Source organism: Miscanthus floridulus, chromosome 15 (genome assembly GCF_019320115.1).
Source record: "Miscanthus floridulus cultivar M001 chromosome 15, ASM1932011v1, whole genome shotgun sequence".
NCBI lineage: Eukaryota > Viridiplantae > Streptophyta > Magnoliopsida > Poales > Poaceae > Miscanthus > Miscanthus floridulus.
Window position 1 is genome coordinate 33,524,566 of NC_089594.1, and position 72,089 is coordinate 33,596,654.

General features: G+C 46.8%; 3 protein-coding genes across 3 annotated transcripts; 2 read left to right on the top strand and 1 right to left on the bottom strand.

Annotated features, from left to right (window-relative positions):
* The first annotated feature begins 27,382 nt into the window (after positions 1-27,382).
* Positions 27,383-27,781, top strand: LOC136507332 (uncharacterized). Its single transcript, XM_066502093.1, has one exon. The coding sequence runs from the start codon at positions 27,383-27,385 to the stop codon at positions 27,779-27,781; it is 399 nt and encodes a 132-aa protein (XP_066358190.1).
* A 20,296-nt stretch (positions 27,782-48,077) lies between these two features.
* LOC136507333 (amino acid permease 3-like) lies at positions 48,078-48,356 on the top strand. The gene has a single exon (XM_066502095.1). It carries the CDS (start codon positions 48,078-48,080, stop codon positions 48,354-48,356), a length of 279 nt encoding a protein of 92 aa, XP_066358192.1.
* Positions 48,357-65,351: 16,995 nt separating this feature from the next.
* LOC136509411 (4-hydroxyphenylacetaldehyde oxime monooxygenase-like) lies at positions 65,352-66,784 on the bottom strand. Its single transcript, XM_066504217.1, has 3 exons — positions 66,658-66,784; positions 66,099-66,563; positions 65,352-65,994 (listed from the first exon to the last, which is right to left on the bottom strand). The coding sequence occupies exons 2-3, from the start codon at positions 66,561-66,563 to the stop codon at positions 65,374-65,376; spliced, it is 1,086 nt and encodes a 361-aa protein (XP_066360314.1). The 5' UTR covers positions 66,658-66,784; the 3' UTR covers positions 65,352-65,373.
* Between the last annotated feature and the right edge of the window lie 5,305 nt (positions 66,785-72,089).

Here is a 72,089-nt window from a genome sequence, read left to right on the forward strand (position 1 = left end):
ATTTGTATCTATAAAACTCCAGTTATAAATTTTACAAAATAGCATCAAAATCTGCATTTAAATCAATATAACCTAAACATGGTTCACTGATGCGCGGGACCCGCGGGGTCAACAGTCCCACCGGTCAGAGACGGCAGAGCAGGGGAGCGGCGGTTGACCCGCGCTTGCTCATCGGCGGTGAGGACTCAGGCGAGACCGAGGGCACCGATGTGCTCGCCTCGACGAGCCGCACCAAACTATGCTCTTCCCTCAACCTCTACCGAACTCTAGCAAGGACGGCGGCGTGCATGGCGGACGGCGGCGGAATCCGACGGTGCTCCGGCGAGGTCTGGCCATGTAGGGCGCGGCTAAGCTCGGTACGAGCTTCTAGGGCTCGCGAGGAAGCTAAGGGAAGGAAGAAGGGGGAGTGAGAGGGCTCCGGTGGTGGTCGGCCACGGTGAGCACCAACTCCGGTGAGACCCGGTCATGGCCGACGGCGGCGGAAATGGCCAAAGGCCCTCACCTAAGGCTCGATTGATGCAGCAAGCTGGCGGAGATGGTGGAGCTAAGCAAGGCAGAGCTTCGAGGCGTGCTGGCTCAGGCATTGGCGGGGCTGCGGTGGCGCACAAGCTCGGCGGAGCAATGGCTACGGCGGCGGTTTTGTTTTCTCCGTGCCTCGAACGCGCTCGAGAGGGAGAGAGCGACTGAGAGCGAGCAGGAGGGCAGGCGGACATGGCCTCCTTGCTGTCGACCGTGGCCAGCGACGCCAGGCCAGTCACGGCGCGTGGCGGCCACGTGGCGGTAGCGGCCTGCGGCCGGTCGGCCACTGTGCCGATTCTGAAATTTCGATTCAGTGAAGCCAACCGAGCTTGACAGCGTACCTTCATCGAGTTGCAACTCTTCAACCGTGGCGATCCAGGTCCCGGTGTAATTGACAAAGTTGGAGATCTAAGTGAGGGCTACAACTTTGCCAATTGGAGCTCGATCTGATTCGGCTTGGTTAGTGAGATACAAGGTTCCAAACATCGACACATGAAACTGAAAAGCAGTTCTTAGACTTAGAAAAATTCTAAGTCTCCAACTAGCCCCCAAAACTGACTTGTGGGCCATTTTTTAGCATGTTCTGCACATTTTTATGAGATGGCCATAAAATAACTTTTGTTCCTTATGTAATTTTCTACAACTTTTCTTTAGGTTGCTCAGACATGCAAACAATCTAAGCTATACTTTTTAAATAGTCAAACAAAAGAGTACTAGGAGTCAACACAAGTCAAACCATTACTTGAAAGTGTAATTAGGCAATATGGTCAACATGAACAATGTTCCTAATGACATTCTAAGTGTAGCTAAGTTGTTTAAAAGGATAATTAGCCACACCACACATTGGTCGTACCAAAATCAAGCATCACATTCATTGAAACAAGGAAGAACAAGTGAAATATTACTTTTGTTTCAAAGCCATGTTTCATATGTTTCATGAGTGTGTTGCATAGTACTAACTAACCATGTTTCACTAAAGTATGTGACATGTTGCAAGAGTGTGTTTCACTTATTCATTTCATAAAACATACGCACATGAAATATAGCAATATGTTGCAATGTTTCAAAAGCATGTTTCATACAATATAAGCTCATGAATGGATGAATGATGCTCATGTTTATGAAATGCAAGTGCAAATGTGGAAGCCAAACACCTGGGGTGTTACAGCACTTGGTAAAGTGGCCACCTTTGTTGAGTGTCTGAGTTAACGGCGCTCAACAAAGAGACGACATTTGCCGAGTGCTTGACCTTGACACTCGGCAAAGCCGCCGTCACGGTGGCGCTCGTCGTCACGGCGACTTTTCTTTGCCGAGTGTCAGATTAGCACTCGGCAACGGCTTTGCTAAGTGTCCGATAAAGTGCACTTAGCAAAGAGATATTTGCCGATAAACTGTTTACCGAGCGTCTTTTACCGAGTGTAACACTCGACAGAGAAGCTGTCTCCGGTAGTGACACTGTCACACACTACTGCTTGTTTAGACATTCTTCTCCCTTTCATTAAGCATTAATAATATGAAAAATCCGATTTCTCAAATTTGTTCTGTATTCGCGTTCTGCTAATATTTCAATGAGTAAAATGCACCCTGGGTCCTTAAACTTTTAGGGCATTCCCATCTGGGTCCTCAAACTAAAAAAGCGACTATCTAGGTCCCTCATCTATTGCCGCCGTGCACCAGAGGTCCAAAACCAGCCACGCAAGCACCAACATCCGACGGTTTGCTACAGTAACAGCGGGTCTGCTACAGTGACAGCGGATTTGCTACAGTACCGGTGTTTTGAATTTTCTCTTTTTTTTTGTTTATTTTCGTTGAATTTTTAAAAAATCATAGTAAATCATAGAAAAATCGTAAAATGAAAAATCTAATTTTATTGGACTCCACATGAGTAGATCTACACAGTGAATATATAATACGGTATGTTTTAGTACAAATTTTTTTTGTAGCTTTAGATTAATTGGAAAATCCAATTTTGTCTGTAATTAATTAGAATTTATCTATAACTAAGTTATACATAGTCCAATGAGTACGAAATTTTTACTATAGTTCAAGCATACAATAATTAGCGTACCATAAAAATTTCACCACAATTGGACCATAGAAGCTGCAGACACCAATTAATTACAGACAAAATTAGATTTTCCTAGTATATGATGAACTTCCTAAACACAATTGTGGTGAAATTTGTATCAGGACGTCGTGGCACTGATGGCGTCGTGGCAGGTCGACGGCTGCTTGGGCGCTTCTATCTGACTCCCATGGCGTCGCACACACCATCTGTAAAGTTCTTCGGTCAATTCGATTGCTCTGCAAACATTCGTGCTATGATTTCGATGCTCGAATCAACTACTAACGGGTTGTTTTTGTTGTTGCAGCTAATGGATCCGGGCTCCGAAGCAGATCCTCTCACTTCGCTTCCTGGCTCCCTGAGGCTGAGTCACTGACAGGTGGGCCATCTCGATGCTCGAATCTATCCACCATAATAATAATAATAATAATAATAATAATAATAATAATAATAATAATAATAATAATAATAATAATAAGCGGTAAAATTTCAGGTCATTTTTTTTTTCGTCCAGCCCATTCAATTCGGCCCAACTATCTCACTCGCTGGAATAGCCCACCCAACTACTTCTTTCTCCCTTGAGATTTGCTCGGCTGCTCCGTTTATTTATAGATGTGGACGCTGGTTTCTTCCGTGTCCCACCAGAAATCAAAATCAGAAATCAAAATCTAAATAGAAATCGAATCAAATTGAATCTTAAATCCAACTACGGAAACCCAACAGTGGATAGTGAGCATAGATCGGATCAGAACCGAGCTCTATATGGACCGGATCAGAACAGAGCTCTATCTTTTATATAGCACAAATATAGACCACCATATAATCCACCGAGATAACTAAGAAATAAACATCATATAGACAGGCCGCCAAAAAGAGGGAGAGGAAGTCAAAGTTGAGCCAGCAACAGCGAACTCTCCGTGGCCAAGCTTCATGGCTTGCGAGAATGACTGCTCGAAGAGAAACAGGAAGAAAAGAAACTCTCCATCCCCGAGGGAGAAAATTTTGTTAACAGTTGGGGCACATTTAAAGTTTGTACTGTTTTCGTTGTTTCTCCAAATGGACTCTTACAACCGTTGAAATCCAATCCAGCCAATCCGTCCAAAACAAACCCGAGGAAAAAAAAACATCCCACCAAATAATCAAGTATCGAGGTAGAAGCAGTAGCAAGTAAGTAAGCGAGCGTCTAGCCTAACAACGGGTGTGCAGGAGTATAGGTTGCGACAAGGTAATGGCTTACCAGCAATTCTATCATGCAACCTATCACAGATCATTTGTATAGAAGTAAAGCGCTAGCATCTACATTATAGCATGTCTAGTAGGATTCTATGAGGTTGGGTGGGACGTGGCACCTGGCAGGTCGTCTCCAAGATCCTCGGTGTAGTCGGGGTCGTGCTCCTCAGTTTGCGGCTCCTCCGGGTCTGTCAAACGAGACATATAGCCGCGATAAGCGACTCCTATAGATGATCACAAAGAAGCAAACAAAATTCGAAAGATCCAAATTCACTCAAACATAAGCCTATGACGTAGAGCTCATTTTTAGAAAAATTTGGACTCTAGTTTCATATTTTTTCGAGGTCGTATGCATTTTCTAAGTTTAAATCATATTTTGAAAAAGAAAAAGAAATAGAAAAAACAGAGGCTGACACGTGGCAGGCTATGATTGGGCGAAACGCAGCGGTCACAGACAAGTGGGGTCGGTCAACGGCAGCGGTGACCAGGCTCGGGCTGGGCCTGACAGGCTGGATATTGGGCCGGGTTGGGCCGTGCCAGGCCCGCGCGGGCCGTACGGTGTGGCACAGCGTACAGAAATCAGAAAGCATGAGGCCCTTCCAAATCCAAAGCATAGAGCCTCTTCCACCCCCCCTGTCCACTCTGCCAAAACCACCGTCGTCATCGACTCAGGCATCTTCACCTCCGTCGTCATGGACTCACCGGGCATGGTGGCCATCAGGAGGGCCAACTGCTTCGACAACAACAGGCTCGCTGATCGCTGCAACAGCTCGAGCACCCCGCGCATGGCCTTCTTCGGCGTTATGTTGATTCTCTTCTCGCAGTCGCAGATACCCGCGGACTTTGATCAGATTTGGTGGCTGTCCATCGTCGCCGCCGTCATGTCCTTCACTTACTACAAGATCGCCTTCGCCTACTCCTACTCCAAGATCCTCATCGAGATTCAAGTAAGTTACCATCATGTCCCGCATGAAGGTCTTCGGTACTCTGGTTTTGGTTTCCCGCCCTGTCCTGGGAGCCGCGGCCAGGCAGCGCCGTCCAGACCCAGGCGACGCCTGGGATGGCTGCCTGGGCCAGGCGGCGCCTGGCAGGCACGAACCAAAGGCTACTTTATTCATCTCCAGGACACCATCAAGGCACCGCCGTCGTCGGAGTCGAACGAGATGCAGAAGACATCAGGTCTCCGCGTGGCGACGACGGCCATCTTCTACATGCTGTGCAACACCACCCCGTACATGAACATGATCCTCCTCTATGGCGTTGTGCAAGTTATTCTCTTCTCCATGTTGTCTTGTGCATGTCTTGCACTTGCCGAATACATGTGTATATTATGGATCACTATGTTGCCGCCGGCTTGCCGCATTGGGACAAGGTACCCTCGATCTTCTTCCAGGGCACCGACGCCGACGACGGGCGCATTCAAAGGATCAGGCATGCGCATTGGCCGGGCGCGGGATGCGCTGCCAGCGGGACGCAGCCATGAAATTCTAACCTTCGCGCGAGCTGGCGATTGCTCGGTACATTTCTCTTTTATTTATTATTATTTTATATATACAGCACTAGTAGATAACAATTATTTCCTTTTGCGACTACAACCTCTGTTCTGCTTTGCCCAATGGCAGCTGCCGCCGCACAAATGTGATTGGTTTCGGATCATGGGCTCTACAGTCATCAACACAGATGGTAAGCTGCATTTCAATGTCAAGTCATTCCATTTCAGCTACACATCGTATGCTAAAATTACTACCTAAGTACAGTGGTTTTTATTTCATATTGCTATCCACTCCCCACCTACGACCTTGAGCAGCAGCAGGGGCGGTGCTGCCGGCCTAGAGCACAAAGTGTTCAGTGATATATGTGAGCCCGTTCGTTTCAGCTGAATTGGCTTATAAGCCATGGCTGAAAGTACTGCCGGCTGGTATAGTGTGAGAGAAAAACACTGTTGAAGCCGTGGATTATAAGCCAGATACGAGCGAATAAGCCGAAACGAACAGGCTGGTAGCTCAATGCGATTATATTTACACATAGAATTAAATCTGTATTCATCATATATGAGGTCATAGCACCCCTCTTGGCTAAGTTCTGGCTCCGTCCCTGAGCAGCAGCGTACGTGTGCACAGTTCTATTACAATTTCTTGGGAAATAATTCACACTAAAGCTAATGAAATTTGACCTGAGCATTTCTTTCAGCTCTAACAAAAGGCTCCCCATTAGATGATCCTAGATGACATGTTCTGTTCCTAGATGACATGTTCTGTCTTCTACTCTGTAGCTATAGCTGCACTTACACCCTTAATACACCTAAGTAATAACCTACAATGCTCTGCTCACCAAAAGGATGGTCTCTCTTGCATGAAAGAAGCATACGATAAGTACTTTAAGTAACCATTTATTGAGATGGGAAGAGATATAGAGCTCGTGGGTGGAGGACCAAGAGGCGGGCAGGCGAGATCCAGCCTAAGACTGAGAAGAGATCACGGTCGTCGCCGAATCTCTGTTGACCATCTAGCCTTCGCGACACCTCCCCACCTTGTGCTCCCGCCACGACCAAGTGCTATCAAGCCCTCCACTGAGTTGCACCCGCTCTCTCCCGCTGCTCCGTGAAGTTATTTCCATATCCGACCCCTCCAGTTCCCGTGCTCCACGAGGAGCAGAAGAGGAACGACCAAGTATCAACTAGATCACGCTGTTTTCTCCTCGCTGTTGCCGCTACTGGCTATCATGTTCCATGTGAGCTTTGAACTCCACTGAGCACCTCCCCCTCCTCTTCCTGAAAGCTTGCCTTTTGGGTGCTCGCCGCCAGCATGAGAGGACTCACGTCATCCCCCTCATATGGCTCTAGGCCTTCGGCGTCGTGTGCAGATATTCACCCTTCACACAACTCATCATTGGGTTGCGTCGAGCGACCATTGTCACTGTCATCCAAGTCACATAATGATCGCTGCTTTGCCATCAAATCATTGGCTCATGGTTGATGCTACCATTGTCTCTCCCGTGATCACTAGGTTAGCTCCTGTCGGGACTCCTTCCACTGCATCTGATGTCATTGGGTGTGTTTGGTTTCCTGGCCAACTTCTAGCCTGGGTAATCTTAGTATGCCCTGCCAAGGCCCCATGATGTGTTTGTTTGCCTGGTCTTCTTTGAATTGGTAAGGGTACCCCTTTGAGGCATTTCGTCGAACAAATGGCAGTGGTAGGCGTGCTAGAAGAGCACGGGGCACAGCAGAGCAAGAGGCGGCCAACAGCAGACCACGGCGGCACAGCAGAGGAAGGAGAAGTCGCTATTCCCGACGGTGAACCCAGCCTCCTCCTCCGGGCTCCGGCGAACAGGAGTCTAGGACACGCAACGCATTCACTGCCGTCGCCCAGCAATCTCCGATTAGCCCATCATCATCAATAAATGAAAAAGAATCCTCTCCCCAAGATTTCAACATCCCAACATGGCTAAAAAACCCACCAAAGCTTGCAGGGAAAGCGGCAACACACACACCAACCTGGCACTAGCAGTAGCAGCACACGCACCCTCCCAGCAAGCAACGATGGCGGCGAGGCTTGTCTCTGTCTCCGTTCCCCACCTCCTCCTCCTGCTCGTCGTTGTCCTGGTCCTGGCCGACCCCCGCGTGGCGGTGCAGAGCAAGTCTGAGGACGCCAAATCGGACCACGTACGATGGACATCTCCGTTGCGCCACCTCCACCTCCCCTCCGGCACCGAGGTGCTTCGCGTTTGGGGGGCGGATGTGGATCCCCTGGATGAAGCCGCAGCCGCCCAGGACCTCGCGGGCCGCACAACCTCGTCGGTGGAGACGGCCGCAGCCGCCTAGGGCCTCGCAGGCCGCACCCGCCCACTTGAGTTCGCCGGACCGAGCCCTCCTTCCATCCCGCCTTCTGCGCCACCGCCGCCGGAGAGGCGCCGCCCGTCGAGCAGCGGGACGAGACGGAGCTGGCTCCCACCGCGGACTCCAACGAGGCCGCCGTCAAGGCCGAGGCGCCCGCCGTGAATCCCGAGCTCCCACCGGCGCCGGTGCCAGTCCCGGCATTCCGCGACTCTGCGTATTTCTGGAGGTGAGCGCCGAATCGGGAGGTGAGCGAACTCAGCCGAGCGCTGGCCAGGCTAAAGGTTGGCCATCCAACCAAATACACCCATTATGTCCTGGCCATAGGGAGCGACACAACCACCTTTGGTCTTCCTAGGCGTCACCATGTTTCATCTCTCCTTCCCAGCATCACCATCTTCACAACTCTCGGAGCTACGCAGATGTTGTGGCTACATCTACACCAAAAGAGCATGGTGATCCGCTGCCAGCTTCAACTAATCATCGTCCTCGGTGTGCTGCAAGTGGTTGTCATTGTCGCGCCATGCATGGTTCGTACACCCCGAACCTTCTATTTATGTCTGGGACTCTGATGGAGTTGCTATTGTAGAATATTATACGGGTTTAGGTCCATATTTTATTTAATAAATCAATTAATTTTAGGTCCATATTAAATGTTATGGTACAATACAGCTTTAGTCCCAGAATTTTAACTGATTGTTGACTCAACTTAAATAGGATACACACGTGTGTACCTATAGAGAAGTTGAAAGAGGCAAAAGGCGTGCCACACGCGTGAGAGCCGCCGCCGCCGAGCCGTGGCGTGGCGTGCACGAGGCTGGGGTGAGGCTATTTTGACAACGTGTCATGTCCTGAATAGAGTTCCTACAAAGAATAAAGAAATCACACCATTTGAGGAATGAGAAAAGAAAAGATTAAATCTCTCATATTTGCACACTTGGGGTTGTTTGGCCAAAGTGAATGTGCCGATTAACAAAAAGCGCAAACTTGGACCTAAAACTGTTGATTGTGTTTTCCTTGGTTATGCTATTCACAGCGTTGGATATAGATTCTTAATTATAAATTCTGGGATACCTGACATGCATGTTGGTACTATCATGGAGTCCACAGACGCTACATTTTTTAAAAGTGAATTTCCTATGAAAAATGCACCTAGCACAACTAGTCATGAATCTATAATTTCTCATGAGCAATTTATTTCGATAGAACATTCTAAGGAACCCCATGTGCACAATCCTGAGGAAGATGACATTGTAGTCACTTGAAAGAGTAGGAAACAATGGGATGTAATGTCTTTTGGTGATGACTACATTATGTACCTTGTGGATGATATACCAAGAACCATAGAAGAGGCATATTCCTCTCCTGATGCTGACTTGTGGAATGAAGCAGTACAGAGTGAGATTGATTTAATTACGTCTAATGGAACTTGGGAAATTGTTAAACGTCATTATGGATGTAAACCAATAGGATGCAAATGGGTGTTCAAGAAAAAGCTTAGGCCTGATGGTATAATTGAAAGGTACAAGGCAAGGCTTGTGGCCAAGGGTTATATCTAGAAAGAAGGTGAAGATTTCTTCAATACTTATTCACCTGTTGCTCGATTGACCATAATTCGAGTATTACTTTCTCTGACTGCCTCTCATGATCTTATCATTCATCAGATAGATGTAAAGACAACTTTTCTAAATGAAGAGTTAGAGGAGGAAATCTATATGGACCAGCCAGATGGATTTGTAGCAAATGGTCAAGAAGACATGGTGTGTAAGTTATTAAAGTCCTTATATGGCCTAAAACAAGCTTCTAAGCAATGGCATGAGAAGTTTGACAGAACTTTAACATATGCCGTCTTTGTTGTGAATGAAACTGACACATGCGTGTACTATCGGTATGGTGGGGGCGAATGAGTGATCTTGTGTTTATATGTTGATGACATACTGATCTTTAGAACCAGCCTTAATGTGATTAAGGAGGTTAAAGACCTTTTGTCTAATAATTTTGAGATGAAAGACTTGGGAGAAGCTGATGTTATTCTTAAAATCAAGCTGCTAAGATAAGGCAATAGTGGGATTACACTTTCACAATCTCACTATGTGGAAAAGGTACTGACTCGCTTTGGGTTTAGTGACTGTCTGAAAGGTCTGGCTAGAGGGAGGGGGTGAATAGCCTATTTAAAAATCTACAAACCAACTAGAGTAATTTGATTAGTATAACAAATAGCGAAATGCAAACTTGCTCTACCTCTACAAGGGTTGCAAGCCACCTATCCAACAATTTTAGTTGCTATGATCACTAAACACACAATTTGCTATGTCACTACTTACTAAGAGCTCTCACACTTGCTACACTAAAAAGCTCCACTAGATGAACTTAAACTACGAAGCAAGCTCTCAATTCTAGCTACACTAAAGAGCTTGCTACAACTAGTTTGCAAGAATATATATGAGTGAGTAGGGTGATTATACCGTCGTATAGAGGAGTGAACCAATCACAAGATGAATACTAAATCAATCACCGGGAGAATACCAAAGGGCAAGAGTGAAAGGTCCTAATATGACTAGAGGGGGTGAATAGCCTATTTAAAATTCTACAAATCAACTAGAGCAATTTGATTAGTATGACAAATAGCGTAATGCAAACTTGCTCCAGCTCTATAAGGGTTGCAAGCCACCTATCCAACTATTCTAGTTGCAATGATTACTTAGGCACACAACTTGCAATGTTACTACTCACTAAGAGCTCTCAATCTTGCTACTCTAAAGAGCTCCACTAGATGAACTTAAATAACAAAACAAGCTCTCAATTCTAATTACACTAAAGAGCTTGTATCAACTAGTTTGTAAGAATGTAAAAGAGTGAGTAGGGTGATTATACCGCCGTGTAGAGGGATGAACCAATCACAAGATGAATACAATATCAATCACGGGAGAATACCAAAGGCAAGAGACAACCGATTTTCTCCTGAGGTTCACATGCTTGCCAACACGCTACGTCCCCGTTGTGTCGACCAACACTTGGTGGTTCGGCGGCTAAGAGGTGTTTTCACAAACCTTGTCCACACGGTAGGACACCGCAAGAATCGAACCACAAGTGAGGTAACTCAATGACACGAGCAATTTACTAGAGTTACCTTTCGGCACTCCGCCGGGGAAGGTACAACTCCCCTTACAATCACCGGAGATGGCCACGAACAATCACCAACTCATGCCAATCCTCCACCGCTGCTCCAACCGTCTAGGTGGTGGCAACCACCAAGAGAAATAAGCAAAATCCGCAGCGCAACACGAATACCAAGTGTCTCTAGATGCAATCACTTAAGCAATGCACTTGGATTCTCTCCCAATCTCACAATGATGATGGATCAATGATGGAGATGAGTGGGAGAACTTTGGTTAAGCTCACAAGGTTGCTATGTCAATGAATATGTGCAAGAGAGTGAGCTTGAACCGGCCATGGGGCTTAAATAGAAGCCCCCACAAAATAGAGCCATTGTACCCCTTCACTGGGCACAACACGCGCTGACCGGACGCTCCGGTCATACTGATCGGACTCTGGACACAGCGTCCGGTCAACCGATGTAAGCCACGTGTCATTCTCTATTCAACAGGAGCCACCCGATCGCAACGGCTAAGTAGAGACCGAACGCTAAGGTAAAACTGACCAGACTCTGAGCCTCCAGCGTCCGGTCGTTTACAGTAAGCTCCCCAAGGCGTATTTCCACGACCGGACGCGTCCGGTCAACCTTGATCGGACACAGTCCAGCGTCCGGTGAGATGCCCTAGTCACTGTGTAGCTACGTCAGCGCGACCGGACGCAGGCGCTAGCGTCCGGTCAGTTTCAGACCTAGCGTCCGGTCAGTAGACCGACGCCGGCATCTTCACTGCCACGCCTGACCGGACGCGCCGATCCATCCATGACCAGCGTTCGGTCACAGTGTAAACAACAAGACTGACCTCCTTTCTCCTCTATCTTCTTCACCCTTGCTCAAATGTGCCAACCACCAAGTGTATCACCTTGTGCACATGTGTTAGCATATTTTCACAAACATTTTCAAGGGTGTTAGCGATTCACTAGATCCTAAATGCATATGCAATGAGTTAGAGCATCTAGTGGCACTTTGACAACCGCATTCCGATACGAGTTTCACTCCTCTTAATAGTACGGTTATCAATCCTAAATGTGATCACACTCTCTAAGTGTCTTGATCACCAAAACAAAATGGCTCATATGGTTTATACCTTTGCCTTGAGCCTTTTGTTTTTCTCTTTCTTCTTTTCCAAGATTAAGCACTTGATCATCACCATGCCATCACCATTGTCATGATCTTCATCTTTGCTTCATCACTTGGAGTAGTGCTACCTATCTCATTATCACTTTAATAAACTAGATTAGCACTTAGGGTTTCATCAATTATCCAAAACCAAACTAGTAGCACATTGGAAATGCTCAAAGCATTTACACCATTGGCACCCTTATAAAGCATGTAACAAGAATCAAATTTGATTGAGGATACATTAGGTAGCTTGTTCTTGTTAATTTTGCAATGTTGCTCTATATGCCCAACTTGATTGCATCTATTGCAAAACTGACCATTGCCCTTCACAAAGCTAGCTTTGGGAGTGACAAAGGCCACCTTGCCTTTCTTGGGGGTATAGCCTAATCCCTCTTTGTTGAAAGAAAACCTTTGGCTACCCAAGCACTTTAGCAAGCGGGCATCTCCATCATAGGCATTGCCTAGGGCACGAGTGAGCTCATTCACCTCCTTCTTGAGGGTCTCATTTTCCACCATTAGTGATGCATCATTCATAGGTGGAGTGGAGGTGGCAGTGCTACAAGAAGTGTTAGTAGGAGCAACTATAATGGGCTTATGAAAAGATTCATCAATAAGATCACATGTTAGTCCCACATCACATGTTACTATTACTTGCTCCTTCTTGTCTTCCTCCTTCTTGACTTGCTCAATGAGAGAGGAGTGAGCCTTTTCAAGCTTAGAGTGAGCTTTGCCAAGCTTCTCATGGGCATCCATTAGCCCCTCATGAGTGGCATTGAGCTCATCAAAGGATTGCTCAAGAAATTTTACTTTCTTGCGTAATTCTTTGCACTCTTTTCTCTTCATTTCATTGCAAGCGTGCATATGCTCACACATATCCAAGAGCTCCTCCTTGGTGTACTCATCATCATCATTTTCATCCCTACAAGTATCACTTTCACATTCATCATCATCACTCTCATCATATTTTACCTTGGTAGGTTTTGCCATGAGGCATGTCAATGGAGTGTCGAAGATGGAGGGCTTGTTGTTGATGGCGATGCTTGCTAGTGCTCTCTTGATAGATTTTTTGTCATCATCACTAGAGCTATCACTATCCGAGGAGCCATCACTATCCCATGTGACCACATAGCCTCCACCTTTCTTCTTCTTTTGGAAGGTCATCCTCTTCTCCTTCTTTTCTTTATTTTCTTTGTTGTCCTTCTTGTGCTTCTTTTTTCATCTTCATCAATATCACTATTGTAGGGACAATTTGCTACAACATAATCGGGGCTCTTGCAATTGTAGCATCTTCTCACATATTCTTTGCTCTTTGTGTGATCTCTTCTCTTTCTTGCACCATAGCCCTTCTTCTTCATGAACTTGCCCATCTTGCGCACAAATAGAGCCATAGCTTCATCATCAATATCACTAAGATCATCATCATCACTTGATTCTTTCTTGGACTTGCCCTTGTTCTTGTATGATGATGAGCTAGCCTTGAATGCTATACTTTTCTTCTTGTCTTCTTCTTCCTTCTTGTCATCCTTGTCATCCCCTTTCCTTTCCACACGGTATGTCTCTTGGGTCATGACATCACCTAGTACTTGGTTAGGGGTGATCTCCTTCAATCCTCCTCTTATGATTAGCAATCTCAACATCTCAAACCTTGGAGGTAGACACATCAAGAACCGATGAGAGACATCATCATCCTTGATCTTCTCTCCGAATGCCTTCAAATCATTGACAATGACTTGCAAGCGATGGAACATCTCTGGAATGCTCTCATCATCCTTCATCTTGAAGCTTGTCAATTTGTCCTTGAGGATATACAACTTTGCACTCTTCACCGCCAGTGTGCCCTCATATATTTCCTCTAATCTCCTCCACACTTCATTTGCTCTTTCACAATCCTTGATTTGTTCAAACACCTTTGAATCAATGGCATTGTATAAGGTGTTGAGAGCCATCATGTTGCATTGCTTGTTGTTCTTGTCTTCGTTGGTGGGATCATCAGGATCAATAATAGCATAGTCATTCTCGGTCACATCCCATACTTGATCATTGATTGAACCAAGATACACCCTTATCTTTCTCTTCCAATAACCATAGCTTGTGCCATCAAAGAACGGTGGTTTGCCCCCCACATGGTTGAACACAACTTGAGACATAATTTGACACCAAGGTTGTTAAGCCTTTAATAAAACGGTGACCACGGCTCCGATACCACTTGAAAGGTCCTAATATGGCTAGAGGGGGGTGAATAGCCTATTTAAAATTCTACAAATCAACTAGAGCAATTTGATTAGTATGACAAATAGCATAATACAAACTTGCTCTAGCTCTACAAGGGTTGCAAGCCACCTATCCAACTATTCTAGTTGCAATGATTACTTAGGCACACAACTTGCAATGTTACTACTCACTAAGAGCTCTCAATCTTGCTACTCTAAAGAGCTCCACTAGATGAACTTAAATAACAAAACAAGCTCTCAATTCTAATTACACTAAAGAGCTTGTATCAACTAGTTTGTAAGAATGTAAAAGAGTGAGTAGGGTGATTATACCGCCGTGTAGAGGGATGAACCAATCACAAGATGAATACAATATCAATCACGGGAGAATACCAAAGGCAAGAGACAACCGATTTTCTCCTGAGGTTCACGTGCTTGCCAACACGCTACGTCCCCGTTGTGTCGACCAACACTTGGTGGTTCGGCGGCTAAGAGGTGTTTTCACAAACCTTGTCCACACGGTAGGACACCGCAAGAACCGAACCACAAGTGAGGTAACTCAATGACACGAGCAATTTACTAGAGTTACCTTTCGGCACTCCGCCGGGGAAGGTACAACTCCCCTTATAATCACCAGAGATGGCCACGAACAATCACCAACTCGTGCCAATCCTCCACCGCTGCTCCAACCGTCTAGGTGGTGGCAACCACCAAGAGAAACAAGCAAAATCCGCAGCGCAACACGAATACCAAGTGCCTCTAGATGCAATCACTCAAGCAATGCACTTGGATTCTCTCCCAATCTCACAATGATGATGGATCAATGATGGAGATGAGTGGGAGAACTTTGGTTAAGCTCACAAGGTTGCTATGTCAATGAATATGTGCAAGAGAGTGAGCTTGAACCGGCCATGGGGCTTAAATAGAAGCCCCCATGAAATAGAGCCGTTGTACCCCTTCACTGGGCACAACATGCGCTGACCGAACGCTCCGGTCATACTGACCGGACTCTGGACACAGCGTCCGGTCAACCGATGTAAGCCACGTGTCATTCTTCATTCAACAGGAGCCACCCGATCGCAACGGCTAAGTAGCGACCGGACGCTCAGGTAAAACTGACCGGACTCTGAGCCTCCAGCGTCCGATCGTTTACAGTAAGCTCCCCGAGGCATATTTCCACGACCGGACGTGTCCGGTCGACCTTGACCGGACACAGCCCAGCGTCCGGTGAGATACCCTAGTCACTGTGCTGCTACGTCAGTGCGACCGGACGCAGGCGCCAGCGTTCGGTCAGTTTCAGACCCAGCGTCCGGTCAGTAGACCGACACCAGCATCTTCACTGCCACGCCTGACCGGACGCGCCGATCCATCCATGACCAGCGTCCGGTCATAGTGTAAACAGCAAGACTGACCTCCTTTCTCCTCTATCTCCTTCACCATTGCTCAAATGTGCCAACCACCAAGTGTAGCACATTGTGCACATGTGTTAGCATATTTTCACAAACATTTTCAATGGTGTTAGCGATTCACTAGATCCTAAATGCATATGCATTGAGTTAGAGCATCAAAACAAAATGTGATCAATCCTAAATGTGATCACACTCTCTAAGTGTCTTGATCACCAAAACAAAATGGCTCCTATGGTTTATACCTTTGCCTTGAGCCTTTTGTTTTTCTCTTTCTTCTTTTCCAAGATTAAGCAGTTGATCATCACCATGCCATCACCATTGTCATGATCTTCATCTTTGCTTCATCACTTGGAGTAGTGCTACCTATCTCATTATCACTTTGATAAACTAGGTTAACACTTAGGGTTTCATCAATTATCCAAAACCAAACTAGAGCTTTCAAAGAGACAACCAATTTTTCTCCCGAGGTTCACGTGCTTGTCGGCACGCTTGTCCCCATTGTGTTGACCAACACTTGGTGGTTCGGCGGCTAAGAGGTGTTGCACAAACCTCGTCCATATAATTGAACACCACAAGAACCTACCCACAAGTGAGGTAACTCAATGACATGAGCAATCTACTAGAGTTACTTTTCAGCGCTGCGCCGGGGAAGGCACAAGACCCCTCAAAATCACCACGATCGGAGCCAAAGACAATCACCAACCTCCGCTCGATGATCCTCGATGCTTCAAGCCATCTAGGTGGCGGCAACCACCAAGAGAAACAAGTGAATCCCACGGCGAAACACGAATACCAAGTGCCTCTAGATGCAATCACTCAAGCAATGCACTTGAATTCTCTTCCAATCTCACAAAGATGATGAATCAATGATGGAGATGAGTGGGAGGGCTTTGGCTAAGCTCACAAGGTTACTATGTCAATGCAAATAGCCAAGAGAGTGAGCTTGAGCAGACCATGTGGCATAAATAAAGAGCCCCCACGACTGTTCTCTGAAAAGTCAGGGCGACCGGACATGCCGGTCAGATCGACTGGACGTAGGACCCCAGCGTCCGATCGCGCGATACACGCCATGTGTCCCTTGCTTCAAACGCGGATCATCCGATCTCAACAGTCATCAGTACATCTAAGTTATGACCGGACACGCTGCTTGAAAGTGACCGGACGGAGGACCCTAGCGTCCGGTCGTTTCTAGTAAGGTACCAGTCGCGACCGGACGCGTTCGATCACGCCCGATCGGACTCACTGAGTGTCCGAACATTCTCCCTCATCTCTGTGCGCCGCCACATCAGTATGACCGGATGCTGAACAGTGTTTAGCCAGAGTCCGGTCACTTTTGAACTCAGCGTCCGGTCAAGAGACCGAGGGCGGACTTCACTGTGCGCCACTGACCAGACGCAGGACCCCAGCGTCCGGTGCACTCTGTGAAATCCTATCTTTTCTGTATAGAGCGCCGGTGGCACCGTTGGACTGTCCGCACTCTACGGGCGGACACTCCGCCGGTGGAGTTTCAAACCCTTGCTCCCAAGTGCTAAACACAATGTGTATCACCTTCGTGCATGTGTATTAGCATATTTTCACAAACATTTTCAAGGATGTTAGCACTCCACTAGATCCTAAATGCATATGCAATGAGTTAGAGCATATAGTGGCACTTTGATAACCGCATTTTAATACGAGTTTCACCCCTCTTAATAGTACGTCTATCGAACTTAAATGTGACCACACTCGCTAAGTGTCTTGATCACCGAAACGAAAAGGCTCCTACCACTTATACATTTGCCTTGAGCCTTTTGTTTTCCTTTCTCCTTTTTCAAGTCCAAGCAGTTGACCATCACCATGGAATCACCATCATCATGTCATGATCTTCATTTGCTTCACAACTTGGAATAGTGCTACCTATCTCATAATCACTTTGATAAAATAGGTTAGCACTTAGGGTTTCATCAATTAACCAAAACCAAACTAGAGCTTTCACTGTCAACCTGCTCCTACGCCTTATGACCCTAGTGTGCAATTAAGGAAAAATCAAAGAATAGCAAGGGATCAATTGGGATACTCCCAAATTATTGGTTCGCTTATGTATCTGGCTAGTGCTACGAGGCCTAATATCTCGTTTGCTGTGAGCAAACTAAGCCGGTTCGTGTCAAATCCAGGAGATAATCATTGGTGTACTCTTGAGAGAGTACTGCGCTATCTCAAAGGTACTATGAGCTATGACATTCACTATACCAGGTACCCGAAGGTACTAGAGGGTTTCTATGATGCTAACTGGATATCTGATGTTGATGAGCTTTATGCCACAAACGGATATGTGTTCTAGCTTAGAGGTGATGCTGTTTCCTAGAAGTCTTACAAGCAGACTGTTTTAACAAAGTCAACTATGGAAGCAGAACTCACAGCATTAGACCCTGCTGGCGCTGAGGTCGAGTGGCTTCGTGAACTCCTTATGGATTTATCGGTTGTAGAGAAACCTATACCGGCTATTTCTATGAACTGTGACAACCAAACTGTGATAACTAAGGTAAACAGTTCTAAGGATAACATGAAGTCTACAATGCATGTTAAGCGAAGATTAAAATCTGTCAGAAAATTGAGAAACTCCGGAGTGATAGCGTTGGACTATATCCACACTTCTAAAAATCTGGCAGATCAATTCACTAAGGTACTGTCACGTAATGTGATAGATAGTGCATTGAGTGAAATGGGCTTGAGACCCACATGAAGTCTATCACGGTGGTAACCTGTTCTATGTGATCGGAGATCCCATAAAGTAGAATGGTGAAATAAGCCAGAGGTAGGCTATGAGGAAAGACCCTTAACTAAACCCATGCCAGATGCACTTTTTTCTTTTCTGTAAGGCAGGTTGGTTTTATGCCTTATGTGTTTCAAAGTGGCTTGTTGAAGCAAAGATGTTGTCCTACATAACATCTTTTGAGAAATACACCTATATGAGTTCGACTGCTAGTCACAATCTATGACATTTGGGTGGTCTCTAGATACTCATGAATGGGCTAGGAGTATGACTTATATGCTCCAACCAGAGAGGATGCTTTTTGCAACCTAGTATCAGTAAAGAGCCTAGGTGAAACTTATTTCGCACAAAACTGTCAATTCAAGGCGTAGTCCATTGTATAGTTGTGAGTAAGCGTAACCTTTGCTCTAGGTGGAAGTTCAACTTAACAGTCTCCATCGAAACACTGGTATATCAAACGACAGAGGAAACTGAGAGCATTTCTTATGTGCCCTAAACTTTGGTGGGGATTGTTGAATATTATATGGGTTTAGGCCCATATTTTATTTAATAAATCAATTATAGGTTCATATTAAATGTTGTGGTACAATATAGCTTTAGTCCTGTATGGAATTTTAACTTATTGTTGACTCAACTTAAATTGGATACACACGTGTGCACCTATAGAGAAGTTGAAAGAGGCTAAAGGCGTGCCACACGCGTGCGCGCTTGCCGCCGCCGCCGCCGCCGAGCCGTGGCGAGCGATGCGATGCGATGCGTGACGTGACGTGCACGAGCGCGGGTTGGTTTTGCCACTTGGGCTCTCTAAGGAAGAGGAAGGGATGCGGACGCGATTAAAGAGGAGTTACTTACGGGTCAATTACAACTACGGTGGTGATTACTCGTAATCACTTCGATGGAGTCGTCTCCCTCATCTCTCTGGCATTACCTTCCCTCTCGCCTCCCTATTGCCTTATGTGCCATACCACTCCTTCCACCTGTCTACTCCCCGTCCCATGCACGCACGTCTACTTCCCGGTGGACGTTCGGGGCACGGCACTGCGTATATCTTCCTGCACCGACTGTAGTCCGCGACTTCGAGCAACTCACCATGAGTGGGTCTGGAGCCACCGGTGTCTTGAGCATGGGTCCCTCCGCAGGGTACATGACCGACTGTGGTCTGTGACTTCGAGCAAGTCACCATGAGTGGGTCTAGAGCCATCGGTGCCTTGAACATGGGTCCCTCCGCAGAGTACATCTCTATTCTCAAATTGGTTAAGTTCAATCTCTTTTCCGTCATGATCAGTATGATGTTTAACAACATATTCGCTGCTAACTTGAGTAGTAGTAAAATCACACACGTATATATATTTGTCATCACAAATTTGTTATTATTTTTCTGGATTAATTTTAACATGAAATTGCCTAAATTCGGCTTGAGGAGGTGGTGTGCCCACTTAGGACTAAGGCCTGAACCATCAACTTATGGCTTGCATGGATGGCCAACCATCTGGAATGCGTATTGCGTAGAGCCATGAAGCGAGGACCCCTTCGCTACAGACTTGGATGTTCTTTTTGGCCCTTATTCCTTAGTTTGGCACTCTTCAACTCCACCATTCTTGACTACTTGCTTGCCTAGCCCAGGATTCTATAGTAGGCGATGAGAAGTCGATGACTGTAGTGGATCCAGACAGTTGAGTTCTTCTCTTCACCAATGCTTTGGACGTGTTTCATTTTCTCTGTTTTTTGGGTCGTTTGATCTTTACCCAATATACTCTAATAGTAGTAGTATTTTAGACTTTGAGTGACCAGATGATTCAGATCACACTACTGTTTTGTTTCCTGATTTGTGTTATTTGTTTTTGAAAGAAGATTTGTGTTATTTGTCCATATTCATTACTCGAGTCACCTTTGACTATAAATCACTCTGATTTGCTGCCAACTACAAATTTGTGTGGTGGTTGTCAAATCACTCGGGTATCCGAAGGGCTCAGACTCAGATCACTCAAGTTATGTATAAACAGATCTTTTTCATCAAGATAACTAATTTGCGTCCTTCTCTTGTAGCGAGTTGCGTTATCTCTGCGGCCGTTATGTGCATGGAAGCTCAGTACAGACGACTAAATGAGAACTATCATGGAGCACTCCCATGCGTTTTGAAGGTGACAGCCGAGGCTGTACAATCTCTCAAGAACAAGTGCAAGAAGGGAAGAGCCTGGGAACCTAATGTTGGGGCACGAACTGTAGCGGGTGTCCTGGAGGTGATCCGTTCGTGGGAGCAGGGGCTGTCAACTGTCCTCGACAATACATCTCTGAGGCTCAAACACTATGTGACCTTTAAGGCCGGCGAGCTGAGCCCCTCGGAAGTCACCTCTTTGCTCCACAAAATGGGACCGGTGGTTGGTGTCCTGTACACAGATGGCGAATACTTCAGGAGTGCGGTATTCCGAGGGTACAAGGCCTTTCCCGCCAACCATGCTGTCACCTGCACTGGTTATCGTTATGTGGATGGCGAACTCTTCATAATAATAATGGATAACGTTGAACGTGGAGGCCCGTTTCGATTTGTTCTGTACGAGGCATTCGAAGAGTTCCACGTCCTCACAGTCGACGCTAGCAGCTAGCAAGCAGGAGGTATGCTTGACAATCTGAAGAAGTTGAGCAAGATATTTTTGATGTGCAGTTGGTGAATTACTCAAGATATATCGATGTCTTGTATATGTACTTTTGGGTTTTGAATGCTGATCGATCTGTAGCTGAGCTAGGAGTAGCAATTCATGTGTTCCGGCAAGTTGCCTTCCCCTTGTCTCATTTCTCACCTTTCGTTTGATCTGTGAGGTAGAATGGATTAAGGGTGTGATTGGTCGTTGCTTTGGTGTTGGGGAGCCGCGATGGAGAGGTGGTCCAGGATGGTGAGATGTATGTTCAAATCGTGCACTCAGTCGTGTTTGGTTGTCTTTATTGTTGGTCCAGTACGAGATGTGATCATGTTTAGTTGCATGCATGGATGAGAGTTTTGAGTGTGTGACACGTGGGCTCTTGTACCATGGGTGCATCGTGCCATCCTGCATCGCGAGGGAAGTGGAAATTGAGAAGACGGAGTCGCGCAAGATGGTGGAGGGCAGAGGAATGAAACGAAATAGGCAAATCGTGCGAGGTGGGGAACCAAACACGGCAGAGGAATAAGGTGAAGCAGACAAAGGGTGCAATGATGGTTTGGTTTGAGCAACCAATCACCCCCTAATATATTGACTAACACGTCATCCCATACAAACTAATAATCAGTAGAGGCGCTTATAGGAACAAAATCGTTCCATTGAATTTCATAAAATTTTTTAATAAAAGATTTAGAAAACAGACCTCTGATTAACAAAAGTGAGTATTTTTAGGTGCCGCCTCTGTATATGCTCAAGCAAGAGACAATTCGCTGTGTCTCCCTAAAAAAGTTGGTCACCCCGTATATACCATGAAAAAAGTTTATCGCAATTCCCTTGTGGGGTGTTTGACTTGAGAAATTATTAGGTGATTCATCTCCTCATTTCTCACCTTTTTTATTTGATTTGTGAAGTAGAATGGTTAATCTACTGCCACCTCATCTCACACGAACTAATAATTAGTAGAAGCATATTAGGAACTAAATCATTCCATCAAATTTCATAAATTCATGACTAAAAAAATTAACTCGGCCATACAAATCTGGTAAGTCTCCTAGTCCGCCTGGAGCTTGAATAATTGTTAACTTGGCCAAATCTCGTCGGATGCCAAACTTAATCGCTCCGCCCCAGCTTAATCAAGGGTCCGTACGCACCCCTCCTCGGCCTGGAACTGCCTCCGCACCACTGGCTGGCCTTCTCGAGGTGCTCACAACGGAGGCACCGCCTGCCGCTCTCCCCTCGCTAATCCCTTCCGTGCAGTCCGGTACCTCCAAGGAACTCGAAAAATCGCGAAACGGCTGCGCCTGCGAGGCTGTGAACTTCGCCCCTCAGCCGTGACCACGCATCTCCGCCGCGTTCCTCCGTCGGATACCCACGACCCAATCCGTGGCCGTCCCCACGCATCTCTGCCGTGTTCCTCCGTCAGGTATCTCAGAATCCATGCCATCGCCGTCCCCATTGCGCATCAGCAGTCAGGGTCCTTCACGGCCCTGCCTGAGCGCTTGTGACCGGCATGGCGGCGCAGCCCGAGCAGCCGGTCAGGAACCCATGGGTTATGGGCTAATCTAGCTATTGGGTTGGAGGAGGAAATGGGCTCCAGCACTAGGCTCACCTTCGCCCATGAAAGAAGCCATGCGAGTTGCAGCGTGATACTATATATATACAGAAGCAAGCCGAGCAGAAGAACTGTCGAAGGACCACCCTTCCCCTTCCTCCTGCCCTCATCCTTATATCCAGAACCTTCTAGCATATTCTAGAACACGAATTGGTTGTACCAGCATCTGGGACGGTGACACAGCCTCCGCGAGGAGTTCCTATACCTGCGCAGCCCAAGGCCGGTAAGTTTGTGAGTTCTGAATTGAAGGGGAATTGGAGTGAAGGATCGGCGTGCTTTCAATTAAACGTTTGTTAATAGTTTCATTCCGCACGTGACTTGGGCCTGATGCTTTTGAGGTGTTCGATTAAAATATCTGGCTATATTGTGGGATGTTACGATGTACCTAAAGAGATCTAATGGTAACGTTAGTGGTTAGTCATTGTTCATTCCAGTCCTTGTGGACTGCTGGAGAGAAATAAATCACGGTACCATGTCGCCTTATCTTATTACTCCATCTATCCATAAATAAATAGATTTCTAGAATTGTATTGAGTCAAACATTTTAAACTTTGGCCGAATTTCTAGAAAAGACCTTCAAAATTTATGACATCAAATTAGTAATATTATATATATCATAGAATTTATTTTCATAATGTGCTTATTTTATATTATAGATGTTGTTATTCTTTCTTATAAAGTTAGTTGAACTTAAGATAGTTTGACTGGCACGGATTCTAGGATTTGATTTATTTTGAGAAGGAGGGAGTATTACTACAGGAGCTTGGTGATGTGTGCACTAAGGCCAAGCCAGCAATTGAATCATCCCTATGAGATTGGAGAGGTAGCTATCTTTTATAGTTTACTTTTTTCTTATTCGGGCATGAATGCCTTGTAATTTCAGCTCTGTAATTATCATTCTTTTATTTAATGAAAAAAGGAGGGGAAATAGGTAGGGGCTCCCCTGCCGTTTCTGTAAAAAAAAAGGTATTACTTACTCTATTTCAAACTGTAGAAAATCTTATGATTAAAAAATTCATATTGTAAACTTTCACTGTCACTTAGTCAAAATTATATGGATGTTAAGTGAACAAAAGCTACATATTCATATTTGGCATGCCGTTTAGTAAGAGGCACTGCTTTCTGTAGTACTAGCTGATAATATGTTGTAATATAAGAGAACTTATTAAAAGCAAAATCGCACTTTGAAAGTGTCATGGTTATAACTTCGGGGCGTCTCAAGGCACCGATTAGTTAGTAGGCTACGATGCCTACAATGCGCTAGCTGGCGAAGGCCCGAACGACCGAGGCCCAGTCAAACCGAGCAAGCCAGGCCGGATGCAAGGGCCAGGGTCAGCCACGACCTCTTCCTCCAGCCCTAGCCGTGCGACGTTAGCAAAGCACACGACCTCTCCCCATTACGACCATCGGAAGAGATGGGGAGAGGTCGCGTCCGGCCAAGCACTCCAGCTCTGACAAACGCGAGCACGCCGCACTGACCCCGCAAGGACCGAGGGGACAGCAGTCACCTCAGCCCGGTCAGACACCAACCCTGTGCCATGCTGCACAGACAAGACCACACCGCCTCAAAATGGTGATAACGACCAGACATGGCCTGGTGATACAGATATACGGTCCCACCCACTATGGGATGGGATCCACGACGAAGGCCACGACATCGAAGCCATCCAGATTGGCAGCGAGTCCCTACCTCGACAACCGGGGTCATGGTCCTTAGCTCCTCAAGACAAAACTATCAACGGTGACCTGGGGCGGCCACCAACTCCCGTACGACGCTCCGAGAGACAAGACGATGATGACGAAGAACACAATGGAGACCATGCCAAACAGGACGGCTGGCGAACCATCACCATGCCCATAGTGTCGCCACGACTGGCACAGAAATACTACGTCACACCCTGTCGTAGCACGGCCACAAGACCATGACGATAGCCACGACCGGAGGAGCACCAGAAGACGACGTAGCTTGCAAGCCAAGTTAGCTAGGACCTCCCTCAGGCCCACGACCCTTGGTCGGGAGAGCCTCCTGTTTGTATGAGCCCTGGCCCCAAACTCTATATAAGGACCGCCAGGACAACACGAATTCACATCCTCTACCATTACATTCATTCACCATTGTAGTAGGGCTCCTAGAGCTTCTGTTCGGGCAGCCCTTCGCCTAGCATAGGACCTTCCACCATTCTTGCACCCCCATTGTAAGAACTTCAGAGCATTCAAGCGAGGAACACGCACTCGATAATCTTTGAGACTGGACGTAGGGCTCTGGCCTGAACCAATATAAATTCTCGTTTCTATTGGATGCTACCATCTTCTTTCTAGAGCAACGCGGCAATCATATGAGTTTACTAGTCCGGTTTCCAAAACACCGACAGTTGGCGCGCCAGGTAGTGGACAGTCGCGCACTCTCGTTTGTTGAGAAGGAAGCGATGGCTCCCTGCACTTACGTCGGATTCGCTCTTGGCGCGGCCCTTGGTGGCCGCATCCACTTTGGAAGCCTCGAGTTCGCCAACATCAACGGGCTAGCTCCCATACACGGTCTTCTTCCTAGCCAAGCCTTGCGCTTTGGGGACTTGGACTTTGTGGCCGATCGCCTGGGTCAGCTGTGACTAAGCAAAGAGAATGCAGCTCCGCCGCACATCTCGATGCCCGATCACGGACTGGCCTAAGCTGGTCGCGCGATCATCGAATCCGATGCGCTAGCATGCCGAGTCGACGCCTATCTCAGGGCAAACCCCGAGCCAGAGTTGAGCCGGCACGTGTTTTACGTGCTAGCCAGCACTTTTGCCCAACTCTCCGGAGGCGGGCCCCTGCCGCCAGAGGCCGAATTCTAGAACCCCAGCACTCCACTGCCCTCCAAAATGAGGGACACGATCGCGTTCTTCGAGCAAGAGCTGGCTAGGTGCAACGGCCGAACAACGATGCTAGATTTCCCTAGGCTCATTGGGATGATGGAGCGGGAGCTAGAGTCCCTCTATGACCTCTTGCTAGCGACACCTGAGTGCACAGACTCTGAGTCCAATTCTGAGGGTAGCTGCCCTCTGTTGAGGGAGTGTAACATGTTGCACCCTTCGGAGGATGGGGCAGCGCCGGTAGAGGGCGCAGAGGACGACGCATATCCAATTCCCCACACCCTCGGGGAATAGGCCAAGTACAACCAGGAGCGCCTAGAATGAGCCAGGACACGGGAAGCCGATTTGCCAACGCATGCCACAACGATGGATGCCCAAACCCGTAACACCTTGACTCTAAGGGCGCGCGGGCACGGGCACGTTGTGTGTACGATCAAATCCAACAAGGTCAGAGGAAAACGCCAGTCTTCCCTCGAGCTAGCCAAAACGTCGCAACAACCGCCATGATCATGCAAACAGCCCCTGAGCCCTCGACCAAAGAGGGACAGTGCATACATCAGGAAGCCCTCGACCAGACTTGCTAGAAATCGCAGCGATTTAGCACGCTCAAAGTTTCGCAGGGAGGTGACATCCCGAGGCCAGCCTCATACACATCTCCTCGGCACGTGGTGCCCCTGAAGGACACCACGCACCAAGCATGCTCTGACCAAACGACGGCGATGCAGCACGTAGGCAGGAACCCTCCCTAATGTGTAGCCGCTACGTCGGAAACCACAATGCCTGTCCAACTCTAGGCGTCAGGCGCCCTGGGCCAGACTGGGCGGTCGAAGATCAATTACATTATGGTGACAGTGACCTAGACAACCACGGCCAGCATCCCAGGCTGTGGGACGCTCAACGCAGCCCATGCCCAGACGCCTGCTGCCATAGGCGTTCGCAAAAAGGATCCAACAGACGCCATTCCCGGCACGCTTCCGCGTGCCACCAAACATCATCAAGTACTTTAGGGACTCAAACCCCGCCATGTGGTTGGAAGACTTCCGCCTCGCCTGTCGAGCAGGTGGGGCGGAAGATGACCTCTTCATCATCAAATACTTGCTGCTCTACCTTGTGAAAAGTGCCCGAGCATGGCTCGAGCATCTCCCCACGAACAGCATCCACTCGTGGGCAGACTTAAAGCGCATCTTCGTAGGGAACTTTCAGGGCACATACATGCGCCCTAGAAAATCCTAGGACCTCAAAGCCTGCAAACAAAAAGCGGGAGAGACTCTACCCGAGTACATCTACCGCTTTTGCAAGCAGTGCAACAAGCTTCCTGATATTATGGATGCGGATGTGATTGGAGCGTTCATCTCTAGCACGACCAATGAAGCGCTCGTTCATGAGCTCAGATGCTGCAAATCATGAATGACATGAGAGTTGCTCGACCTCGCAACAAGCTACGCCTCCGGCGAGGAGGCCATCCGTGTAATCTTCTATAAACATAAGGGTAAGGATCAAGCCGAACCCGTGGATGAGGCTAGGGACCATAATCAATGAATAAAGGGCAAGAAGGACAGCTGGAGATGCCACGACAGCGAGTTCATCGTGGCCGCCGATAGGGTCCACAAGCAGAAAACTGGCAAGCTCAACCATGTCAGTTTCGACAAGATAGTCAAGATCCGTACCGCAACCATGACTATCCGGTTAAGCACACCCTCGAGGAGTGCGACCTTATCAAGTGCTACTTCAGCGGCGACTACAAGACGACTAGCACGGATGCGCCATCCGGGCCTGCTAACTACAAAGAGAAGGGGATGTGTATCCCGACCCGAGAGGGTGCCTCATGATCTTCACCGGACCAATGGCGTATGAGTCCAAACACCGGTAGAAGCTCACGGCTAGGGAGGTCAAAGCAGCCGCCCTAGGAGAAGCCATCCTGGCCTTCCTGAAATGGTCAGAAACCATGACCACTTTTGACCGAAAGGATCACCCCGACCACATCCCATAACTGGGATGCTTCCCCTCGTCGTGGACCCGATCATCGGCAAGACCCGCCTATCTCGAGTCGTCATGGATGGCGGAAGTGGCCTCAACCTTCTCTATGCCAAGACCTACGATGCCATGGGGCTTTCATGGGTAGCCATACGACCATCCGGCGCTCCGTTTCACGGAGTCATACCTGGGCTCCAGGCTGTCCCCCTTGGGCAAGTCGACTTACCCATGATGTTCAGGGGTCAAGCCAACTTCCACACGGAGATGCTCACCTTCGAAATAGCAGACTTCCTTGGTGCCTATCACGCCATACTGGGCTGGCCATGCTATGCCAAGTTCAGGGCCATCCCCAACTACACCTACCTGAAGCTCAAGATGCCTGGTCCACACATGGTCATCACTATAGGTGGCAACCTTTAGCAGGCCCACCTCTGTGGCAGAACCACCCGGAATAGCGTACTTACGGAGGCGCTCGTCTTCCACTAGACACTAAGCACCCCGAAAGCCACTACCACGAGCGGTATCCGTCGGGCACACCCCGAGGGAGAACCTGAAAGATCCACATTTTTTCCAAGGATCCAATAATGAAAACGAGTTACAACACAAGTCCATCTCATACATTAGAGTTTCTTAAAAGTACATTATTACAATACCAAATACAGAGTTCGGAATGATAAACATTGGAATATTAAAAGATAACATCTAGCGATAAGATAACGAAAATTTCGTCTGAGCCCACCAGAAGAATCCTCCACACAAGGTACTCCTCAAGCATCACCTGCAACAGGGGTAAATAAACCCTGAGTACACAATGTACTCGCAAGACTTATCCGACCAGTGGGAATACTTTCCTGACTCCAAGGAATATGCTAGGCTTTATGGTTTGCTGGTTCTCTTTTAGCAAAAAGCAATACTAATAGTGAGTCCTTATTGATGCATTATTATCGTCAGCCGTATTAAGTTTTCAGCTAGTTAATCTATATAAGCACCTGTTCTACTTTCAAGCAAGAGTTGAGCAATCAATATTGTTCCTTCTCTTTTTCCACTTCCAGTTCTTACTACGGTGCTAAACCGCAGACAAGCCGTACCGGATAACCCAGCGATTCACGAATCAATGTGCCCAGCTGGGTGCTCCGAAGACACACGCCCCGCTTGTACCCCAGGCACAAGCAGGACTAACCCACCACTCTCCTATCCTGGGTGTCTAGGTCCCCGTCCAAACTTGGACTCCAAGCCCCCGCCTCTGAGTCCCGGACTCAGTGCAGTGCAAGGACCTCCACCACCTCCTCTTCCCATCAGTCGGTCCAGAAAGAGCCGGATCCACGACAAGAGAGCAGCAAGCCTTCCCTATGCCCATACCCAAGTATGTGCTCGGGACAATAATCTATGACTTGCCTAGAGTCATATGCAACGACCGGTCCTTAATCGACACAGACAGGGAAAAAGTGTAACCGGGCTATGCCTTGTTGGCCGCAGGACACAACCCCTCACACCCACCAGTACCAAATCCACATCCCTGTCCGGTCACCATTTTCCTTTCCATTATTTCATCATGATATCATAGTTTAATCACCTATTTGCGAGTAACGACAGGTTACTCATGCTACCGACATCCTGAGCATAGCAGTTACTCGACCTGTACTAGTAGGACTCATGGTGGATATATTTATGCATGTAGCTTCCATAAAATGCCTGTAACGTAAATGCATATCATATAAATATATTCAGTGATCTTTTAAAAATAGGGGTTATGCACCGGGGCTTGCCTTGGACAGGTGCCGGGTCAGCAAAGTCAGTACCAACAGGCTCCTGGGCTCCCTCCCATGTGAAAAGCTCCTCCTCATACTCCTCGATCACCTCGTCGTACTCCGGATCACCGACGGGTACGAAGTCTACCTATTCGTGATCTACATGAAATGATGATGCAATGATTAACACTATGGCAACAGCAATTCTCAATGCAAAAGTACTTCTATTAAATTACTAAGTGAGGTCTACCTACTAAAGTCTAAGCTACATACCAGTACTACTAACAAGTATGACCGTGTCCTACATTCTTACGATGACTACGGATATTCATACTCCTAATGCCAGTTTATGATAAAGCACGGATAATAACTACGTCATTAAACGACTCGTTCTATGGTTACCATTTTCACAGCAAGTATATAAATGTCTAAGGAACCTACGGTAACGATTTCAAAGCTAAAGTTATCGTCCGTTTACCATAACAAATCCTGCGATTAAAGATCGATATACCGCTAAGCTCTCTACTTCAAGCTTATGAGCCTACCATCCTAACAGATAATGGTGAACTAACTGTACTAACAGGTAGACGACATTTTTGCGAACCTAACAAACTTAGTTTCGCTATTTTTGGACAACCATGCAATTTACTACGATTTATCGAAGTTGGATTCATAACCGGAAATAAATAAGCATTTCAAATTCTAGGAATTAATGAAAACCGAATCCTCTTTCGCCGGCCCACCACGCGCAACCCGGTCCAGCGCGTTATCCCGCCCGTGCGCGACAGCAGTCCAGTGCGCGGCCCACGTGGAGGCGCGGCCCAGGTGGCCAACGACCCGCGAAGGGGAAGGCCTGCGCACGTCGGCGAAAATGCACGAACACCCCCGACGAACTCGGTATTAGCTATGAGCTCTACGGTACTGTTTTGCTAGTCTACCGTTTTACATCTGCACCCTCCCACTTCTATGTCTTCCCCGCGGTGAAGTCCCTGACCATCCTGAGCACGCACCGGCACGACGGCACGGCACTGGACGTCCACGTCGGCCACCCCGGCCCTCTCCTTACTAAAATCAAGAGCCGATACTCACCTACGTGCGAACGCAAACCACAGGGCAGAGACACACGCGTCGAGACGTCACAGCAAGCTCGGACCACGACGGTGGGCAACCTGCAAGAACGGCAATGCCGTTCCGGTGAACATCAGCGCTGTCGGGACAAAACAAGGAGTGGACGAGTACCAGTGACTCACCACGGAACTGGAAGACATGAAGAGACGATCAGAGCTGGCTCAGGCCAAGCCGGCCACATGTGCGCGATGAGTGCAGCGAAGCACGACAATGGCACGGCCGCGCCACGGGATGCACTACGGCAGTAGGGTCTAGGATGTGGCGAGCATGGTGACAACCGACGGAAGGGGAGTCTATTGGCGCGAGGAATTTGACCGAGCTGCTTTGGTGGCGATGAAAACCGACGGCACAGACACTCCGGGTCTTAATGGCCCGAGAGCTCGGTCCTTCAAAATTGGCGCACAGGACTGAGCTACAGGCGGCTATGAGGGGCAGGAAGGGCGACCGGCTGCCCAATGGAGCTGCGGGCAAGACCAATTGGAACGAGGTGCAACCACTTCGGTGAATTGGAAGGAAACGTGACGGCGGCAAGGGGACAGCGGAGACAGAGGAGCACACGGCGCGGCATGGCTCATCTGCGGGCGTCAACGCAAGGTACCGCCGTGCCTGGCCATGGGGAACCTCAGGGCGTGCTCCTAACAGCCATCCGCATGGCCGCTGCAGCAACGACGAGACTTGGCATGGCATGTCTATGGACCGCGCTAGGCAACGACACGGCGTACGCGATGCCGAGGCGACTGTGAAGTAGGCAGCCTTCTAACGTGCAAGCGGCCAAAGGAGTCAATGGAGCAGTGCCGAGCGTAGCCGCTATCGACGCGGACGCAGGACCCAGCGCGACCACGGCCACAGCGGGGTAGGGCAAGGTACTTGCAGAGCATGGCCGGCGGTCAGGGCGCCACGCGTCGGTTGGCGAGGCGAGTAGCAGCGAGGCAGAGCGCGCAGGCGGCAGCAGCGAGCAGGTGGCCAGGACGCGTGGGTCGTGCGCGGGCACGGTGCAGCGAGTGTAGCCGGGCGCGGCAGTGGCTCTGGCCCACGCGGTAGAGCACGCTGGCAAGCCAAACGGGGTGGTGACCGCGCCTAGAGCTCAGCCAGGTGGCGTGCACGACTTTTAAAGCAGCTAGAAGATGCGTACACCATGTTCCAAACGCTAATCTAATTGCTCGATGCGAAAAGGGGTGCACTGAGCCATCACCCACAGTCGCAACATGGCGCTACTCCTTAAGCCATTTGTTCTACAACTAATGCCAAAGGTGGCTTCGTCGACCACTTCAAACACTTACGCGGAGGACGTTGATTTGAAAGGTTTCGCGTTGAAACCCCAAACCTGACCCTCGGGACGTACGCGCTAGCCATCCATGTCATCGACCGCAACTTTTTATCGCCATTCACAAAACGTTTTATAACATTTTGCGTTAACAATAATTCGATTAAGGTAATAAACGCGTTATGTGACACGAAACATAACCTTATGCTTTCCCATTTCGAAAAAAATGTTTTAAAGCCAAACATGGATTATAAGGCCTATCATACCCAAATGCACACAAATCAGATGCTTACGAAATGTTTCAGCAAAACATTACAATGTAACACCAGGGTGTTACAAACCTACCCCCCTAAAACAAAATCTCGACCCGAGATTTCATGTGCCTAGTGTAAGAAAGAGGTAGGGAGTACATTTTACGCAAAACTAACTATCCGACCTAGAGAGGAGATGGGGGTAATGCTTTGATAAGTAGCTCTCTTGCTCCCAAGTGGCTTCGTCCTCTGTATGGTTTTGCCATTGTACCTTATAAAACTTCATCGCCCTGTTCCTGGTCACTCTCTCCTTCTCATCCAAGATTTTTATAGGATGCTCCACATAGGACAGATCAGGTTGGAGCAGAAGTCCTTCTATTTCCATAGATTCTTCAGGAACTCATAGGCATTTCTTCAGTTGCGAGACGTGAAATACATTGTGAACTGCCGAGAGAATTTCAGGGAGTTGGAGACGATAAGCAACGGGGCCACACTGTTGCAACACCTTGTATGGACCCACATACCGAGGGGCTAACTTGCCATGAACACCAAACCGATGTACCCCTCTCATAGGAGATACCTTGAGATACACATAATCTTCAGCTGCAAATTCTAAAGGCCTTCTTCGCTTGTCTGCGTAAGCCTTCTGTCGACTTTGAGCTTACTTCAAGTGTTCACGAATTATATTTACTTTCTCTCGAGCCTCCTTTATGAAATCAGGCCTGAAGTACCCACGGTCTCCTACTTCAACCCAGTTTAATGGCGTCCTACACTTTTGTCCATATAAAGCTTCAAATGGCGCCATGCGGATACTCTCTTGATAGCTGTTATTATATGAAAATTCTGCCAGCTTCAAACAATGATCCCACTTCTCAGGAAAAGAGATGGTACAAGCACGCAGCATATCCTCGAGCACCTGGTTCACCCTTTCAGTTTGACCATCCGTCTATGGGTGGTATGCCGAGCTCCTGAGAAGACGAGTACCCAAACACTCCTGGAGTTTCTCCCAGAAATGAGAGACAAAAACTGACCCTCTATCAGAGATGATGGTGAGAGGAACTCCATGTAGGGTCACAATCCGATCAAAGTATAACTCCGCATACTTCTTGGCATTGTATCTAGTGTCCACCGGAAGGAAGTGGGTAGACTTGGTGAGACGGTCCACGATGACCCAAATAGAATCAAAACCAGAGGAGGTGCGGGGTAAACCCATAATGAAATCCAGGGAAATATCCTCCCATTTCCAAACAGGAATGGGCAAGGGCTGCAGATATCCCGGAGTACGCATCTGATCTGCCTTGACTCTGCCACAAGTGTCACATTCCGCAACAAACTGGGTGATATCTTGCTTCATGTATGACCACCAGTACAGCTTGCGCAGATCATGATACATCTTGTTGCTACCAGGGTGGATAGACAGCTTGGAATTATGGGCTTCTTGCAAAATCTTTCTTTTTAGCTCTTCATTGGATGGAACTACCAGTCTATCCTTGTATCTTATGACTCCTTGCTTATCAATGCTAAAATGAGGTCCACGCCCTTCTGCTAGCAACTTCTTGATGTGAGGAATCTCTTCATGATCTCCCTTCTGTTCCTGAATAATTTGCTCCAGCAATTCTGAGGTCAAAGCAATCTGAGCTAGCACCTCAGTGTGGTGGAGTGACAAGGGTATTTCCTCAACCTGATGCGACTTACGACTCAAAGCATCAGCCACCACATTGGCTTTTCCTGGATGATAGTGGACTTCCAAATCATAATCCTTGATCAACTCTAACCATCTCCTTTGTCTCATGTTCAACTCAGACTGAGTGAAAATATACTTAAGGCTCTTGTGGCCAGTGAAGATATGCACTTTGTTGCCCAACAAATAATGCCTCCAAATCTTCAGAGAGTGAACTACAGCAGCTAGCTCTAAATCATGGGTAGGGTAGTTCACCTCGTGCTTCTTCAGTTGGCGCGAAGCATAAGCTATCACACGCCCTTCTTGCATAAGCACACACCCCAATCCCGTCTTCGAGGCATCACAGTAAACATCAAAGGGCCTCTCAATATCAGGTTGAGCCAATACAGGAGCAGTGGTCAGAAAAGTCTTCAGGGACTGAAAAGCTTCTTCACAAGCTGGGCTCCAAACAAACTTAGCTTCTTTCTGGAGCAGCTTAGTCATGGGCTAGGCTATCTTGGAGAAATCAGGGATAAAACATTGATAGTATCCAGCTAGCCCAAGGAACTGACGGATCTAGTGCACAGACCTTGGAGACTTCCAATCTAATACATCTTGCACCTTGCTGGGATCCATAGAAACGCCCTCAGGTGTCAACACATGTCCCAAAAACTACACTCGATCAAGCCAAAACTCACACTTGCTGAATTTAGCATACAGCTGGTGCTCCCTTAGCCGAGTCAGTATTATCCAGAGGTGACGGGCATGCTCTTCCTCATTCTTGGAATAGATTAAGATGTCATCAATGAAAACTACCACAAACTTATCTAGCTTCGGCATAAAAACTGAGTTCATTAGGTACATGAAGAAAGCCGGGGCATTGGTGAGACCGAAAGACATCACTAGGTACTCATACAACCCATACCTAGTAGAAAAAGCTGTCCTTGGTATATCTTGTGGCCTGATCTTGATCTGATGGTAGCCTGAGCGGAGATCTATCTTCGAGAACACCTTGGCACCAGCTAACTGATCAAACAAAGTATCTATGCGGGGCAAGGGATACTTGTTCTTAACTGTTACCGCATTGAGGGGGCGGTAATCCACACACATCCGTAGAGTACCATCCTTCTTCTTCACAAAAATCGCTGGGCAACCCCATGGTGAAGAACTTGGGCGGATGAAACCCTTGTCCATCAACTCCTCCAGTTGCTTCTTCATTTCTGCTAGTTCTCTTGGAGCCATGCAGTATGGACGTCTGGAGATAGGAGCAGTACCAGGCTCAAGCTCAATGGAGAATTCTACCTCACGGTCCGGTGGGAATCCAGGAAGATCCTCAGGGAAAACATCTGGGAACTCACATACTACTGGAATGGAGGTAAGATCAGGAACGGCTTCAGCATGGGCAGCAACAGGTAAGACCGGTTCTGAGGGTATGATGAGAGACATCCTATCCTCAGAAGATGGAAGCCATAACTCTACACTTCTTCTCTTCATATCCAATACTACCCCATACACCCGCAACCAGTTCATCCCAAGAATAACATCAATGCCTTGCCTAGGCATTATCATGAACTGTAGACGGTAAGTGTGGGTGGCTAATACCAAACTTACAGTATCCGTATGGGTATTGATGAACATCTGAGAACCCACAGTACGGATCTTATAGGCATACGGTATAGCCACAAGTGATAAGTTGTGCCACTCTACAAACCCCATGCTCATAAAGGAATGCGATGCACCAGAATCAAACAACACCAAAGCTAGATGGGATTCGATGGTAAACATACCAGCCATAACCGTCTCCTGATGCACAACCTACTGAGCATCCGTGAAGTGCACCTGACCAGATCTACTGGGCACCTTCCTCTTGATGAAAGTCCTCTTAATTAGCCTGGAATTTGTAGATGGCTGAGACGGCTGAGCTGTCTGTTGCTGAGGGCACTCCCTGGCATAGTGGCCATCCTTGCCACACTTGAAATAAGCACCAGGCTTGTTCCCGAATCCCAGACGAGGTGGGACCTACTATCCCTGAGTCTGCTGGGGCTGCACCTGCTGCTGAGGTGCCTTGTACTGAGTAGCGGAAGTCTATGAGGTCTGCTGGGGTGATCGGAATGGAGGCCCGCCGGAAGATTGATAGGACCCCTGCCTCACAATTTGCACCTTCTGAGTATAAGGGTGGCTGGAGGATCCAGCTGCCACCCTCCTTCGCTTCCAATCCGCCTGAGATGCCCGCTAAAAACCCTCAAGAGCAATGGCGGCATTCATCGGAGCCCTAAAGGTCTGATAGTTCCCCAGGTACAGTTTCTCCTGAAGAATAGGAGTGAGACCACGAAAGAAGCGATCCTTCTTCTTGTCATCCGTGTCCACCTGACTACCAGCATACTGAGCCAAGTGGTTGAACTGATTCACATACTCCATTACCGTCCTGCTCCCCTGACGCAACTCCATGAACTTGGTCACCTTCTAGTGGATAACGCCAGCAGGTATGAAGAACTCGCGGAAGGCGGTGGAGAACTCCTGGAGAACTCCTGCCATGTTGCCGGGTGATCCGGCAGCTCCGCGGCCAGGAAAGTCTCCCACCATGCACCTGTAGACCCCAAAAGTTGCTGGGACGCAAAGTGCACCTTCTGCTCGTTGGCCACTCCGAGCAGCCGAAACTTCTGCTCCAGCATGCGAAGCCAATGCTCCGCCTCCAACGGATCGTCCGACGGCGTGAATGTGGGCGGGTGGGTCTTGAGGAAGTCCTGTTAAGAGGACTGTCCCTCAGGACGGCGAGCACCACCCCCATTCCCACCGTTGCCTCTGGGGCCTCCACGGGCGAGACCCGCGATGGCCTGTGCCATAATCTCCAAGGCACGAGTAGTCTCCTGTCGAGCCACGGCTGACTTCCGACGAGCAGCCAACAACTCCACCATGACCTCCGCGGCGGACAGCAGCGGAGGCGGTGGTGGCGGCGGGAAAGGATGAGGAACCAAAGGTGGAACCTCCTGAGCTCCCTCGTTGTCACGCTCAAAGGCCCGAGCACGGCCGCTCCCGAACTAGTGCTCCCATGTCCGGACCTCAGATTCATCTGTAAGAGAGACGAACCATCCATTAGGACACCTTCCCGATTAGAATCTAGGGATTAGAATCTAGGGATTAGAATCTAGGGATTAAAGAGATGACATCACATTTATTAAAGTATTCATTAAGTTAGTCCTGCCAATTTACTACTTTCATTATACGTGAAGGGGGATTCCTAGTTCAAATAAGATGCTATTATATGATGCATGCTTCGACCTATACATTCACTCCAGCCGGAATATAGCGGCGTTCGTAAAATTCTCGGCACATCGTACACTCACTCTCCGTATACTAAGTGATTTCTTACGCAACGTAAGTCAGTGTACCTGTAGAAAACTGATTAGATAAAACCAGTGCCGCTATCCTAGATATACCATATAGCTAGGGCCGATACTTATATAACTTACTTAATCGCATCCTACTTTTCGCAAAACCTTTGTTGGTCAACTTTTAGTTTTGTAAAAGAGTGAGGAACTCGTGACCATTATTGGCTCTGGTACCAACTGTGGCAGAACCACCTGGAATAGCGTACTTACAGAGGCGCTCGTCTTCCACTAGACACTAAGCACCTCGAAAGCCACTACCACGAGCGGTATCCATCGGGCACACCCCGAGGGAGAACCCGAAAGATCCACATTTTTCCCAAGGATCCAATAATGAAAACGAGTTACAACACAAGTCCATCTCATACATTAGAGTTTCTTAAAAGTACATTATTACAATACCAAATACAAAGTTCGAAATGATAAACAACGGAATATTAAAAGATAACATTTAGCGATAAGATAACGAGGATTTCGTCTGAGCCCACCAGAAGAATCCTCCACACAAGGTACTCCTCAAGCATCACCTGCAACAGGGGTAAATAAACCCTGAGTACATAATGTACTCGCAAGACTTATCCGACTAGTGGGAATACTTTCCCGACTCCAAGGAATATGCTAGGCTTTATGGTTTGCTGGTTCTCTTTTAGCAAAAAGCAATACTAATAGTGGTCCTTATTGATGCATTATTATCATTAGCCGTATTAAGTTTTCAGCTAGTCAATCTATATAAGCACCTATTCTACTTTCAAGCAAGAGTTGAGCAATCGATACTGTTCCTTCTCTTTTTCCACTTCCAATTCTTACTACGGTGCTAAACCGCAGACAAGCCGTACCGGATAACCCGGCGATTCGCGAATCAATGTGCCCAGCTAGGTGCCCCGAAGACACACGCCCCGCTTGTACCCTAGGCACAAGCAGGACTAACCCACCACTCTCCTGTCCCGGGTGTCCAGGTCCCCGTCCAAACTTGGACTCCAAGCCCCCGCCTCTGAGTCCCGGACTCAGTGCGGTGCAAGGACCTCCACCACCTCCTCTTCCCATCAGTCAGTCCAGAAAGAGCCGGATCCGCGACAAGAGAGCAGCAAGCCTTCCCTGCGCCCATACCCAAGTATGTGCTCGGGACAATAATCTGTGACTTGCCTAGAGTCATATGCAACGACCGGTCCTTAATCGACACAGACAGGGAAAAAGTGTAACCGGGCTATGCCCTGTTGGCCGCAGGACACAACCCCTCACACCCACCAGTACCAAATCCACATCCCTGTCCGGTCACCATTTTCCTTTCCATTATTTCATCATGATATCATAGTTTAATCACCTATTTGCGAGTAACGACAGGTTACTCATGCTACCGACATCCTGAGCATAGCAGCTACTTGACCTGTACAAGTAGGACTCATGGTGGATATATTTATGCATGTAGCTTCCATAAAATGCCTGTAACGTAAATGCATATCATATAAATATATTTAGTGATCTTTTAAAAATAGGGGTTATGCACCGGGGCTTGCCTTGGGCAGGTGCCGGGTCAGCAAAGTCAGTACCAACAGGCTCCTGGGCTCCCTCCCTTGTGAAAAGCTCCTCCTCGTACTCCTCGATCACCTCGTCGTACTCCGGATCACCGACGGGTACGAAGTCTACCTGTTCGTGATCTACATGAAATGACGATGCAATGATTAACACTATGGCAACAGCAATTCTCAATTCAAAAGTACTTCTATTAAATTACTAAGTGAGGTCTACCTACTAAAGTCTAAGCTACATACCAGTACTACTAACAAGTATGACCATGTCCTACATTCTTACGATGACTACGGATATTCATACTCCTAATGCCAGTTTATGATAAAGCATGGATAATAACTACGTCATTAAACGACTCGTTCTATGGTTACCATTTTCACAGCAAGTATATAAATGTCTAAGGAACCTACGGTAACGATTTCAAAGCTAAAGTTATCGTCCGTTTACCATAACAAATCCTGCGATTAAAGATCGATATACCGCTAAGCTCTCTACTTCAAGCTTATGAGCCTACCATCCTAACAGATAATGGTGAACTAACTGTACTAACAGGTAGACGACATTTTTGCGAACCTAACAAACTTAGTTTCGCTATTTTTGGACAACCATGCAATTTACTACGATTTATCGAAGTTGGATTCATAACCGGAAATAAATAAGCATTTCAAATTCCAGGAATTAATGAAAACCGAATCCGCTTTCGCCGGCCCACCACGCGCAGCCCGGTCCAGGTGGCCAACGGCCCACGAAGGGGAAGGCCTGCGCACGTCGGCAAAAATGCACGAACACCCCCGACGAACTCGGTATTAGCTACGAGCTCTACGGTACTGTTTCGCTAGTCTACCATTTTACATCTACACCCTCCCACTTCTATGTCTTCCCCGCGGTGAAGTCCCTGACCATCCAGAGCACGCACCGGCGCGATGGCACGGCACTGGACGTCCACGTCAGCCACCCCGGCCCTCTCCTTACTAAAATCAAGAGCCGATACTCACCTACGTGCGAACGCAAACCACAGGGCAGAGACACACGCGTCGAGACATCGCAGCAAGCTCGGACCACGACGGTGGGCATCCTGTAAGAACGACAATGCCATTCTGGTGAACATCAGCGCTGCTGGGACAAAACAAGGAGTGGACGAGTACCAGCGACTCACCACGGAACTGGAAGACATGAAGAGACGATCGGAGCTGGCTCAGGCCAAGCCGACCACGTGCGCGCGGTGAGTGCTACAGAGCACGGCAATGGCACGGCCGCGCCACGGGATGCACTACGGCGGTAGGGTCCAGGATGTGGCGAGCATGGTGACAACCGATGGAAGGGGAGTCTATTGGCGTGAGGAATTTGACCGAGCTGCTTTGGTGGCGATGAAAACCGACGGCGCAGACACTCCAGGTCTTAATGGCCCGAGAGCTCGGTCCTTCAAAATTGGCGCACAGGACTGAGCTACAGGCGGCTATGAGGGGCAGGATGGGCGACCGGCTGCCCAACGGAGCTGCGGGCAAGACCAATTGGAACAGGGTGCAACCACTTCGATGAATTGGAAGGAAACATGACGGCGGCAAGGGGACAGCGGAGACAGAGGAGCACATGGCGTGGCATGGCTCGTCTGCGGGCGTCAACGCAAGGTACCACCGTGCCTGGCCATGGGGAACCTCAGGGCGTGCTCCTGACAGCCGTCCACACGGCCGCTGCAGCAACGACGAGACTTGGCATGGCATGTCTGCGGACCACGCCAGGCAACGACACGGCGGACACGACGCCGAGGCGACTGTGAAGCAGGCAGCCTTCTAACGCGCAAGCGGCCAAAGGAGTCAATGGAGCGGTGCCGAGCGCAGCCGCTATCGACACGGACGCGGGACCCAGCGCGACCACGGCCACAGTGGGGCAGGGCAAGGTACTGGCAGAGCACGGCCGGCGGTCAGGGCACCACGTGTCGGTTGGCGAGGTGAGCAGCAGCGAGGCAAAGCATGTAGGTGGCAGCAGCGAGCAGGTGGCCAGGACGCGCGGGTCGTGCACAGGCACGGTGCAGCGAGCGCAGCCAGGCGTGGCAGTGGCTCTGTCCCGCGCAGCAGAGTGCACTAGCAAGCCAAACGGGGTGGTGACAGCGCCCAGAGCTCAGCCAAGTGGCATGCACGACTTTTAAAGTAGCTAGAAAATGCATACACCATGTTCCAAACGCTAATCTAATTGCTCGATGCGAAAAGGGGTGCACCGAGCCATCACCCACAGTCACGACATGGCGCTACTCCTTAAGCCATTTGTTCTACAACTAATGCCAAAGGTGGCTTCGTCGACCACTTCAAACACTTACGCGGAGGACGTCGATTTGAAAGGTTTCGCGTTGAAACCCCAAACCCGACCCTCAGGACGTATGCGCTAGCCATCCATGTCATCGACCGCAACTTTTTATCGCCATTCACAAAACGTTTTATAACATTTTGCGTTAACAATAATTCGATTAAGGTAATAAACGCGTTATGTGACACGAAACATAACCTTATGCTTTCCCGTTTCGAAAAAAAATGTTTCAAAGCCAAACATGGATTATAAGGCCTATCATACCCAAATGCACACAAATCAGATGCTTACGAAATGTTTTAGCAAAACATTACAATGTAACACCAGGGTGTTACAACCTCTGCGAATGGGAGAACTACGACATCATGACAGCTGCGACCCAACCCTCGGGGCTAATCCCGAACATGATTTCCCTATGCGATAGGGCAGCACGTGGAGGACGCGCTCTGCAACCTTGGTCGTGGCATGCGGCAAGGCAGGCGACAACATGGCTTAAGGACGGCATGATCGAAGAGCGCCAGAGGGTCTGTAACATGGTGCATTCTTCGACATAGCGAGCCTTGTGTCCTAGGCCCCGTTGCATCGGGCACTGCGAGCGATGAAAGCCGCAACCAGTGGCGTGGGAGCTAAACGTTTGTGTCAAGGCTTCTCTTAGCCCGTTGAAAATTTTGTACATAACCATCAATGAATCTCTTTTCAGCCCAGAGATCGCGACATGCCTTAATAAGCGCACGTCAAGGTGATGCTCTAACGACACGCGTGCGCCCAAGAAACCTTTGTTGGTCGACGTGTGCCTGACGACATGGTTCACTCACGGGGGTACACCGCAGCATACCGCGCATCGATGCCCACCGGGAAGATCATCACAATCCGAAGAAAAAGGAGACAACTTAAGGCATGCTGCTGCCGGGCCTGTCCTACGACACCATGGTCACAAAAATGGAGTCGCACCAAGCCAAATTACACGGGTCGATCCCTAGGCCATGTCGTGACTACGGCATTCAAACGAATGGATCAACAACGGATGCGTGAAAGAAAAAGAAGCACGAAACACCAACTGAAGAATCATATTCATCAAAGGACCCTAGGTACAACCTAAGGCCCCTGGCCACCATCGTGGAGGATGTCCTCCACTTTCACAGCGGCCATGATGGCGGCAGCAAAGCCACCGACCATCTCCGCTCGCTCCACCTGGCTGGCATGGTCTAGGAACCCTAGAGCCACCAAACGAAAATCTTGGCTGGTGCGAAGCTATAGGACGGCGAGCGCAACGCTGACTCCTTGACAGATTCTGGCCACAACCGTGCGTTTGTGGTCCTCCATCAGAACAACCTCCCAGAGGCGAGCTTCCTCTGTCTCACGGCGGGAGGCCGCCAGCTGCTCCTCAAACGCTGGCAACAAGGGGACGCGAAGATCAGAAGGAAATCAAGAATAACAAACAACAAGCGAAACAACAAGACACAAAAGCATCCTACCCACGACATGGGCCTAGGCGTCGGTGGCCACCTCCTATGCGACAGTGGTCTCCCTCTCTGATGCCTCGAGGGCCACCTGGATAGCCTCAAGACAGCGCTCCAGCCGTCTCACCTCGTGGGTGGCATCGGAGTAGCGCTGGCAGGCCTCGTCTGCTCCAAGGATGAGCTCGCAGAACTCACATTGATCCTCCAAAGATGATGATGATGAGCTCGACCCCCCAGAAGGCCAGGACACGGCGCGAGCAGCACTGGCGGCCCCTACGGGCACGACATGGGAGGCAGCCCTGCAAAACGCGCACAATCAACATAGGTCGAACCCTCAAACTCGAGCATCGTCTGAATGCACTTACCCTTGATCATGTAGGCAAGGACAGTTGGGCGGCAGCGCCCCGCCGGTGCCCGGCGACTCCTCCAACGGCCGCTTGCCGTGACTCATCCTCATCGGTAAGAAAGTGACTCCAAAAAGAGCTAGAGCAAGAACAGGGAAGTGATAGAGTAGGTGATTGAGGGCGAATGCCTCCTTGCTGTATTGCTCCAAGAGTATTTGTAGCTGCTAAGGATACTCAAGGCACGCGCACACCCACTCACATTTACTAACCACCTGGAGAACCTCATAGAGCCGGTGAAGCGATCGAAAGGAAGGCAAAACGATGATCGCCCATGAATCAAGTAAGCCGCGCACATCCCCACTTTCTCCATTCCATTTCAATTTGCGCGCCCGTGTTTTGTGGCACATGATTGTTCACGATCGGGCACCATTATGCCACGATGTGACTGGGAAGGCCGACCACCCCTAGAGATCGTGCGTCGAGTGACCCACCATGACCATGACCCTGCATCGTACTTAGGAAACCCACTCTTGGGCCGACCCTTAGAAGGGCTCGAGGCCACAAAAGGGATAGGGGCAGGGAGGAGATGGGCCCCCGTGGCTCCAATCAGTGGTATGGAGCCACATGACCATCTCTCCCTATGTTTGAGTCGTCCGCTTTGAAGTCTCCTAGGTTGACCCCCTCTGGGGGGAGGCATCTTGCCCTCTGGACGCTGCGGAGGCGGTTGGGGACCAACGGGATTGACGGCTGACGGTTTATGGGACGTCTCATGTGAGGCACAGCCGAAATCCACATCGACTAGGGAGGATATCGGGTCCCGCTCGAATTACCGGTAGACCCCGACGAGGTGCACTGCTCCGATCGCATGGTTACGGTGGACATGACTCTCCCCATGTGGGGCAAAAACAAACCCGCCTATGACAAGGCAACACGACCTCTCGAGGTTGGTAAGGACGCTAGGAAAGAAAAAACAGAGTTGGGTCCCCGCAACCCCGAAAGAAGTCAGGGCCTAGCCATGACTGACTCCTCCCTGCGTCCCAGGTCTCAGACCTGAGGCTTTCTCTGGTGACTTATAAACCATCAGAGGTCCACGACCTCTCCGAGAGAGATCGACGAAGTAAAAGGCCGGGGTGACGTGTAATGTGGAACCCCAAAATGTGATCATGGCTCGGTCACACAAAAAAGAAAAAAGGCCCAAGACCTATGAGCCAATGCACGACTACAAGAAACCTCGTGACCGTGCAGTAAGAGGTTAGGGGAATGACCTCCCGTGACACCATGGCGAAAATAGTCCTTCCAAGCGATCCTGGGTCAAAGCGACGACCCTGACCCTATGGCTCGGGGGCTTGCGACAAAGGCTGCTCAGAAGTATTGAAAAGGAAATTCCTTCGGCAGGTACAAAAGCAACCACGCCACCAAAACATCAAAAAGGCATCACCTCAATGGTGATGCCAATTGACAACCTAGGGCCAAGCACCGCTAGGGAACCAGGGGTCACAAACCCCCGCTGACTCCCCTGCTGGCGTCGTGCTCCTGAGCAACAACACGTAGGAGGGACGCGACAACTCCTTCGGCTTCAAAGGAGGGAGCAGCTAGCAGTAGCGGTATGGCCACATCACCATCCTACCCCGTCTAACAGGGGTGGAGTGATGAGGAAGCACTGCCTCATCCTCCTCCCGTTCCACCAGCAGTCTAGGTGGGTCGATGACCAGTGCGTAGGCCTCCGAGGGGAGCTGGAAGCGACTCCAGCCATCGCCCATTCCAAGCACATGAGCCGCCTAGGCTCGGAGCAAGAAATGGTGATGAGATGGCACACCGATGTCATGTATGACCTGACACGGTGGCCATACTAACCCATGTCCCCCGACTCACGAGATCCCTTCTAACATCGCTTGTCGGGATGGACAGCCATGGCCTCTGGTTGCCACCAGCGATCCCCAGCAGGACGCATGTTTAAGAACCGCACGATTCCCCTCAAACAACGTTACTCTAGTCTCTTTACCCTCTCAACTCCCAGCCATACAGGAAAGTCGGGAGGGCTCGAAGTCATAGCCATGGGTAGATGAAATGGTAAAAGAGCCTCTATTTATGGGCCCAGGGCAGACCAAAACCGCATGAAACTCCCACGCCGTGTGGTGGGAGAGTTCACAGCTAACGCCAGATGACCTCGTGAGATCGAGGGAATCAAAACCCTTCAAAGAGACAGGACCGGTACAATGTCGACGAGACCACTCAGCCCCCGCCTGGGACACGAACCCTGATACGCAGCACATCGATGCGGCAAGGCTTAACAATCATGTACCGCGTCTCCAGGGTGACATGACATGACACAACAGCCACCTGCCGCATTAAAAGCACCAACCCACGAAGGGTCGAGCGATGAAGCTCGTATGAGCCACGACTACGGACCCACGCTCAATGCGCACGCCTCTCAGCGCTTTCACAACCACAAAAAAGCTCGAGGGCTCTTGTCGAGGTTATAACCCCAGGGCGTCTCAAGGCACCGATTAGTTAGCAGGCCACAAGGCCTGTAATGCGCTAGCTGTCGAAGGCCCGAACGACCGAGGCCCAATCAAGCGGAGCAAGCCAGGCCAGACGCAAGGGCCAGGGTCAGCCATGACCTCTTCCTCCAGCCCTAGCCACACGATGTTTGCAAAGCACATGGCCTTTCCCCATTATGACCATCAGAAGAGATGGGGAGAGGTCACGTCCGGCCTAGTACTCCAACTCTGACAAAAGCGAGCACACCGCACTAACCCCGTAAGGACCGAGGGGACAATAGTCACCTCATCCCCGGTCAGACACCAACCATGTGCCACGCTGCATGGACAAGACGACACCGTCTCAAAGCGATGATAACGGGTACGAAGACCACCGACCAGACATGGCCCAGTGATATGGATATACGATCCCACCCACTACGGGCTGGGATCCGCGATGAAGGCCATGACATCGAAGCCATCCAGACTGGCAGCGAGTCCCGACCTCGACAACCAGGGTCATGGTCCTCAGTTCCTCAAGACAAGACTGTCAACGGTGACCTGAGGCGGCCACCGACTCCCGTACGACACCCCGGGAGACAAGACGGTGATGACGAAGGACACAACAGAGACCATGCCGCACAGGACTGCTGGCGAACCATCACCATGCCCACAGTACCGCCATGGCTGCCATAGTAACACTACGTCACACCCTATTGTAGCACGGCCACAAGACAATGACGATAGCCACGACCGAACGAGCACCAAAAGACGGCGTAGCTTGCAAGCCAAGTTAGCTAGGACCTCCCTCAGGCTCATGACCCTTCGGTCGGGAGAGCCTCCTCTTTTATGAGCCCTGGCCCCGAACTCTATATAAGGACCGTCAGGGCAACACGAATTCACATCCTCTACCATTCCATTCATTCACCACTGTAGTATGGCTCCTAGAGCTTTTAAGGCAGCCCTTCGCCTAGCATAGGACCTTCCACCATTCTTGCACCCTCATTGTAAGAACTTTAGAGCATTCAAGCGAGGAACACGTACTCGATCATCTCTGAGACTAAACGTAGGGCTCCGGCCTGAACCAATATAAATCCTCGTATCTATTGGATGCTATCATCGTCTTCCTAGAGCAGCGCAACAATCGTATGAGTTTACTAGTCCGGTTTACAAAACACCAACAAAAAGACTTTCTAAAATCCTAATATGACTTACATGAAGAATGGCGTAGCTTGTTTTTAGATGGCTCAGATCTGTTTCATGTATTGTGGTTAGGATATTTCTCAAAGGCTATTAATTCTGCAGTTCCCTTGAATATGCAATTAGATTTGTAGATTTCTTAATATGTCGTCTAAGCCATAAGTCACGTGCATGGGCAAAAATACATATCCTGATATATATCTAGTCTATATCTATATTTATATAATCTATATATAATATTAAACCTATTTTTTTGTCCATCTCCCTCTAACTACCCGGATAATAGAGTTCCGTTCAGACTTATATGACCCATGCACGTACGAGTTTGAATAGTTCACGTCTAGCGCAATACGGAGTCAAATTCCACGATGTATTGGCCAAGACCATATTTTTCATCCATCGATCCTATATTTTTTTCTCCTGCTACTATTGTGGCCTAGGAAGACGGCTAAGGCCCGCTCTACATGTTGAATGGGCTACATCTGCAAATAACTCTCTTGCGTTTTCGTCCTCACTACACGCAAAAAGAGTAATCACTAGAGTTATTCAGTTCCCATCCCAAGTTTTTAACTTGGTTCAGCTCTTCTTCAACCTCCGGTGTGGTACTAAAGTTCGGTCGCTACAGCATGGTGCCACGGTACCACACAAACTCGGCCCAGCCCACAGCCTGCCGATGCTTCAGCATTGGGTCTCATTCGACTGGGTCTCACACAACTCATGAGCGATCTTTTTCTCCCACGATTAATGTTTCGTGTCCGGCTCAATTTTCTTAGATTTCCTATATAGGTTGCTGGGCGATGCGTTTCTTTTTTTCTTTCTGTTCTTTATCCATATATAAGCCCCATAGTTTGTTTTCAATATATTTTCTCTCTCTCTCCAGTTTTTTTCCTGTATGTCCCGTTTCCTTTTTGGGGCGTTCCTGTTTTCTTTTTTTTCTACGCTCAGTCCGATCTAGTATCGGTTTATTCTTTTTTCCTTATAAAAACGTGAAAAATCTCTACCTCTCTATCTATCTATATATCGATCTCTCTATCTACTTCTAATATCTACAAATAATATATATAATAATAATACTAATAACAATAATAATAGTGGTTATTATTAAAAGACAAAGAGTTTCTTCCAAACCGTTTTTTATATTATCAAAATACATAAGTGCAGCTTTAATTCTCGTGTCACATTTGTGATTTGGATTCATGACCCGGACTGGCGTCCACTCACAATCCAAAATCCAATTAAAAAAATATTGGACCCGTTGCAACTTACGGACACGTTTTGCTAGTAATTAATAAATGTGAAACCCTTCTGATCCACGCTTCTTACTTTCTCCACACGTGAACTCCGAACGCCCTTGGCCCTGTTACAACTCTTAAGCAACGTGTCAACTCTTAAGTAAGGTGGACCTCGCGATGATGGGACTTGTGCAGATGGTTGGATCCAATCTCTTTTCTGGTAGCTCAATGATCTTAGAAGGTCTTTCAGTCTGTTCTATCCCTGTTAGTTGGTTTTTGGTTATGTCGTATGGGCTAGTGTCAGCAAGTGAGTTTGGCTTGGTGATGAAACCTTTCTCTTTCTGGTCAAATTTCCTCTTGCGCCGGTGGTTAAGCGCAGTATGTTGGCTAGCAGCCTGTTCGTTTGACTGTGGCTTGTCGTAAACGATCGTAAATTTTCAGTTGAAATAGTATTTTTCTCTCATACAAACCAGTCAACAGTATTTCTTCACGAACCAGCAACGATATGAACCAGACAACCGAACAGGCTCTAGGTAGCTCATCCTCTTACGCTGGTGGTCAAGCGTATCCTCTGGGTCTGTTTCATCTTGTTCCTGCTTCTTAAACATCCTAAAATGCTTGTATTTTCGTTCTATGAATGGGAATGGGGATCCCCCGAATCTAAAAAAATTACCAATAACATATATAATTTGGCCGATCATGACATATTCCGTAGCCAAATTACACCATCAACACATGGACGCCGTGCGCTCCATCCTCTGCGGACCCAAGGTCGCCTTCTACGGCGCCATCCAGTACGCCAACCTCGCCGGCGTCGCCATCGGCTACTCCATCAGCATGCAGGCCATCAGCAGGGCCGGGTGCTTCCACAAGCGAGGCCATGGCGATCAGATTTGGTGGTTCTCCATACTCGCCGCCGTCGTCACGTCATTCACCTATTCTTCTATCGGCCTCTCCCTTGGCATCGCACAGACTATCTGTAAGTTATTAATTCTTCAACCAGATTTGCTGTGATTACGATTGATGGATTTTTATTGCTGACGACGGGCGCACACAAACACACACACAAAAAAAAAATCAGGCATGTGCATTGGTCGCTCGCGGGACGCAGCCATCGAATTGCATCCTCCGCACGAGCTGGCGATTTCTCGGTACTACGAGTAGTAAATTACAAGTATTTCCTTTCGCGACTACAATCTCTGTTCGGTTTTGCCCAATGGCAGCCGCTGCCGCACGAATGTGATTGGTCTCGGTTCATGGGCTCTGCACTCATCAACACAGACGGTAAGCATCATATGCTAAAATTACTAGCTAATTAGTTTCACTTATCCTATATTTCAGGTAATTTCAGGCAAGACTCTTATACAACCAACTAGTATAAGTAAATTGTTACTTTTGTGATACATTATTTGTCTTTATATCATAATATATCAATTTTTTTTGTTTTTGTTTGACTATAGAAATAATTGTAAATTAATAAAGGGGATATTCAAAGTTGTACAAATTACCGAGGAATTAAGTTGATGAGCCATACTATGAAGCTATGGGAGAGAGTTATCGAGCATCGCTTGAGAGCAATAACGCGGGTCTCTATGAACCAATTTGGTTTCATGCCCGGAAGGTCAACCATGAAAGCCATTTTCTTAATAAGACAAGTTATGGAGCGGTATAGGGAGAAGAAGAAGGACCTACACATGGTTTTTATTGACTTGGAGAAGGCTTATGATAAAATACCAAGGAATGTTATGTGGTGGGCGTTGGACAAACAAAAAGTCCCAACGAAGTACGTCGGGCTCATTAAGGACATGTACAGCAATGTTGTGACTAGAGTTCGAACAAGTGATGGAGACACGGATGACTTCCCGATTAGGATAGGACTACATCAAGGGTCATCTTTGAACCCTTATTTGTTTGCTTTAGTGATGGATGAGGTCACAAGGGACATACAAGGGGACATCCCTTGGTGTATGCTTTTCGCGGACGATGTAGTGCTAGTTGATGAAAGCCGGACAGGAGTGAATCAGAAACTAGAGTTATGGCGGGAGACTTTGGAGTCCAAAGGTTTTAGACTTAGTAGAACTAAAACTGAGTATATGAGATGTGACTTCGGCACTACTACTCGGGAGGAGGAAGATGTTAGTTTGGAAGGTCAAGTAGTGCCTAGGAAGGATACCTTTCGATATTTATGATCAATGCTATAGAGGGACGGGGATATTGATGAAGATGTTAGCCATAGAATCAAAGCAGGGTGGATGAAGTGGCGGCAAACGTCTGGTGTCCTATGTGACAAAAGAGTACCACAGAAGCTAAAAGGCAAGTTTTATAGGACGGCGATTAGACCTGCTATGTTGTATGGTGCAGAATGTTGGCCTACGAAAAGACGACATATTCAACAGCCAAGTGTCGCGGAAATGCGTATGTTGCGTTGGATTTGCGGTCATACAAGAAGGGATCGAGTTCGGAACGATGATATACGTGAGAGATTAGGGGTAGCGCCAATTGAAGAAAAGCTTGTCCAACACCGGTTGAGATGGTTTGGACATGTGCAACGGAGACCTCCAGATGCACCGGTGCGTAGTGGAATCCTAAGTCAGGATAGTAACGTGAAGAGAGGTAGAGGAAGACCGAAGTTGACTTGGGTAGAGGCAATAAAAGGAGACTTGAAATGATGGAATATACCCAAAGACTTAGCCTTAGATATGAGTGCTTGGAAGACAGCTATTCACGTGCCTGAACCTTGATTGCTTCTATTGGGTTTCAACTCTAGCCTACCCCAACTTGTTTGGGACTTAAAGGCTTTGTTGTTGTTGTTGTTGATAGAAATAATTGTAAATTGTTAATTGTCTTTATGACAATACATATCAGATTTTGTCGGGTTCATGATTTGTCTAAAAGAGTTTTTTATTCTCCAAACCGAAAATTGAAGATTATGTCTACATAAATTGTGACGAATTAAACCTGCAATTTTAGTATAGAATATATGCAATAACCGTCACCTAAAACAAAAGCTAAAATACAGTTTTGCACAGAGTACTGTTCTATTATAATTTCTCGGGAAATATAATTCACGTTAAAGCTAATGAAATTTGACCTGAGCACAGAAGGCTCCCATCTGCTTGAGTTGGGTTTATTTCGGTTGCTGAAACTAATTAAAAAACATAAACTTTATTTATCCTCCTATACTGTAGTTAGTATGTCTAGTTCATATTTTAAATTTTGCTCAATGAGAACACGTATGTTGCGGACATAAAGTTTGGTAGCTAGACCTTTTGGCCATTGAGATGGTGGTCGTTGCTTCGTTCATGAATTACCTATGCAATTATCTGCCTAGTTCTAGTTCTAGTACAGCACACAACAGTTTGTAGCGAGCCTGGTCGATCCTTGTGAAATGTTCCAACTTCAAAGTATGAAACCGTGCAAAGTTAAGACTTAAACTGCTGACTAGACATGGGCAATTTTTGTTATGCCCATGCCGAGCTTTGGGTTAATTGAAGGTCCAAATAATTTTTGTTCTTTATCAATTTTTGGATTAAAGTTAAAACAGAGAATATTTTTTGCTATTTATCAATTTTATCTTTTTGTGTGTTTTGTTATTTTTCCTATTTTGATATGTTTGGTTAATTTAAGGTCCAAATAATTCTGTTATTTTACAATCCATAAAATAGTTTTGGATTTTGTCACTTTGATTATTTTTATCTACATATGTTTTTTCCAACACATATTCTTAAATTTCGCTGTATATACCATGCTAGGGTGAAAATGTTCTTTCCCACTTGTGATTTTTTTGCTTTTGTTTCCTTTCCCTTTCTTATTCCTAATTGTATGCATGAAATGAACTACGATTCAGGTGAAATTCTTCTCTCGCACACACTTATACTGGATTTATACTATATGATCATTTTGTTGTAATTCCCGGGTGGAATTGGTGTCACTAAAGATTCATTTTAGAATTGGTGTAATCCTTAGGTAGTTACTAACAATTTTAGAATTGGTTGATGTTGCGGTCTAGTTTGAGCTGCCTCAATGGTTTTCTTTTCCTTTTTTTTTCTCTGTTTTTTTTTTGGTTTGTCTGATCTTTACCCAATACTCTAATGGTAGTAGTATTTTGAGTGACCAGATGGTTCAAATTACACTGCTGTTTTATTTCCTGATTTGTGTTATTTGTCTATATTCATTACTTGGGTGACCTTTGATTATAAATCACTTGATTTGCTACCAACTACATGTTTGTGTGATATCTGTTGTCAAATCATTCAGGTATCTGAATGGTTCAGATCACTCAAGTTATGTATAGACAGATTTTTTTTTATATTAGAATAATTAATTGACGTCCTTCTCTTGTAGCGAGTTATGCTATCTGTGCGGCCGTTACGTGCATGGAAGCTCAGTACAAACGACTAAATGAGAACAATCATGGGGCGAACTCATGCGTTTTGAAGGCGACGGCCGAGGCTGTAGAATCTCTCGAGGAATACTTGTGCGAGAAGGGAGGAGCCTGGAAACCTATTGACGGGGCACTAACTGAGGATGTCCTGGAGGTGATCCGTTCGTGGGAGCACAGCAGGGGTTGTCAACTGTCAACGACGACAATACATCTATGAGGCTCAAAAGCTATGAGACCATCAAGGCCGGCGAGCTGAGCCCCATGAAAATAACCTCTATGCTCCACAAAAAGCGCCCGTTGGTTGGTGTGCTGTACGCAGATGACGAAGCCTACTACAGCAGCAAAGTGTACCGAGGAGACTGCAGGGGTTTTGAGTTTTGACGCCAACCATGTTGTCGTCTGCACTGGTTACCACTACGTCGATGACGAGCTCTTCATAGTAATCATGGATAACGCGGCATGTGAAGGCCCTATCCGATATGTCCTGTACGAGGCATTCGAGGAGTTCCACGTCCTCACAGTCGACGCTAGCTAGCGAGAGCTGGAGGTATGCATGCTTGACACACACTCGGAAGAAGTCGAGCACGATATTTTTGATTCGTGGTTCATGATGTGAAGTCGGTGAATTACTCAAGATCTCTTGTATATGTACTTTTGAATTCTGATCGATCGAAGCTGAGCTAGGAGTAGCAATTCATGTGTTCCAGCATGTGGTCTTCCCCTTGTGGGGTGTTTGACTTTGAGAAATCACATTAGGTGATTCATCTTCTCATTTCCCACCTTTCGTTTGATTTGTTAAGTAGAATGGACTAATATATCAATTATCAACTACCATGGCATCCCATACAAACTAGTAATAATTAGTACAAGCATTGTTAGGAACAAAATCATTCCATTGAATTTCATAAGATTTATTAATAAAAATCTTTAGAAAACAGACCCCTCTGATTAACAAAGGTGAGCATTTTTAGGTGTCGCCTCTGTATATGCTCAAGCAAGCGACAATTCACTGTGTGACCCTAAAAAATATGGTCATCCCATGTATAGCATGAAAAAGTTCATTGCAATTCCCTTGTGGGCTGTTTGACTTGAGAAATTATTAGGCAATTCATCTTGTCATTTCTCATATTTTTATCCAATTTGTGAAGTAGAATGATTAATCTACTACCACCTCATCCAACACGAACTAATAATTAGTAGAAGCATATTAGGAACTAAATCAGTCCATCAATTTTCATAAGATTCACTACTAAAAAGATAAGGAAACATGCCCCTGATTAGCAAAAGGCAGACATTTTTAGGAGTTGCCTCTATAAAAGTAAGATGGGTCTTAGGCAAATGCCCTCTCGGTACATTGGGCCTCGGGTACTGTCACTGCATGAAGAAAAGCCAGACCACGACGGGATCGACCGAGCCTACTAAGGAAGAGGCCCAAACCAGATGGGATACATCAACTACATTGAAGACAAGCTATCGACTAGATATACTTAGAATCCAAGCATATCGACCTATCAAGTTGATCCACTTAGATCAGATAGGATTCCCTTGAAACAAATTAGGAAACCATAGATCTAAGTTAATCGGCATCCCATCTGTAACCCTACCCTGGGGCTAGATAGGCGGCAACTCATTCGACATCTTAGCATCCCATAGCTTAGAACCTTGACAGATTCTCCTCTCACAGATACCCAACTTTTATCAAATTTGATGGAGATACCTGACATTGATCAGATTTGGCTCTCGGTTTAGTCCTACATGTTTTTGTTGTCATAAAAAATAGAGGGGAAAATTCAGCGCCAAATATTTGTCAATCCTTAGTAGGGCTTATTTATGATTTCACGACGGATAGACGGTCTTTCCAAAAAAGTGAAACAAGGGGTTTTTTTTCTTGCATATTGGTCACTTTTACTTTTTTCATTATTATACGCAATGATACCCTTAGCTTCACAATGACAAGCCATTTTCTCATTGCTTTGGAGTACATGATAGCTGTATTTCAAATACATGGGCTCAAATACCCAACGTTTATGAAATTTGATGGAGATACCCGATTGTTGATGCTGATTAGGATCCGGATCACACACCAGCAAGGGCTAACACGTCCACAGTTGACAAATGACCTTGATCGCAGCAAGAATGCAGCGGATCGACAAAATAGATTTAGAGACTGTTTAGGCTGATGTTGAGCCCGTTCTTCACCTGGTAGGCTCCCGAACACCTCCTAGGAAAACCCATCAGGGAGGAGCACGTGGAGGTTGTCCTAGGGTCGATAAGACCACCTAGAATGCCACCAAATCTTGCCAGGAGACGTGACAAATAGCAAGGTACTGAGAAAGTACGGCAAAAAGGGATGTGTTGTGTTTTAACGATTGGAAGTTAGGATCCTCAATTAGCCGTGATCCTCTCATATATACAAAGGCAGTGGTCTTATTCTGGTAGGAAACAATCCCAAAGCGCGTTCTCCAATTTTTTCACATCGAAAATAGGTCTAAAACCGATTTGGAAACCAAATCAACTAGGAATCAGCGGTCGCCTTAGTCGACTAAGCCGGTTTCCACGGTCCCTGGCACTGTGGCCTGGATTGCATAGGGAGAAGTCGGCCGCTTAGCTGACCGGCTAAGCCGACTTGGGCAAGGGAGCCAGCCCAGCCGGCTTGGCGAGCCGGCCTGTGTCGAGCCAGGCCGACCAGCTAAGATATCTTCATTCTTTGCTTGTTTCTTTCATTATTTGGGCGCCAAATAATTTGCAACACTTCCTTGATGCTAATAACTGGTTGGCATTGCCCATATTCCATGTTGGTACATTTTGGATATCAACGTATGCCCCCTGTTTTTAATTGAATGAAGTATGAACCTGAAAACATAAATGATGAGACTGTGCCAAGGAAACCAAAATTCACTAGTAGTCCTAAGCTTCCATTCAAGGTGAAAGCTAAACTTGATTTGAAATCCAATTGGTTTTCACCTCCAAGACTACTACTTAGTTTATATGATTATATATTCAAACACCTTACTGTCATGGAAGAAGAAAATCATGATGTTATCAAAAACCTACAAGTCAATGGCCTAGCACAATTCTTTGGATCCGAAGAGTCAGAGTCGAGGACAACTCCTTTTCAAGAGGAGGAAGATGATGAGGGCATGCCACTGGTTACTTAAGTTATAAATAAGCAAGTGTATGAAGGGACAATTACGCATAGTCATGCAAAACTACTCCAAAAAGAGGTGAACTCACCCCTAGCTGAAATTAACTTCAATGTACATGAGAATATTATACTACCTAAGTGTTCTACTTTGATTGTACTTAGGTACACACATAAAGAGGAGGATGCTACTCTACATGAGGGAGAACTACAAAAATCAGACCATGAGGATCGGACCAGCACAGTGAAAATTAGACCATGAGTTCGGACCAGCCTAGTGAAAAACAGACACCAGTTCGGACCAGCACAGTAAAAAACGGACTTGCTGAAAGAAACATTCATAACTCTTGATTTCCTAAATCTTTGGAGGTCCATGAGGACATTGTGGAAAGCTTATCAAGTCTAATTTCCAATGGCGTAAGTTCCAAGTATTTTGGACGTTACAATATTGAGATATGAGCAGATTAGTTAAGACTACTCAAAATGTCAACAGTCTTCCAGGACAAAATGTTTGTACAATTTCTCATGCAAAACGGTACCATTCTACAACGTTTTGTGATGCATGTTGTGCATGGCCGAAAAGCTTATTGAGTCTACTTTCACACCCAAAAAATGGTTCATCATTTCGACTTCCCAAAGAGTTATGGCCAGATTAGTGGAGACTGTTTAGGAGACCAATAGTCACGCGAGACCACTTTGGGAATCCATCTCGTGATGGCCTTTCACATAGCCTATCTTCAGAAACTTTATTTTATTTTCACACCTAACTAGGAGGGTTGTTCCTAGTATAAATATCCCTTGCCTCTAAGCAATTAAGAACCTTTTGTTGAATTGGTAAACCGCATGATATTGCAATGGAGCTGCTGAGTGTCTTACTCAAACCTTTGTTATTCCTTGTTCTTTTTGGACTTGTGAAGAGATTTCTCTATGATTCCCTAGTTCGTGCTCTACGGTTTCCAGTGTGACTGCACATTTTTGTGTGGATTAGTTTAGGATTGTGGTTCTGCGGTCGTTCAAAGATTGAGTCGAAGTCTTCACAGTTTCGGTGCCTCTCTCCCCATCGCTTGGTCGCATCCCACCTTTGTCAGGTATAAAACTAGTTATCCCGCTGCTCGTAGCAAGTTATCTTTGATTCTTCGACCTACTGTCGTGTAGATTGGCCCACCCTTAAGAAGGTTTATTATCAATAAACAAAGCACTAAACAATAACGATACCCAACTCATCGGTTGTCTAGCATCTACGAGCGATGTATACATCGACCATATTTATTCTAAGGGCAATTATTTGGAGAGCACTTTAGACTTCTTGCCAATCACTTGGGAAATACTTCTTGCCATGTATATGCCGCCATAGCACTAGTAGAGAAACGACCATCCATTTTCGGCTTTAGTCTCAGCCAGAGTTAGGCCCAAGACTAATGGGAGAATTAGTCTTGATTGGAGCCACCAACCAGACCTAAAATCCTCAGCCCAACAGGTAGGCCGACAGGCTTTTGCAGGAGGGGACTTTAGTCCCAGTTGATGGCCTCAGACCTCGCACAATGCTTCTTAAACCATCATGCCTAAAAGTCACTTGTGACTAAGTAGTTGATATATTCCTTTTGTAATACGTATTTGAGACCTTAAACGAATTTAAATTAAAATACTTTAAATAGAAAAGTTTTAGATTTCTTCGAGCACTATAACTTTGTTATAGGAAGGCTCTCCATCTGAGTCATTTGAAAAATTCAAAAAAATTATAAATTTCAAAATCATTAATTTTAAAATAGAACTTTTGGACCTAAATAATTTAAAATTTAAAAATCATCAAAGTTACATATCTCTTTGAGTATTTTTAGTTTAGGTCGTTCCTCCATCCGAGGTACTTTGAAAAATTCAAAAAATAAATTTTAAATTCTGAATATTTTAAAAAATTATGGCATTAAATGAGTTCAAATAGAAAAAGTTATCGACTACAAAGATGTATATCTCCTACAACTTTAGTATAAAGTTTGGCTTCATAAGACTTGATTTGCAAAAGTTATGAATTTTACTATACTTATATATTTTTAGAGATGGGCCAAATTGTCACGGCCTCTAAAATGCCCTTTCATATGTGGTTGTGTGGTTATAGGGACGAACCAACTTAGAAGCCGCTTTTAAAGACAAATTTTTGATAGAACCGCCTCTATATAAAAGGAAGACACCTCTAAAAATTGATTCTATAGCAGCAAAAGCGAGAGGAGGAAGGGACAGTCTTTGTGCTACTGGGGCTAGGTTCGCCGCCCGTGTCACCCAGGTGGGATATGGGGCAGGGCTGGACGGTTAATTTGTCTAGATCGGCGCCACTAATTGGTGAACAATCACTCGATTCTAAATTAGCAAACAATATTTCGACAGCCCCATAGTTTTCTTTTTTATAAAAATGAATTCCCACCTCTTTCCCTATTTTGATAGTGTCGCGCACGCGTTCATTCTCTTTTCACTTGCTCTGCTGCACACGCTGGTTCTCCGACCCAGTGAATCAGCCATCCCACCAGTCCAATAACTTTTCTTTTTTGGAAAGTTAAAAAGTTATACTCACACATTTTACATATAACTTTTTGTGCAAAATTTATCACCATATTTTCTTAAAAAGTTGCAAAGTTATGCACATAATTTTTTATATAATATTTCGCAAAACATAACTTATCAACACAATTTCCTTTTTTTGGAAAAATCATTCCTGCATTTTTCTGTTTTGGAAAATTACAAAATTATACGTATAACTTGTACACATAATCTTAACATAACAACTTATCATCATAAGTTTTAACTTTCTTTTGGAAAAAAATGTTTCCATAACTTTTCATTGTTGAAAAAGTTACAAGTTATACAAATAAATTATGTGTATCACGTTTTATAGGACAACTTATACTCACAATTTATGTACTTAACTTTTTACGTGACAAATTATCATCATAATTTTCATCATAAGTTTTAAATTTCTTTTGGAGAAAAATATTTCGATAACATTTCATTGTTGGAAAAGTTACAAGTTATACAAATAGATTGTATGCATAGAATAACTTATCACAACCTATACTTACAACTTATGTACATAACTTTTTACATGACGAATTATCATCATGACTTCTCATTACAACTTTTGTAGATTTGTGATCATAAGATTCAATTAGATCAAAAGAAGAGAAAAAGTGAAAGAAGAGAGAAAAATGGTGAAAAAGAAAAAATATGGTGCTCTGTTTCATATTATATGTCTACAATAAAATAGATAGATTAATGTATAAATAAAATAAAAAGGTAAAGGAAAAAAGAGAAAATAAAAAAGAGAAAGAGGCGGCCTACACTCTGTGTAACAGGAAAGAGGCAACGAGCAACGTATGGCGCGGACGTGGAGTGGAGAATCTTCTCGTTCGCTGGATTCGAAACCAATGAATGACCGCGGGAATAGAATTGGATGTCTAGATAATTATTCATAGTTGTCACTTACAGATTGTCTAGTTAAAAGCTTGGTAGTTTTGGAGTGCGACAATGATTCCTTTAAAATGAAGGATCCATATATTGATCGAACCACACTGAATCTCGAAACTACTTTGTGTTAATATCATTTAGGATCTCTAGCAGTAGATCTAGAAGAGAAACGCTTGGATTCGTAATAACACATGCACATGTAAACCTAGAACACTACACCGAGAGGGAGATAGAGGAGAGGTGTTGGTGTTGAACCTGAGCCCTCAGAGGGAGTCGCGGTTGAGCTGGAGCCGGCTATCTCAGGTTCGGTGATGAAGGTCTGCGCACGGGCAGCGACGGGCGGAGTAGAGGCGGCACAGACGTCGATGCAGTGCAGACGGACGGCGTAGCAGTGGCGACGGCGAAGTTAGTGGAGCTTCCCATCGCTGGCTGCGCACCCTCTCAGATCGGTCTAGGGTTTGTCGGTGGGGTTTGCGGCTCACGGTGAACCTCGTACCTCGAGCCGCCGGCCCCCCACCTCTATATATAGCGCAGTGCGACAAGGGCCCACCAACCATGTAGGGTTGGACGCCCCGATCAGGGCGCGTGACCAAGGCCCAATAGGCCGTTGGGCTTATTGGCTGGGAGATCAATCTAACATTCTCCCCCTTGATCTCACTATTACTTTTATCTTTAAACTTTAAACTTCAATCCTTTTATCCTTACTCATTTCTTCACAGATGATGCATAGAGCATGTTTCATCGTCACGGTCAATCGCTGATAGATTTAACAGCTACAATGCACGTCTCTGATCTGAAATAGTTACTTTAACTTTTGGGCCCTTTATAGTCCAGGAATCATAGGCTTTCCCTTAAACCCATGCCGGCTACATATTCTCTAAACACGTTGGGTGGAAAGCCTTTTGTAAGCGGATCCACGAGCATCTTTTCGGTACTTATATGCTCAAGACTTATCATTTGATCCTGGACTTTATCCTTCACAACATAATACTTTATGTCAATGTGTTTGGCAGTACCACTTGACCTATTGTTGTGAGCATACTGTACTGCTGGATTATTATCGCAGTATAACTTCAGTGGTCTATTGATGTCGTCAACCACCTTCAAACCGGGTATGAACTTCTTTAGCCAGTTCACCTGTCCCGTTGCCTCATAACACGCTACAAACTTGGCATACATTGTGGACGATGTAGTGACGGTTTGCTTTGAGCTTTTCCATAAAATAGCTCCCCCTGCGACAGTGAACACATATCCAGACGTGGATTTTCTATTATCTCCCGCATAATCAGAATCTGAATATCCCACTATATGGAGTGAATCAGATCTTCTATACGTCATCATGAGGCATTTCATTCCTTGCAAATAACACAAGACTTTCTTTACCAATTTCCAGTGTTCTATTTCAGGATTGCTCTGGAATCTGCCAAGTAACCCGGTAACAAATGCCAAGTCAGGGCGCGTACACACTTGAGCATATTGTAAGCTTCCGACAGCTGAAGCATATGGAACCACTTTCATTTGATCGATCTCATATTGGTTCCTGGGACATTGAAAATCCCCATATCTGTCGCCCTTGACTATAGGAGCAGGTGAGGGACTACATTTGTGCATACTGAATTTCTTTAAGACTTTTTCTATGTATGCCTTTTGTGACAGTCCTAATACCCCTTTTCTTCTATCTCGGTGAATCTCCATCCCTAGAACGAACGAAGCTTCACCAAGATCTTTCATATCAAATATTGAGGACAAAAACTTCTTTGTCTCCAGTAGTAGACTGACATCACTACTAGCAAGTAAGATATCATCCACATACAGGACAAGGAAGATAAACTTTCCATTCTTAAACTTTGCGTAGACATAATTGTCTTCAACATTATCTTTAAACCCAAAATTCTTTATTGTCTGATCAAACTTCAAGTACCATTGTCTTGAAGCTTGTTTTAATCCATAAATGAATTTCTTTAGGCGGCATCCCAAACGTTCTTTTCCTTCCATGACAAAACCTTTCGGTTGTGCCATGTAAACATTTTCCTCTAATTCTCTGTTGAGAAATGCCGTCTTTACATCCATCTGATGTAATTCTAAATCGTAATGTGCCACTAATGCCATTATGATTCTGAAGGAATCCTTATATGAGACTGGAGAAAAGGTCTCATTGTAATCAATCCCTTCTCTTTGTGTAAAACCTTTTGCCATAAGTTGGGCTTTATATCTCTCTATATTCCCTTGAGAGTCAAGTTTTGTTTTGTAGACCCATTTACAGCCTACTGTTTTAGCTCCTTTAGGAATTATCTCTAAATCCCAAACTTTATTTGCATTCATTGATCTCATTTCATCTTCCATGGCCTCAAGCCACTTTGATGAATGATCACTTTTCATGGCTTCTTCAAATGAGATGGGATCATCCTCCATTTGAAATTCTTCAGTGTTGTACACTTCATAATCAGTAGGAATAGCTGATTTTCTAACTCTTTGAGACCTTCTAGGGGCCTCCTCATTTGGCACATTTTCTATTTGAGGCTGTTGTTGCTCCCCCTCATGTGTGGCAACAGGTTCTATAGGATCCTGAGGCACAGGTTCCTCATCATCATTCATTGTTGCCACAGGCGGGATAACAACAGGTGCTGGCACCACAGTGTCTTATACTGTCGGTGCAGCAACAGCAGGTAGTGAGAAAAATGGCTCATGAATGATCGGAGTGGGTGCATACACTCGCTTCTCTTCAAGGTCAATTTCTCGAGCTACCATGCTCCCCCTAATCATTTCATCCTCTAGGAAGACAGCGTGTCTCGTTTCCACAAACTTTGTATGTCTGTTAGGACAGTAGAAACGAAAACCTTTTGATTTTTCTGGGTAGCCAATGAAATGGCAACTCACTATTTTGGGATCTAGCTTCTCAATGTTTGGGTTAAAAACTTTAGCCTCAGCAGGGCTCCCCCACACACGTAAGTGGTTAAGTGAGGGTACTCTTCCTGTCCACAACTCATACGGTGTTTTGGGCACCGACTTACTTGGTACTCTATTGAGAATATGAATGGCGGTTTTTAACGCCTCCATCCACAGACTCATCGGTAAAGTGGAATAACTTATCATACTACGCACCATATCCATCAGGGTACGGTTATGCCTTTCAGCTACTCTATTTTGCTGAGGTTCGCCCGGTGTTGAATATTGGGTGACTATACCATTCTCCTGTAAGAACCTTGCAAAAGGTCTAGGAACTTGTCCATATGGGGTATGCCGACCGTAGTACTCTCCCCCACGGTCAGACCTGACTATCTTAATCTTTAAATCATGCTGATTTTCAACTTCTGCTTTAAATATTTTGAATTTATCCAACGCTTCTGTTCTTTCTTTAATTGGATAAATGTAGCCAAAATAAGAGTAATCGTCTGTGAATGTTATGAATGGATCATAACCATACACACTTTTCACAGGAAAAGGACCATATATGTCTATGTGAATAATCTGTAGAATTCATGCGCTTCGTTTGGCATCTTTCTTAATTTTCTTTACATACTTTCCTTTTATGCAATCTCTATATTGTTCTAAATCTGAGAGCTTTAATAGAGGAAGAATATCATTCTTAACTAGTCTTTCTATTCTTCCCCTCGAAATATGGCCTAAACGACAGTGCCATAATTTCGACAACGCATCATGAGCTCTCTTTAGTTTTCTGTTTCCATTATTCGATGAGGATACATTTTCATTCACATCACATACGAAATTCACATTTTCACAAAGTGATAACAAATAAAGTTCATCTTGTCGAAAGACAAGATCAATACATCTATTATTAAACAATATCTGACATTTGCCATTTTCAAAATGGCAATCATAACCATCATGGTCCAACTTTGATACACTAATCAAGTTTCTTTGCAAAGAAGGTACATAAAGAACATCTCTAAGAAAAAGTATGAAGCCACCAGCAAGCTCTAACGGAAGATCGCCAACGGCCTCAACATCTGCTTGTACTCCATTTGCGACTTTAATGAAATTTTTGCTTCTTTGCAAAGTTCTCATCGAACGGAATCCCTGTAATGAATTAGCAACATGAATAGTTGCACCTGAATCAATCCACCAAGTAAATTTTGAAAACTTTACATACAAGAATTCATTTACAAATGTAATGATATTCTCACATTTATTTTTCATAATCATCTTTAAGAAATCGGGACAATTCTTCTTATAATGTTCCGTCTTCTTACAGTAGAGACACTGGTCTTTATCCTAGAAATTGCTTGTTCTGAGACTGTTGCATGGGTCCCTTTCCAGATGACTTGGAGGAAGAGCTGTTATTATAGTTCTTTTTCTTATCTTTTAGGTAGTTGATAGTACCACCCTGTGAAACTTTTATTCTTTCCTCCTCCTGCACGCACATGGCTATGAGATTTTCTAAATCCCATTTTCAGGCTGTATGTTGTAATTAACAACAAATGTGTCAAATTCTTTGGGCAAAGAAGCAAAAATCAAATGAATAAGAAACTCATCCTTGAGTGTCAAATCCATTGGTTTGAGCTTAGATGCCAGATTGCTCATTCTCAGTATGTGCTCTCTAATGCCACTGCTGCCACCAGAGTATCTTTCTGTAACTAGCTGCTTGATCAGCTGGGTTGTATATGTCTTTGAAGAGCTAGTGAACTGACTCTTTATTCTTTCTAGGTACTCTGTGACCGTGTCACAGTCTGGAATTGAGCCCACTATTATAGGCTCAATTGTATTCTTTATCACAGCCAAACATTTCTTATTGGCTGTGACCCACTTTTTATTTTCAAGGTCAAAAGACATCTTTACGGGAGCAAAGTTTCGCTCTCTATTCTGCCATGCAGCATCAGTCTCATCTGTCTCCCTCACCGGTGCCACAGGTTCTTTGGGACACGGTGTGGTGACAACCCAGTCCACCTCAGCGAGGATGAAAGCTAGGTCTATCTTTTTCTTCCACTCAATATAGTTATCACCTTTTAGAGTGGGGATCTCTTTAATACAACTCATCAAATTGTATCTTCCTGAAAACACAATTCAAATAGCGTGAGAACACAAATAATAACAACAACAATTGCATGCCTTAGTTTAACGTTGGTCAAAATTAAAATATACAATTGTTTTATACATTAAATCTACATCACCGTTGGGCAGAAATAGATATAATGCATAACAAAAAACTATAACAACATCAATATTATAATATTGCTATTAATCAAGTTTGGTCAGAATAATAACAACATTATAATAACTGTAAAAAATTTCTATGTTTCAAAATTAAATTCTCCCGTTGATTCGAATTTAATAATGAAAACAATAATTTTTAAGTACGCAGCGGAAACTTTAATAAATCTTTTAATTGTATTTTCCAGAAGAAAAACTTTACTATTTACTAAACAAAAAAATATCGTCGGATAAATTTTGTATAGAAATTTGCATCAAAATGCAATACAGATTCATCTAATATGCATCAAAAGTTTCTGGAAAAATCTTTTAATTCTATTTCACTGTGTTTGGCCATTTCGGCCCATAGCAGCGCAAAACCGACCCAAAAAAACAGCAAAACCGGCTCGGCCCAGCATTGTACGCACGTGCAGGCCGCAACCTGGGCCTGGGCCGGCAAAGCTCGCGCGTCCGCGTGCCCGCCTGGGCCGCGAGTTGGCCCAATTGATCTCAGCCGCTCGCGTCGATCCGACGGCCATCCGCGCGGATCGCAGGAACAAAAACGGCGACCACAGCGGCGCCCTTGAACCCTAGCGCCATTCGGCATTCTCCACTCTCTGTCTTCGCCGCTCTTTTTCTCTCTTTCCTCAGCGCAGTCACAGCACCGAGCGACTCAAGTGGCGAATCGGTGGAGCCCTGGCGCCGTCGCCGGCCCCCTCGTCGGCGTGCGCTCTCCCCAGCGGGTGAGCGCGCCGCCGTCGAGCGGTCTGGCCACGGCGCCCCTATGGCCGGATCCCGGCGAGCCGTGCCCCCCGGCCGGCCTATCTTTTCCCCACGCGCCGGCGTGACTGTAGTGCTGCGCAGACGGCAAGGTAGGCCATCCCCTTTCCTTTCTTCCTCTTTCTTTTGATTGATTCGTTTGTTCGAATTTCATCTGATTTGCCGATTAGGGTTAGGGTTAGGGTTTGGGATGGCCACTGTTTTCTTTTTCCCCGATTTGAAATCGGTTCTATTTCTTTCCTTTTTCCCGAACTCTCTAGAGTTAGGGTTAGGTTTTCTTCATCCGAACCTTCATCTTTTCTCAGATCCGAAGGGATCGAGGTTAGGGTTCAACCGAACCCTATGTCGGCCGAAGCCCCTAATGACCGTCCCCTTTCTGTTAGGGTTAGGTTTTCTCTTTCTTGATCCGATTCAAAATCGGACCAACTTCTTTGGATTTCTTTCGATTGTTTTTTTCTGATCTAGATCCACGTACTAGATAGGCTGGCTCTGATACCATTGTTAATATCATTTAGGATCTCTAGCAGTAGATCTAGGAGAGAAACACTTGGATTCATAATAACACATGCACATGTAAACCTAGAACACTACACCAAGAGGGAGATAGGGGAGAGATGTTGGTGTTGAACCTGAGCCCTCGGAGGGAGTCGCGGTTGAGCTGGAGCCGGCCATTTCAGGTTCGGTGATGAAGGTCTGCGCACGGGCAGCGACGGGCGGACTAGAGGTGGCACAGACGTCGATGCAGTGCAGACGGACGGCGTAGCAGTGGCGACGGCGAAGTCAGTGGAGCTTCCCGTCGCTGGCTGCGCGCCCTCTCAGATCGGTCTAGGGTTTGTCGGTGGGGTTTGCGGCTCACGGTGAACCTCATACCTCGAGCCGCCGGCCCCCTACCTCTATATATAGCGCAGTGCGACGGGGGCCCACCAACCATGTAGGGTTGGGCGCCCCCGATCAGGACGCGTGACCAAGGCCCAATAGGCCGTTGGGCTTATTGGCTGGGAGATCAATCTAACACTTTGTTCAATCCAACCTATAGATAATTGTTTTTTGAGGAAAAAACCTACAGATAATTGTTCATAGTTGTGACTTTGAGATTATTGTCACATGCTTTCTTAATTCTTATGCTACGGACTGTATCTGATCGGCACAAGCAGGAGCGGCGTCTTCTTATGGACGGTGAGTCCTCCGGCCTCTTCCATGCTCATGTCCTCCCTCCTCACCCCCTCCGGGAGCTCCCAGTCGAAGCAGTAGAGCAGGTTGGCGAGCGTGAACTCCGTGGTGGCCACCCCCATGTCTATCCCGGGGCACATCCTGCGCCCGGCGCCGAACGGCAGGAACTCAAACCGCGCCCGGTTGAAGAAGCTGGTGGCGGCCTCGTCGCCGTCGAACCTCTCCGGGACGAACTCCTCGGGGTCGTCCCAGCTCGCCGGGTCCCTACCGATGGCCCACGCGTTCACAAACACCCTCGTCCTCGCCGGCATGTCATACCCGGACACCGTGATGCGCCGCATGGTCTCCCTCGGCACCAGGAGCGGCAGCGCCGGGTGCAGCCGCAGCGTCTCCATGACCACCGCCATGAGGTACCTGAGCTTCGCCACGTCGGCTTTCTGCACTCGACCTTTGCTGCCCGCCACGGCCCTGATCTCCTCTTGCGCCTTCCTCAGCACCTCCGGCTTCCGGACCATCTCCGCCATTGCCCAGATGATGGTCACCGTGCCCGTGTCGACGGCACCGATAAATGTGTTCTAGTACAAGATTTTATATATTTTTATTAGGCAGGACATAGATATTGTTATAATTTTATTTATCACGAATAATCAAAAGGACTTTGATTAAATTTCATATATACCGTTAGTAGTGCCTTGACGACGTCTCTGCTGAACCTGAAAGAGCCTTGTTGCTGGTGCTCCTTCATGAGGCCGACGAGGACGTCGATGAGGCCGCCGCAGCCATTGTTGTCGGGTTGCTTGGGGCGGCGGGTGGGGTCGAGATGCTGCTCGAGCATCATCTCGAAGAAGGCGTCGAACTCCCTGAACACCCTCTCGCGGAGGGAGGCAACGCCGGTGAGGCGGTCGACGAGGCGGCCGATGGCGTTGGGGAAGTAGTCCTCGGCGGAGAAGCTGGACCGCACCACCATGGCCTCGTCGATCACGTGGTGGAAGTGCTCCTTGTACGCGAAGTGCTCCGTCCCATAGATGTTGCCGAACGCCACCGTGCCCACGATGCCGTCCATGTACCCGAAGATGTGGTCCTCCAGGAACACAGGTCGTCTACGCCATCCCACGCTGCTTAGTTTGCTGATGAGTTTCTCCATCTGACAATTAACCATCCTATGGATATTAGTGGCGTCCAATCAGCACTAGGAGTGGAGCCCCAACTAAGCTCAAGGCACTAATATAGATAGATACCTCGGCCTCCCTGGCGTACCAAGTGGCCTAGATGCGGCGCTTGCTGAGGAACTCGACGACGAGGAGCCTGCGCCGCTCGCGCCAGTGGTCGCTGTAAGGGCTGAAGGCCATGTCGTTGTGCTGGTACTGTTGGATTGATCTCCCACGCCATTAGGCCCAATGGCTTTTGGGCCTTGTTCTCGTGTCCTGATCGGGGGTGTCCAACCCTACATGGTTGGTGGGCCCCTGTCGCACAACGCTATAAAGGAAAGGTAGGGGCCAGGGCTCGCAGTACGAGGTTCACTGCGCCGCCAGACACCCCACCGACATCCTAACCCTAATCCGATCTTGAGAAGGGGCGCTGCCAGCGACGGGAAGCACCACCGACGCCGGCAACGCCACCCCGACGCACACGCCGCCGCCAAGGACGCCACTGCATCGACTTCTCTCTCCATCGACCGTCGCTGCCGGCGTGCAGATGGCATCAGGGAACGAGATCCCGACCGGTGCTTCGACCACTATGGCCTTCGATGGTCTGCGACTTCCTACTCCACCTACCCCTCTTCTTCCTTTTATATCTCTGTAGTTCATGCATTAGGTTTTGTTTATATACTGTAAATCTTGAACATGTATTCTTATTCTGTGTACCCGATCTGGTGAACTTGACTCGATTGAGTCCTAAGAAATCTAACAATGGTACCAGAGCTAGGTTAGAGAAGAAACCGGATCGGGAAAAAGAAAATAGAAAGAAGAACAGAGACATTCAATTTCGAATTGGGCGAAAGAAAGAAATCAAATAGAACCGATTTCAAATCGGTCAAAGTAACCCTAACCCTAACCCTAACATGAATGGATGAATGGGGTCCTACCTGGGCCCTCATCCCGCCGGTGGCATCCCCACCGCGCGGGACAAAGACCGAGCCGTCGGCCCTCGCCGAAGTGCCGGACTGGAACCCGAACCCTAGATCTAAATCCTTTCGGATAAGAGAAAATCAGACCCAAATCCGAAGAGGGGAAATGGGATAATCTTGGAGAACTCGAATCAAACAAAAGAAGGGTCGGAACCCTAACCCTAACCCCAGTTTCCCATTCGGATGAACTCGAAAAGAAAAGGAAGAAGAACAATACAAAGCCGAAGGGGAAGGGGTGGATCTACCTCGCCGTGCGTCGGGATGTCCCTTCGCCGGTGCGGGAGAAGAAGCCAAGCCGGGGAGCTGGCTCGCTGGGCTCGGCCAAGGAAGCACCGCAGTCAGGCCGCTCGACGGCGGCGTGCTCACCCGTTGGGGAGCACACGCACCGGCGAGGGGGCCGGCGATGCCGCCATGGCTGCTCCACCGTCGTCGCTCTCGCTTCGCTCGCTCGCTGTCACTCTCGGTCGCTGCTGGATTCACTGAGGAAGAAAGAACGACAAAGAGAGAGCGAAGAGAGAAAGAGAGCAAAGGAACAAATGAAGTTAGGGTTTGGGAGGACGCGACCGGGAGCGTTTTTTGTTCGCCCGAAGACGGCACGCAGTTGTACGATGAATCCAACGGCCATGGATGCTTGGGCCGTCGCCGGCCCAGGCGGGCGCGAGCGCGCGCGGCACTTTGCCGGCCTAGGCCCAGGTTGCGGCCTAGGTGCGGCCTATGCGGGCACGGGCAGATGGGCCGCTGTAGCGCGCTGCTGGCTGGGCCGTGCGTATGGGCGAGCTAGGTCACGCTGGGCTAAAGTAAAAAGAAATTTTTTTTGTTATTATTTTCGAGGAGCAATTTTAATGCATATTTTTGATGAATTTGAATAATTTTGATACAATTTTTTCTGTGCAAATATTATCCAACAATATTTTGCCAGAAAATAGTAAAGTACTCAATGCTTCTGGAAAATAATAATATGAAAGATTATTAAGTTTCTGCTATGCATGATAATTATTGTTCTCTTTGATTAAATTTGAACCAACGGGATAATTTAATTTTAAGAGAAGTGATGAATTTCTGATAATTTTTTTGATGAGATTATGATGTTGTTATTTTCTGATCAACGTTGTTAATAACAATATTATAATTTTGATCCATGAGAAATTATGCATTAATTTTACTTCTGCCCAATGGTGATGTAAAATGTTTGCATGGATGAATTATAAGTTTTAATTTGACCAACATTGAGTTAAAGCATGAAATTTTATGTATAAATGTTTCTTATTTACTCTAGTGTGATTTCAGAAGGCAAATGCATTGTGAACATTGCCAACATCCCGACACTCAATGGGACCAATCACTGTGTGTGGTGGGAGAAGTATGAATTAGAACTTGCATTGGGAGAGGTCGATTTTACCATCACCTCACCGTGTCCTACTGAGCCAGAGGACCCAGTGAGAGGTGAAAGTGAATCTAACGCTGATTTCGCTACTCGAAAGCGTGATCATGCTGAAATAAGAATGAAATATGACCTTGAACATAGGCAATAGACTCTCTCCAACCGTAAGTGCCTGTTGGTGGCCAAGGCCACCATAGAAGAACAAATAAGGGGCTCAATCCCTGAATATGCTACTGCCAAAGAATATCTTGAGAAAATCAAGAGTTGGTTTACTGAGTCTACCAAGGCCACAGCAAATTCACTGATTAAGAAGCTCGTGAATGAGAAATTCACTGGTGGTAGCATAAGAGAGCACATTTTGAAGATGAACACTACGGCATCTAAGCTAAAGGAAATAAATTTGAAGGAGGAGGATTTTCTGATTCATTTGATTTTTGCTTCTTTGCCAAAAGAATGACACCTTCATTGTGAATTACAATATGCAGCCTGAAAGATGGGGCATAGAAAGACTCATCTCAATGTGTGCTCAAGAAGAGGAGAGGATAAAGTCCTCACAGGGTGAATCCGCTCATTTTATGAAGGATAACAAAAGAAAGAACTTTAATGGCAAGAATTCTAAACCACGAGGGAAACCTAAGTGGGATAAGGCCTCTTCCTCCAATTTACAGGGAAAGAAACCCCAGGATTCTGAGAATCAGCAGTATGGTGGAGCTGAAAAAGATCAGTGCAAGCACTGTTTCAAGAAGGGACACTGTCGATGTTTTACCATCGGCAACCCGTCACGGGAGTACCCGGGACGGTGATTTGTTCGGAGGGGTATCGGCGTTTGCAGGAACTCGATGGTAAACGCAGGGAGACAACGATTTATACTGGTTCGGCACGCCGGAAAATCACGGCGGCCTACGTCCAGTGTGGGGTGGATAGTATATTGCGCCCTGCGCTATATGTTGTGTCGCGAGGTATGTTGTGGTTGTGAGTTCTGTCGCTTATGTGTGTAGCTAGCTAGGTCTAGGGACCCCTGCCCTCCTTTATATAGTCTAGGAGAGGCGGGAGTCCTAGTCGGTTACAAAGTAGAGATCCTAGTAGGATTATGTGTAACTAGTTCTAGTAGGATTACATGTAGGGAATCCTAGTTGGACTAGGTCTTCTTCTCTCTTCTCCGTGGGAAACCCCATGGGTCCCGTATCGACAAGCCCCCGAGCATCTCATGGATGAGCTTCGGAAGCCTTCTTGTTCTTCTTGGTCTTCGTTGAGTTGTTGTAAATCCGTTCGAGGTTCTTCTTGAAGTGAAACCTTGAGATGGTCTTCTTTGTCTTTTCTTCGGCTGATGTGCACTTTTGGATAAAAGTGCACTCAGTGAGTGTAGCCTCCGAGCCTCTTGCTTGTTGGGACAAGAAGCCAGAGGGTCCCTTTAGTCTTCTTGGTTGCTCCGAGTTCTTTTTTGGTGGGTGCAATTTTTCGTAAAAATTGCACTCACTGAGTGTAGCCCCCGAGCCTCTTGCTTTTGCTTGCAAAAGTTGGAGGGTCCAGATTCTTGTCTTCAAAAAATTTTTGGGGTTATGTATCCCGCAGCCCCCGAGCCTTCTCCGAGTACTTTTCTTTAGAATAGAAATCGGATGAAGGGTCTTAATGTGTTGTCTTTGTTGTAGTCTTGAGTACTTGTATTCTTGGTCTTTCATCCTTGAATTCGAGCCCCCGAGCGTAGTTGAAGCGAATGCCGAGCCCCCGAGCTTAGTTTTTTGACTAAGCCGTGATGCTCTTCCGAGTTGTTTTTTATTCAACGAGGTCATTTCTAGACTTCTCTGGTTCTTGATGTCCCTCTTCCAGGTTGTTTGCACTTCGTCCAGGTTCTTTCTAAATTTGTATGTACCTCATCCGGGTTGTTTTTTTTTATCAATCCGGGTTCTTTCTGAAATGTTCTTCCAGGTTGTTTTTGATTCATCTGGGTTCTTTCTGATCTTGTCTTGGTTCTTGCCGCACCTCTTCCAGGTTGTTTGCACTTCGTCCAGGTCCTTTCTGAACTTGTATGTACCTCATCCGGGTTGTTTTCTGATCAATCCGGGTTCTTTCTGAATTTGTCTTGGTACTTGCAGCACCTCTTCGGGGTTGTTTGCGCTTCGTCCAGGTTCTTTCTAAATTTGTATGTACCTCATCCGGGTTGTTTTCTGATCAATCCGGGTTCTTTCTGAATTTGTCTTGGTACTTGCAGCACCTCTTCGGGGTTGTTTGCGCTTCGTCCAGGTTCTTTCTGAACTTGTATGTACCTCATCCGGGTTGTTTTCTGATCAATCCGGGTTGTTTCTGGACCAGCTCTCAGGAGCGTGTTTTCCTGATCTCATGGTACCGATGTAGCTCCCCTGCATGTTAAACATAAAAGTGGGGAGCATGTCCCATATTTGAATAATCAATCAGGGGCGGGCCCCTGCATTATGAAATGCATATAAACTTTTTGCGTCTTGCTCTTGCTAGGCCATGCAAATTCCTCAGGTAGTGTCCTGTTACGTTTAAGCACTTGAATCTCTGGCGTATGGTTCAGAGGTTCATGACGTGACCATGTGAGCCTGGCACTCGGTTCGTGACCGTCCATGTGAGTAGACAAGCTTCACGGATTAAGGCGTGTTCTGCCTGAGGAATTTGGCGGCCGTTAAGAGAAGACCTAGAGCACTATGTTTGCTTGCATGATGATTTTTTGTGTCTTCCCTTGCTAGGTCGGTTAATTTCCTGGGTAGTAGCCTGTTACGTTTAAGCACTTGAATCTCGCGTATGGTTCAGAGGTCCTTTGACGTGACCATCCGTATGGTTCAGAGGTTCTTTGACGTGACCATCCGTATGGTTCAGAGGTTCATTGACGTGACCATCCAATCGAGAAAACAAGCTTCACGAATTAAGGCTTACTATCCGAGTAAATTAACAGCCGTTAAGGGAAGATGATATGGCCACAGAGGTATACGAATAATATCCGGAATGTATTTAAAAATTAAAGCATCACTTAGCTTGGTTCATGGCCAAGTTGTCGACGAAGCCGTGGCGGTCATTGATGAAGCCGACTAGTCGGAGTCGATTCCGACTAGTTGTCGATCACGTGGAATCCGCCCTCGACTAGTTTTCTCGACGAGAGGAGTAGTCGAAGTAGTCGTCCGCCGGTCGTCGAGTGCTCTCGC

What these genes read in the sequence shown, in the direction of transcription:
- LOC136507332 (XM_066502093.1), top strand. Translation starts at nt 27,383, where the DNA reads ATGCTTCCCCTCGTCGTGGACCCGATCATCGGCAAGACCCGCCTATCT.
- LOC136507333 (XM_066502095.1), top strand. Translation starts at nt 48,078, where the DNA reads ATGGACGCCGTGCGCTCCATCCTCTGCGGACCCAAGGTCGCCTTCTAC.
- LOC136509411 (XM_066504217.1), bottom strand. Translation starts at nt 66,563, where the DNA reads ATGGAGAAACTCATCAGCAAACTAAGCAGCGTGGGATGGCGTAGACGA. An exon ending in TCGTCAAGGCACTACTAACG is followed by an intron (nt 65,995 to 66,098) that starts GTATATATGAAA and finishes ATCTTGTACTAG; the next exon opens with AACACATTTATCGGTGCCGT.